General features: G+C 35.4%; 1 protein-coding gene across 1 annotated transcript; it reads right to left on the bottom strand.

Annotated features, from left to right (window-relative positions):
* Nucleotides 1-25,368: 25,368 nt before the first annotated feature.
* LOC149160839 (putative calcium-binding protein CML13) lies at nucleotides 25,369-50,514 on the bottom strand. The gene is made up of 2 exons (XM_089434720.1): nucleotides 50,256-50,514; nucleotides 25,369-25,790 (listed from the first exon to the last, which is right to left on the bottom strand). Exons 1-2 carry the CDS (start codon nucleotides 50,512-50,514, stop codon nucleotides 25,369-25,371), a joined length of 681 nt encoding a protein of 226 aa, XP_089290846.1.
* Between the last annotated feature and the right edge of the window lie 21,575 nt (nucleotides 50,515-72,089).

The following is a 72,089-nucleotide window of genomic DNA, read 5'->3' as shown; positions in this document are numbered from 1 at the left end:
TACAGGGGTTTTGTACAGGATGTTAAGGAGGGTTGCATGATCATATTATTAGCAGATGAAGATTCACCTGACTATCCATTCTAGGTTCCCAAGGTTATAAAGTTCATTAAATAAAATGAATATGTTGCGGGTGTTGAAGTACATTGGTATGCCACAAATACACAACCATTCAATAGTGTGTACAAGCCAGAAATGGTAGTTGATAAAAAAATTGGCAGAAAGAGAAAAAAGGGTACAAATATAAATTGTCGCCGCACAGAACTCTTAAAATTGGAGGATGTTGACATACTTTTTTATGACTTCAATTTAATACAGATAGGAACTCTTCGCTTCAAGACGATAGAGATTCTAAAGAGGTTTCTATGAGAAGAAACAATGTCAAGATGGGAGTATGCTAAACCCAATCATAGATCTACAAGACTTTTGAAACCTGAAATGGTGGGCATGCATGTTACTCTTTCATTCAAGTATTCATTTTTAAAGTTTTTTTAGTCATATAATTTTTTCAAAATGTCATGGTTGAAATATGTTGAAAACTTGAGGTTTTTTAATTCCATGGTTGAAAAATTGTCAAAATTTTAAGGTTTTTCTAAGTTATGATATTTTTTTCTTTAATGCTATGGTTGAAAACAATTAGAATTTTAGAGTTTTTTAGAGTCATGATATTTCATCTTTAATGACATGGATGAAAATTGTTGGAATTTTAAGGTTTTTCAAGTCCCATTATTTTATCTTTAACGTCATTGCTAAAAAATGTTGAAATTGTACCCCAAAGAAAAAAAAAATGTTATTCTAGCATCAACACTTTTCATTTTCAGTGTGTTTTCTTCATCTTTTTTGCACAAAAAAATTGGTTTTTACTGCCATTTTTAAAAAAAAGTTGAAAATTTACCCTTAAAAAAAACATCGTTTTGGAATACACAATTTTCGTTTCTAGGTTGTCCTTTAATGTATTTTGGAGTTTTTTTGCTAGAGTTCTCATTTTGAGTTTACATCTCTCGTTTCAAAGTTTACATTGTTATGGATTGAAAATGATGCATAATCACATATTGCCTCCCTTCATACTGATAATGGAAAATAATATACTTATAATGAATTTGAAAACTATCTTCGCCAACATAGGGTTTAAGATCAGGCTATTATTATATACAACCATCAACAAATTGGTGTAGTTGAAAGAATGAACATGCCTATATTGCATATGGTTCACCTCATGTTGTTTTTAAAAAATGTATAGTTGATGTTTTGGGCTAATGTAGTTCTATATGTAATATATGTGAAAAAAAAAAAAAAAAAATCCATCTCATGCTCTAAAAAATAAGAATCTATATGAAATGTGGTATGGCCACATTCCTCAGGTAAGGCATCTCAGGGTCTTTGGTTCCACCTTCTATGCCTTAATTCCTAAGGAACAGAGAAACAAACTTAATGCAAGGAGTCAAAATTACATCTACTTAGAATATTCAAATACCACCAAGGCCTATTTTCTTTAGGATGAGCTAAACAACAAATTTATTCTATCTAGAGATGTGATTTATCTTTAATCCTTCATAACTAACACTATTGAGCAAGAACTTGATTGTTTAGATAGATTCAATCATGCAAAAAAATTATGAATTTGATAATGAGATTCCACATATTGAAGGTTGGATCACTATATTGAATCAATCTATGAAATCTCCTTTTGAAAACCTATCTCCCCCTCATGAATTTCCATACACTTCTTTAGATCAGGAAAACCATTTGAGTGATGTGATTGAGTGGATTGGAAGGCTAAATTTTGATGTGGCCCCATCTCAATCAATGGCACAACTTGGACCATATCACTAAGGTCCCCCAAAATGGATCGCCAAAACACCTGAAAGTGATTAACTTGATGAACTTGGTAAGACATGAATAAGAGGTTCCATTATCCAAGATGACATGATGTACATAATTCTGATTCATTTGATGTTAGATGACATGGATGGTTTGTATGATTGTGGATTGAATTTATATGCTAACTTTGAACCAACTTCCTATAAAGAAGATACTTCTCCTAATGAATGGAAATAAGTAATGCAGAGGGAGTATAATGCTTTCATTAATTATGGAGCATGGAAGTTAGTAAAATTCCCATTCAGAACCAAACAAATTCAATGAAAATGGGTATACAGGAACAAGTACAAATTACATGGCTCACTTGAAAATCACAAAACAAGGCTCATAGCATAAGGATTTGCATAGAAAGAATATGTTGATTATGAATAATTCTTTTACCCCATAGAAAAATGGGTGATCATTTAGACTCTCTTTGCCTTGATAGATCTAAATGGATGGAAGACTTGTTAATTGGATGTGAAAATTAATTTTTTGAATGGAGACTTGAAAGAAAATGGCTTTGTGGCTCCAGTAAAAAAAAAAAAAAAATTGTGAAGGGAAAATAAAAAATTTGTAAACTTATCAAATCCTTATATGACCTAAAATAATCACAATGAGCTTGGAATATAAAATTAACTAGGCATCTTTTGAAATTGAATTTAAAACACTTGAATCTGATGATGTAACTTTGTTTGTCAAGAAAGTATGAAAAAATATTGTACATCTTGTTGTTTATATAGATGATATATTAATAACAAGGAGCAATGAAAAATATATTGCATTTATAAAGAAAGAGTTGAAAATGGCTTTGAGATAACAAATTTTGGACACCTTCACTACTACTTGGGCATTGAAGTGGTCAAACATCCAAAGTATATATTCCTCTCTCAAAAAGTACACTAGAGAATTATTGAACATATTTGGCATGGCTAATTGCAATCCTTTATTTACTCCGATGGAACAGAAATTAAGGCTCACATCAACACAAGGGAATGAATTTGAGGATGCAACAAAGTACAAACATCTTGAGAGAACTCTTATCTACCTCACCACTATTAGACTAGATATTTCATTTATTGTCAAAATTATTTCAAGATTTATGCAGAAGCCTTGTGAAGGACATTGATCTACTGCAAAAAGAGTTATAAAGTACTTGAAATGAACTCGGGACTTTAGACTCAAATTTGTCCAGGTGGATGACTTGAGCTTGATTGAATACTTAATTTAGACTTTGACAGAGATAGAGAAAATGGAGTATCTACTTGAGGATATTTTATGAGTCTTTGATGAGGAGAGGTCTCTAGGAGGCAAAAAAAATAGTAATTTCTAGCAGATTTCATGATATAGGAAAATTATGTGGCAATTGTAGATGCAACAAAGGAGATTTTGTGCTTGAAGAAAAAAAAATCCTCTTCTAATTGAAAATACTTCTGCAATTAAGTTGGTCAAGAATCCAAAATTCCACAATTGAACCAAACACATTAACACAAAGTATCATTTGATTTGATACCATGTAGAGGCCAATACGATTCATCTAAGACATAGTTCTACAAACGAACAAATTGTAAACATCTTCACCAAAGTACTTGGAAGAGAAAAGTTTTAAAAATTCAAAATGTTGCTTAGGTTCATTAACACTCCTTTGGATTGAGGAGGAATGTTAGACACCTGCTTCTTAGGGACTTGGTGAATTGTGTGTAAAAGACCTTGGTTAAAATTTCATGTAATAAAAGTTAATAAAGGAAAAATAAGACCACAGTTAAGGGACATGTATTCCAAGATGAATATTGGGCAAAGATATCCTATTAGCCATCACTGGATGTGTTCATGGCTAAGGAAATTTTGGAAAGGCAAAGGCAAAGGCATTAAAAAGGAAAAAAGGCATTTTTGGCACATTTATATAAGACAATAAAGGAAAATAGGAGAAAAGGAAGGTGAAGGGTCATAGGTTGCATGTGACAAGAAAATTGAAGGAAAATAATGGAAAATGAAGAAAATAGAGGCCTTATTAATAAAAAGGCTTCTTACGATTAGTTTGTAACCTTTTGTTAGTTCCGTTTTGGAGCTCTCTCATTATTCTCTCTCTCTCTCTCTCACTCTTGGACACTTTGATTTTTCTTGGAGCACTCTAGATTTAGAGAAAGGAAGGAAAAATCAAGAAAAGGAAAGAAAGGAAAGGAAAGATCAAGCAAGGAAGAGCAAGATCAAGCAGCGTCAGCAGGAATACTTGCAGGTAACAAATTGCATGTGTGATTTCCTAGCTGGTTTTGACATGCTTGGCTTTGCATGTTGGTGTATGGTTATCTTGTTGTCGGTGGCATGGTTTTCCCAGCTATGATAGTGATTTTCAACCTAGACTTGCCTTTTTTCAGATAGCCATGATGTGATGGGATTGTTTTCTCTGTTTTGAGCTTTGGAATTTCCATATGGTTTCGGAATCCAGGTTGGAGGTGGTCTCAGGAAAATACCGAAGGCCTGGGAATCCCTTGACCAGTTTTGGTGGGATACACGATAAAGCCTAAGGGTGGAGTCTCGGTTTAGGGCCTAGTGATCCGGTGTGGACTGAGGTAAATCCTGAGAGACTAGTTTCTCAATTTAGGTCCTAGTGATTCGGTGTGGATTGAGGTAAATCCTGAGAGACTAGTTTCTTAGTTTAGGTCCTAGTGATCCAGTGTGGATTGTGATAAAGCATGAGAGACAAGGAGACAGAAAGTCCCTCAAGGACCGTGATGGAGTCTGGAGGCATTCCTAGCTTGGTACTATCTTTTGATCTCGGTATCGGTTTTGGTAAGATCATGGTTTGGTGAGGGTGGAGGTGGTTTAACCTCTAGATTCCCTTAGTTGTTTTTGGATTGGTTTATCTATGAGATCCCACATTCATGCTTGGAATATAGCATGGGGGTGGTTGGCTGAAAGAAACATTTGGTTCAACCATGTCTATGGTTGGGTGGTACGTGGAAGTCCCAAACCTAGTCGAATTTTCCTATGTTTAATAAAAGCTAAGTTGCTTTTGTACTTGTTAATATGTGGCTTTAATGGCTATTATCTCATTGTTATTTTCATGGTTTTATTCCAGTTATAAGCATGGTTATATGTCTAGTTATTTTCATGGTTATTTCATGTATTTACTTGTAATTTAAGAATAATGGATGTAAGACCTAATTGATGTTAAAACAGTTAAGGGAAGAGTGTGGTTATCCTTCTTGTCAAGTCTCATATGAGTTATCAATCATTTATGATCTTTCTTGTATTCATTTCCTGTAGATTGCATTGATGCCAAGTGTTTAACAAAATGCGAGTCCCGGTTGGGGATTGTCAGGCCTAGTCCTAGAGTTAGTTTTTTATTTGTATGTATTGTTATTATGTAAATCATGGACTATGAAAGTGTCATTGAACTATGGGTAGTGACCTGGGCTCTGGGCCTGAAAAAGTGGCTCAAATCCCGAGGACACTAGCACAACTCTAAGCAGAATAGTCCCTAGATGTTGGCACACCATGTTGTGGGAGGGTCCAGAGCCCTCTGGATGCATGCATGCCCATATCATGGGAGAGTCTGGGGGTTAATTGGTCTAAAAACTCAGTAAGACCTAGGGGCTGGTTACCTGAGAGTTTGGGATGGTTCTTGGGAGTCTTGTTTGTAATGCAGAAGGTCTGTATGGCATGTTTTTATCGGTTCCACTTCCTTCAAGTGACTTGTGAGTTCGAATCATATCATAGTAACTTCTAGTCACATGTTCACCCTGGTTGGTTGGTAACTTGGGTAGATGTGGGAGGAGGGTGTTACAGAGTGGTATCATAGCGGGTTGTGCTCTCTTTGGGTCATATCTGACACCACAGAGTGGTATCAAACCATGGTTCACCCCTCGGACTAGATGGGTTGTATGTTGGTCATGCATTCATGTCGGTAGCACATGTGTTAATCATCCTTGTGGTCTATGTGCTTGTTGCATACACATGGTGTTGGTCATGGATTTAGTGATGTCACCATGTGAAGGAGGATGTTGTGGGTGTGAAGTATGTCTTCATGAGTGTATGATTGGTTACATGTTGTTTACATGTGTCATTTTTTACATGTTGTCAATTGTATAGCGATATGGTTTGTTGTTGTCATGCATGAGTTCACAGTATGTCTAGTTGATATGGTCATGCATTGATGACTGGAATCTAGTTAGAATACTAGATATATGGTTACATACTATGTGTTATATTTCTATATGTTGTCATGATTATGTTATACATGTATTACGCTAATTTTTCGATCTTACAGACAAGGTATCCTCCCTGAATTATACTAAGTTGCGTTGGTTTATTGTGATTTGATTTAGCTTACATGATATACCTTGTAGGAAAAATATTAAAGATGACTAGTAATATGATAGACTACAACTCCCAAGACTCACCCTATGGATCATATGAGTAGCGTGGTGTTAGGAACTCTTCTGATTTGACAAAGACACTAAGAAGTTTAAAGGCAAAAATAAGGAGTTGTAAGGAAGACAATGACAAAATCTTACATGCACAGGAGAAAAAAGTAGGGTTGAATGCAGTGATACTCCATAGTTTGTCATAATTGTAGTGAAAGGGACTACTTAAAATAATCAATGAGCAGGAGGATAGAACTAACGAGGTATATGGCAGCAGGTCTCATGGTGAACACAGGTTGGATAGAGAGGACACGATCAAAGATGGCAGGTCCTTGGATACTCTGGATAGGAGGGGTGATATACACAAGTACTATTCTAGTTCTAGTTCTAACAGGCATTATGATCATCATCATCATCATTATACTTATAGGAGGAGTGACAATGGGTATTTTTCGGATGATTTTAAGAAAGAAAAACCACCTACATTCGATGGAGAGATGAAGAAATCACAGGATGCAGAGGCATGGTTTCTTGGTATGAGGAAGTTCTTTAGATTACATGATTATGTAGAAAACATGAAGTAAACATAGCCACTTTCAAGCTCAAAGGTAAAGCAGATATTTGGTGGGAAGATGTGAAGAATGTTAGAGGCATTTGGAAAGATGACTTGACTTGGAATGAGTTTGAGAGGCTCTTTAAGAAGAAGTATTTGTCTAAAAGGTACTATGATGATAGAGCTAAGGAGTTTTATGAGTTGCATATGGGTTCCATGACAGATGATGAGTATACTAGCAGGTTCTTGAACCTGTTGAGATATGTGCCTTACCTCAAGAAGGAGAAGGCCAAGGTTCAGAGATTCATCAGTGGATTTTTGGTAGCATACATGTACCAGATTGAGTTCGATGAGCCTAGATCATTGGAGGAGGCCAACCGAAAGCTAAAACATTGTTATGAGAAGTTGAAGCACAAATTTGAGCATAACCATGACTTGAAAGGAAATGAGAAAGTTAAAGGAAAGTGGCCACCAAAGTGGGGAATAACTCAAGATGAAAGTGAGCAAGAAAATGTAGTCCCTTACAAGAAGTTCAATACAAATTAGAAGGGACATGGAGAGCAGCAAAATAGAGGTGATGTAGAGCACCGTTGCAGTGTTGGATATGTGGTAAGGATCATCATAACAAGGATTGTCCACAGTATTAGGGTGGTAGAACCCAAATCTATAGTGCTCATGAGGCACATACAATTGGTGATGTTGGTCATAGTATTCCACGGGTCTATGCAGTTGTGGAAAACAGGCAGGCGAATCATCAGGCATCTATAATTCAGATGGATGGTAGACTTTTTTATCAAGTTGTTTCTAATTTGATTGATCCTAGATCTAATTGTAGTTATATTAATCCAGACCTGGTGGATAAGCATGGTTTGAGAAAAGAAGTGCATGTAAAATATTTATTGGTAGAGTTGGCTACAGGTACAAAGAATAGAGTTCACCATTGGTTAAGAGTTTGTGCATTTGTGTTAAATGGTATGCCTACATCAGCACATTTGAATGTACTATCATTGGGATCATACAGTATGCTTTTGGGTATGGATTGGTTGTACCTTCGTAGGACCAAAGTGGATTGTTTCGACATGGCCATTAAGTATGTGGATGATAGTGGGGAAAAGATAATGTTGCAAATAAATAAGAAGTATACATCAGTGAGGATGGTTACTGCTACACAGGCCAAGCGTAGTTGCAGAAAAGGTTGTGTGATTTTTGCAGTGCATATATCTAGTGACAAGGATAAATATGTTAAGGATGCAGAAATATTCAAGAGGTACCCTATATTGCAGTAGTATCAGGATGTGCTCCCAATAGAGATTCCAGATTTACCTCCTCACAGGGAAGTAGATTTCTCCATTGAGTTGGTGCCAGGGGCATCTCCGGCATCGAAGGCACCCTACAAGATGAGCACTCTAGAGCTAGTAGAGTTGAAATTGCAGTTAATGTAGATGCTTGACAAGGGGTACATTAGGCTAAGTGTATCGACTTGGGGCACACCAGTATTGTTCGTAAAGAAGAAAGATGGTACTCTTATATTGTGCATTGATTACAAGCAGCTAAACAAGGTAATGATCAAGAACAGGTACCCATTGCTGAGGATTGATGATTTTTTTGATCAATAGAAGGGATGAATAGTGTTCTCTAAGATCAAATTGAGATCAGGATACCATCAGGTACGCATCAAGGAAGAGGATACCTACAAGACTACGTTCAGGACCAGGTATGGGCATTATGAGTTGGTTTTAGTTCCATTCAGTTTGACTAATGCCCCAGCTACATTTATGTGTTTGATGAATAGTGTGTTGCGTCCTTATTTGGACAAATTTTTTATTGTATTCATTGATGACATCTTGATATAATCCAAGAATGAAGAAAAGCATGCCGAGAATTTAGTAGCAGTATTGATATTGCTAAGAGAGCATAATTTGTATGTCAAGCTTAGAAAGGGAAGCTTCTTTCACACAGAGGTGCATGACTTAGGACATGTTGTTTCCAAGGAAGGCATAGCAGTAGATCGAGAAAAGATAAGGGCCATCATGGAGTGGGTAGCTCCTAAGAATGTCGATGAGGTGAGATCATTCATGGGATTAGCAGGTTACTACAGATGGCTCATCAGGAACTTATCACGCATTTCATATCCTATGGCATCCTTGCAGCAGAAAGGTAAAAATTTTGAATGGACAGAATAATGTGCAGCTAGTTTTGAGCAGCTGAAGCGGTTGTTGACCAATTCTCCAGTCCTTAAGATTGCATATATGAATAAAGAGTTTGTAGTGTGCTATGATTCCAGGAAGTTGAATGAGCACGAGCGGAACTACATGATTCATGATCTTGAGTTGGTAGCTATTATTCACGCCATGAAGATGTGGAGGAATTATCTTCTTGGCAAGATATTTGTGTTGATGAGTGACCACAGTGGGTTGAGATACTTATTTGACCAGCTGAATCTAAACGCCAGTCAAGCTAGATGGTTGGCTACTCTTAGTGAGTTTGACTTCGAGATCAGATACATTAAGGGAAAGGAGAATCGAGTTGTAGATGCTCTTAGCAGGAAGGTATAGGTAAATCATGTAGAAGCTATGAGCTCTTATGGTATAGAGTTACAGGATAGGATCTTACAGAAAGGACAGCGAGATGAAAATCATATGGAGATTATGCACAGGTTACAGTAGAGTATATGTACAATTACAGGTGTAGGTGCAGGTGATCAAGATGCAAACTATTGTCTCATGACCGATAGTTTGGTGAGATTTAGTGACAATATATATGTGTCGAATTGTAGTGAGCTCAAGAATCTTATCTTGAGGGAGTTTCACGTGAAGCCATACTCGGGTCACTCAGGATATTAGAAGATGTTGATGGTGGTGAAGAAGTTGTATTATTAGTTGAATCTGAAGAAGGAAGTGGCAAAGCTCGTGGCTAGATGTTTAGAGTTTCAATAGGTAAAGTCAAGGTGTAAGCATCCGGGTGGTATAGTACAGCCTATTGCAATTCTGAAATGGAAATGGGAGGTCATTTCCATGGATTTCATTACAGGTCTTCCGAGGACAGTGAGACAACATGATTCTACTATCATCATGGTCGACAGGTTGAGCAAGGTATCTCATTTCATTCCATTGAAGACTACATATTCATCTAGTGAGGTGGCACAGGTTTTTATCAGGGAGATCATGAGATTACATGGTGTTCCGAAGAAGATTGTGTCAGACCGGGATAAAAAGTTCACTTCCAAGTTTTGGGAGGAGATATTTGATGGTTTGGGTACAAAATTGGCCTTCAGTACAACTTATTATCCGAAGACATGTGGACAGATAGAGAGGGTCAACAGGATCTTGGAGGATATGTTGAGGATGTACGTGATGCACCAGCAGAGAAGATGGGAGGAGTATCTTCCATTGGTTGAGTTTGCATACAACAATGGTTATCAAGAGTCATTGAGGATGAGTCCCTTTGAGGCATTGTATGGGCAGAGTTGTAATACTCCCATCAACTAGAGTGATCTAGTGAACAGGGTACTTATTGGATCGGATATGTTGATAGACATGGAATAGGAAATGCATGTTATAAAGAAGAATCTAAAGGTAGCACAGGATAGAAAAAAGAGTTATGTGGACCAACACAGGGCATTCAAGGAGTTTCAGGTTGGGGAGCATGTGTACTTGCGCATCAAGCCCAAGAAGAGCTCTTTGAGGATTGAATCATGTGCCAAGTTGGCGCCACGTTATTGAGGGCCTTTTGAAATCCTTGAGAGGATTGGACCACTGGCCTATAGAATTTCACTGCCTCCAACAGTGAAATTCCATGATTTTTTTTCATGTTTCAGTGCTTAAGATATATATAAAGGATGTTGATCATGTTATTGATCTATATTACAGGTGGAGAAAGAAGGATAATTCCAGTCGAAGCCTCAATGCATATTGCAGCAGAAGTAGCTCATGCTTAGGAACATAGCCATATAGCAAGTTCAAGTGCAGTGGAAGCACTTTGGGCCTGCAGAAGCTACTTGGGAGATGGCAGATCAGATGTAGACCATGTATCCTTATTTCTTTGCGGGTGGAGGGAAAGTAATTTTGGTTTGATGCTTGGTATATGCTTGGCATATGTTTTGTTGATTTTTTGGTATATGTACATATGTATATGGATGTAAATACCACCATGAGATAAGTTATAAATCTCCAATAAGCGGTATGGTTGTTATGTTTCCATGATGTTTTGCTTTTGCACAGGTCATTCATTGTAAATACTACAACGAGCTAAGTTATAAATATCCATGGGTAGTATGTTTGCTTTTCAGTAGTTTTGCTGAGGTCTTGGTGTGTTTTAACACCGAGGACGGTGTTCCCCAAGGGGGAGGGGTCTATAACTGCGCTTGGTTAAAATTTCATGTAATAAAAGTTAATAAAGTCAAAATAAGACCATGATTGAGGGACATGTGTTCCAAGCTGAATGTTGGGAAAAAATATCCTAGTGGGCATCATTGAATGTGTTTATGGCTAAGGGAAATTAACAAAGGAAAAGGCATTAAAAAGGAAAAATGACATTTTTGGCACATTTATTTATGAAAATAAAGGAAAATAGGAGAAAAGGAAGGTGAAAGGTCACAAGTTGCATGTGAGGAGAAATTTGAAGGAAAATAATGGAAATTGAAGAAAATAGAAACCTCATTGATAAAAAGCCTTCTGAGGATTAGTTTGTAACCTTTTGCCAGTTCTGTTTGGAGCTCTCTTATTATTCTCTCTCTCTCTCTCACTCTTGGACACTTAGAGTTTTCTTGGAGCACTCTAGCTTTGGAGCAAGGAAGGAAAAAGAAAGGAAAGGAAAGGAAGGAAAGCAAAGATCAAGCAAGGAAGAGAAAAATCAAGCAGCTTCAACAGGAATACTTGCAAGTAACAAATTGCATGTGTGATTTCCTTGCTGGTTTTGACATGATTGGCTTTGCATGTTGGTGTATGGTTCTCTTATTGTCAGTGGCATGGTTTTACCCGGTTATGATAGTGGTTTTCAGCCTAGGCTTGCCTTTTTACAGATAGCCATGGTGTGATGGGATTGTTTTCTCCGTTTTGAGCTTTGGAATTTCTATATGGTTTCGGAATCTGGGATGGAGGTGGTCTCAAGAAAATCCCAAAGGCTTGGGAATCCCTTGAACGGTTTTGGCGGGATACACGGTAAAGCCTGAGGGTGGATTCTCGGTTTGGGGCCTAGTGATCCGGTGTGGATTGAGGTAAATCCTAAGAGACCAGTTTCTTAGTTTAGGTCCAAGTGATCCAGTGTGGATTGTGATAAAGTATGAGATACAAGGAGACAAAAAATCCCTCAAGGACAGTGATGGAGTTCGGAGGCATTCCTAGCTCGGTTTGGTTTTGTGATATCGTTATCGGTTTTGGTGAGATCACGGTTTGGTGAGGGTGGAGGTGGTTTAACCTCTGGAATCCCTTAGTTGTTTTTGGATTGGTTTATCTATAAGATCCCACATTCATGCTTGGAATATAGCATGGGCGTGGTTGGCTGAATGAAATATTTGGTTCAACCATGTCTACGGTCGGGTGGTATGTGGAAGTCTCGAACCTAGTCAAATTTTCCTATGTTTAATAAAAGCTAAGTTTCTTTTGTACTCGTTAATGTGTGGCTTTAATGGCTATTATGTCATTGTTAATTCACAGTTTTATTCTAGTTATAAGCATGGTTATATGTCTGGTTATTTTCATGGTTATTTCATGTATTTACTTGTAATTGGAAGAATAATGGATGCAAGACCTAATTGATGTCAAAATAGTTAAGGGAAGAGGGTGGTGATCCTTCTTGTCAAGTCTCATATGAGTTATCAATCACTTATGCTCTTTCTTGTATTCATTTCCTGTAGATTGCATTGATGCCAACTGTTTAACAAAATGCGAGTCTCGATTAGGGATTGTCAGACCTAGCCCTGGAGTTAGTTTTTGATTTGTATGTCTTGTTATTATGTAAATCATGGATTCTGAAAGTGGCATTGAATTATGGGCAGTGACTTGGGATATGCGCCTAAAAAAGTGGCTCAAATCCCAGGGATGTTGGCACAACACTAAGAAGAATAGTCCTTGGACACTGGCACACCATGCTCTGGGAGCATCCAGAGCCCTCTAGATGCATGCATGCCCATATCATGGGAGCGTCTAGGGGTTAATTGGTCTAAAAATTCAATAAGGCCCAAGGGTCGGTTACCTAAGAGGTTGGGATGGTTCCTAGGAGTCCTATTGTTGATGTGGAAGGTATGTGGTGTGTTTCCGTCGATTTCACTTCCTTAAGGTGACTTAGGAGGTCAAATCATATTATAGTAACTTTTGGTCACATGTTTACCCTGGTTGGCTAGTTACTTGGGTAGATGTGGGAGGAGGGTGTTACATTGTGAGTGATTTGTAAATAAGAAAAATAAGAAATGCTAGAATAGAAAGAGACATTAGACCTTGAAAGTTGAAACCAAAGGTCAAGGCATCATTATATAAAGTTTCTTCACTTGACCTCACAATAAAAAATTAATTAAATTCTTTATGGAATAAATATTTAATTTTACATATTTGTACATCAACCTGCATTCCATTTCCATTATTTTTCCATCTTATTTTAAATTATTTAATGTTAACTAATCTATTTTTAATAAACATATATCATCATTACAATAAAAATAATAAAACTTTATAATGATATTTATGAATCATTCAACATAACTTTAATGTTCATTTCTTTAATATAGAATTACTTTACATGAAAATTTCCATGTGGCTGTAGTTTAATGTGGTCTTATTTTTTCCTCAATAAACAATAGAAATTTAGATAGGATTTTGATAAAATCAAGTAGAAATATTTGGAAATCCGGGTTAAAGTTGACAAGTTTCAAGATTTTGGGTGTCTCGTGGATTTTTAATTGAATCAAATCTATTTCCAAAAAAAACACTTTATAAGCACTCCTACTGTCAAAAAAAAAAAGGGTCAAATTCTAACGATTTTTTATCGTCTGAACATTAATGCCTCGATAGACAACACCTTCCAGTTGTCATCATTTTTATTTTAATATTATAAATTCATATTTCTTCATTAAAAAAAAAAAAAAATCATTATATCCATTCAACTTTTTTCCATTTTCCACTTTAATGACAGCAAATCATTCAATGTCACCATAATATTATTTCTTTAATGTAGAACCACTTTAATTGGAAATATTCCATATCTCATAGAAATTTTTAATATTATAAATGTAAATTTATTTAATTTAATTTTTTATCAAAATATAAAGAGAAATAAATTTGTGAAAATGCAAATTTCTTCCACTTAAGTTTTATCAAATTTCTTAAATTTAATTTTTTATTGTCAAATTTAATTTACTTGGGATAAGGAGCTAGGAAGAAAGAAAAAATACTATATTGAAGTGTTTAATCCCACTCATAGTCATCAACCAAAAGCATACATAGAGGCCAATATCTCTTGGAGAGCCAAAATTCTTATTGCTCGCTTAAGGACTAATTCTCTTCAACTCCGTTGTGAAACAGGGCACTAGAAAAGGCCAAAGGAAGTGTGGGAGGAAAGAGTATGCATTTTTTGTTGTTCTGGAAAAGTGGAAACATAAAAACAATTCATTTTAGAATGTGAGGCCTTCAAAGACAACAGGGAAAGTTATGCATATGCTAGAAGGAAGCTCTTGGGATAATCTATTTAGCGAGGGGTTTTTCGAGAAGATGGGAGCATTTATTTTGAAGCTTCACAGAAAAAGGGCCGAATACATCAAGCGTATGAAGAAGCAATATGTCCCATAGGCTATCTTTAGCCTAGTGTCCATTAAAATAATTTCTTTCTTTCTTTCTTCTTCGATTTAAGATTTGTCAAACATAGGTAAGCAATAAATTTGTGAAAATGAAAATTCATCAAGAATATAAAATTTAGAAAATTTTGTTTTTCAATAAATTTAACTCATTTTATACGAAATTAAAATAAATTTAAGCTTTAATCTCAAACAATCAATGAATATTATGCCATCACCAACACAATTCTGCTTAATTTCTTATTATGACGTGTCAATGAAAGTGATATAATTGGAATTGGGCTACTAAATTTAGAATTTGGTGAAATTTTATTTAAGAAATCTAATCCTGAAAGTGTTTGAATAGTTTTTTTAAGATGGAAATGGATTCAGCCCCATCGAAAACACCTTTGCCACCTAAAATATTGAAGCTTGACAAATGTAACCAAAATTTACAAAAACTTTCGCCAGATTTTCTCACAATCGTGCCAAAAATTCCTAGAAAATTTTTGGCTAGTTACTTAGGTAGATGTGGGAGGAGGGTGTTACATTGTGAGTGATTTATAAATAAGAAAAATAAGAAATGTTAGAATAGAAAAAGACATTAGACCTTGAAAGTTGAAACCAAAGGTCAAGACATGATTATATAAAGTTTCTTCACTTGACCTCACAATAAAAAATTAATTAAATTCTTTATGGAATAAATATTTAGTTTTACATATTTGTACATCAACATGCATTCCATTTCCATTATTTTTCCATCTTATTTTAAATTATTTAATGTTAACTTAATCAATATATAATATTTTATTATTAAATTATAAACTAGTCTATTTTTAATAAACATATATCATCATTACAATAAAAATTATACAACTGTATAATGATATTCATGAGTCATTCAACATTTTTTCTCCATATTTTACTTACTCAGTTTTCAATAATAATAATAATAATAATTTCTTATTCAACTTTTTTTTATATTTATAATTTATTCAAAAAAAAATTACATGTTTTACTTTTGTAAATGAATAAATTCCCATCAAATCATTCAACATAACTTTAATGTTCATTTCTTTAATATACAATTATTTTACATAAAATTTTCATGTGGTCGTAGTTTAATGTGGTCTTATTTTTTCCTCCAAAAACAATAGAAATTTACGTAGGATTTTGATAAAATCAAGTAGAAATATTTGGAAATCCAGGCTAAAGTTGACAAATTTCAAGATTTTGGGTGTCCCATCGATTTTTAATAGGGTCGAATCTATTTCCATGAAAAAATCTTTATAAACACTCCTATTGTCAAAATAAAAATAAAAATGTCAAATTCTAACGATAATCCTCCAAACATTAACGCCTCGATAGACAACACCTTCCATTTGTCATCATTTTTCTTTTAATATTATAAATTCCTATTTCTTCATTTAAAAAAAATCATTATATCCATTCAACTTTTTTCCATTTTCCACTTTAATGCCGAACGAATCATTCAATGTCACCATAATGTTTATTTCTTTAATGTAAAACCACTTTAATTGGAGATATTCCATATCTCATAGAATTTTTTAATATTATAAACGCAAATTTTTTCAATTTAATTTTTTATCAAAAAGAAAAGAAATAAATTTATGAAAATGCAAATTTCTTCCATTTAAGTTTTATCAAATTTCTTAAATTTAAGTTTTTATCGTCAAATCTCTTCGATTTAAGATTGGTCAAACATAGGTAAGCAATAAATTTGTGAAAGTGAAAATTCGTCGAGAATATAAAATTTCAAAAATTTTGTTTTTTAATAAATTTAATTCTTTTTATACACAATTAAAATAAATTTTAGCTTTAATCTCAAACAATCAATGAATATTACGCCATTACCAACACAATTTTTCTTAATTTCCTATTATGATATGTCAATAAAAGTGATATAATTGGAATTGGGTATTGTCTATTGAAGTCACAATTTTGTTTTAACGACTAAATTTGGAATTTGGTGAAATTTTATTCAAAAAATCTAACCTTAAAAGTGTTTGAATAGTTATTTTAAGATGGAAATGGATTCAGCCCCATCAAAAACACCTGTGCCACCTAAAATATTGAAGCTTGACAAATGTAACCAAAAATTCCAAAAACTTCCACCAGATTTCTCACAATTGTGCCAAACATTCCTGGAAAAATCTTGGCCGGTTACTTGGTAGATGTGGGAGGAGGGTGTTACATTGTGAGTGATATGTAAATAAGAAAAATAAGAAATGAGAGAATAGAAAGAGACATTAGACCTTGAAAGTTGAAACCAAAGGTCAAGACATCATTATATAAAGTTTCTTCACATAAACTCAAAATAAAAAATTGATTAAATTCTTTATGCAATAAATATTTAGTTTTACATATTTGTACATCAACATGCATTCCATTTCCATTAGTTTTCCATCTTATTTTAAATTATTTAATGTTAACTTAGTCAATATATAATATTTTATTATTAAATTATAAACTAGTCTATTTTAATAAACATATGTCATCATTACAATAAAAAATTATAAGACTTTATAATGATATTCATGATTCATTCAACATTTTTTCTTTATATTTTACCTACTCGGTTTTCAATAATAATAATAACTTCTTATTCAACTTTTTTTATATTTATAATTTATTCAAAAAAAAATTACACATTTTACTTTTGTAAATGAATGAATTCCCATCCAATCATTCAACATAACTTTAATGTTCATTTCTTTAATATAGAGTCATTTTACATGAAAATTTCCGTGTGGTCTAGTTTAATGTGGTCTTATTTTTCATTTCTTTAATATAGAGTCATTTTACATGAAAATTTCCGTGTGGTCTAGTTTAATGTGGTCTTATTTTTCCTCAATAAACAACAGAGATTTAGGCAGAATTTTGATAAAATCAAATAAAAATATTTGGAAATGCAGATTAAAGTTGACAAGTTTCAAGATTTTGGGTGTTCGAAAAAATTTTAATGAGGTCAAATCCATTTCCAAGAAAAACAACTACCAAAATTGAAAAAAATAATCAAATTCTAACAATTTTTAATCATCTAAATATTGACACCTCTATAAACAACACCTTCCATTTCTCATCATTTTTCTTTTAATATTATAAATTCATATTTCTTTCATTAAAAAAATCATTATATCCATTCAATTTTTTTTCCATTTTCCACTTTAATGCCCAACAAATAATTCAGTCTGCCCACTTTAACTAGAAATATTCCATATCTCATAGAATTTTTTAATATTATAATCGCAAATTAATTCAATTTAATTTTTTATCAAAATAAGAAAAGAAATAAATCTGTGAAAATGCAAATTTCTTCCATTTAAGTTTTATCAAATTTCTTAAATTTATGTTTTTATTCTCAAATCTCTTTGATTTAAGATTTGTCAAACATAGGTAAGCAATAAATTTGTGAAAGTGAAAATTCATCGAGAATATAAAATTTCGAAAAATTTGTTTTTCAATAAGTTTAACTCTTTTTATACGAAATTAAGTTTCAATTTCAAATAATCAATGAATATTACACCATCACGAATACAATTTTGTTTAATTTCTTATTATGACGTGTCAATAAAAAGTGATATAATTGGAATTGGGCGTTGTCTATTGAGGTCACAATTTTGTTCCGGCAACTAAATTTGGAATTTGGTGAATTTTTATTCGAGAAATCTAATCTTGAAAGTGTTTGAATAGTTCTTTAAAGATAGAAATGGATTCAGCGCCATCCAAAACACCTATCCCACCTATAATATTGAAGCTTGACAAATGTAACCAAAATTTCCAAAAACTTGCACAGATTTTCTCACAATCGTGCAAAAATTCCTAGAAAAAAATTGGCCATTACTTGGGTAGATGTGCGAGGAGGATGTTACATTATGAGTGATTTGTAAATAAGAAAAAGAAATGCTAGAACAGAAAGACATTAGACCTTGAAAGTTGAAACCAAAGGTCAAGACATTATTATATAAAGTATCTTCACTTAACCTCACAATAAAAAATTAATTAAATTCTTTATCAAATAAATATTTAGTTTTACATATTTGTCCATCAACATGCATTCCATTTCCATTATTTTTCCATCCTATTTTAAATTATTTGATGTTCACTTAATCAATATATAATATTTTATTATTAAATTATAAACTATTCTCTTTTTAATAAACATATATCATCATTACAATAAAAATTATAAAACTTTATAATGATATTCACCGGTCATTCAACAGTTTTTTCTCTATATTTTACTTACTCAGTTTTCAATTATAATAACTTCTTATTCAACATTTTTTTATATTTATAATTTATTCAAAAAAAAATTACACATTATACTTTTGTACATGAATGAATTCCCATCAAATCATTCAACATAATTTTAATGTTCATTTCTTTAATATATAATCATTTTACATGAAAATATTTATGTGGTTGTAGTTTAATGTGTTCTTATTTTTTCCTCGATAAACAATAGAAATTTAAATAGGATTTTGATCAAATCAAGTAAAAATATTTGGAAATCTAGATTAAAATTGATAAGTTTCAAGATTTTAAATTTTCCAATAATTTTTAATGGAATGGAATTCATTTCCAAAAAATAAACTTTATAAGCACTCCTACTTTCAAAATTTAAAAAAATTATCAAATTCTAAAATCTAAACATTGACGCCTGATAAACAACACTTTCCATTTGTCATCAATTTTTTTAATATTATAAATTCATATTTCTTCATTTATTAAAAAATAAAAATAAAAATAAATCATTATATCCTTTCACCTTTTTTCCATTTTCCACTTTAATGCCTAGCAAATCATTCAGTGTCATGTAATGTTTATTTCTTTAATGTAAAACCACTTTAATTGGAAATATTCCATATCTCATGGAATTTTTTAATATTATAAACGCAAATTTCTTCAATTTAACTTTTTATCAAAATAAGAAAAGAAATAAATTTGTGAGAAAAGCAAATTTCTTCCATTTAAGATTTATCAAATTTCTTAAATTTAAGTTTTATAGTCAAATCTCTTCGATTTAAGATTTGTCAAACATAGGTATGCAATAAATTTGTGAAAGTGAAAATTCATCGAGAATATAAAACTTTTAAAAAAAAAAATTCAATAAATTTAAATCCTTTCATACGAAATTAAAATAAGATCCTTTCATACGAAATTAAAATAAATTTAAGCTTTAATCTCAAACGATCAATGAATATTACCTCATTATCAACACAATTTTGCTTAATTTCTTATTATATGTCAATGAAAATGATATAATTGGAATTGGGTGTTGTTTATTGAGGTCACAATTTTGTTCCAACCATTAAATTTGGAATTTGTTGAAATTTTATTCAAAAAATCTGATCCTGAAAGTGTCTGAATAATTTTTTTAAAATGGAAATGGATTTAGCGCCATCAAAAACACCTGTGCCACCTAAAATATTGCAGCTTGACAAATGTAATCAAAATTTCCAAAAACTTCCGCCAAATTTTCTCACAATGGTGCCAAAAATTCTTGGAAAAGTTTTGGCCTCGTGAATTCGTAATGGAAGACTGTAGAAAACCAAATTATTTCGTGGAATATGCAATGTCATCCACTCCAGGAATATGCAATGTCATCCACTCCATGAAAAACACGGCGAACGCTTAGTCTGACTTTTGATGACGGTACAATGTGCTCGCCAACTAAGCGTCCATCATTTATTTCAATTTCGGTGTGAACATGCATAGCCACTGAATTGTCAAAATACCTTACTAGGACACAATTAATTTCAATTCTCTTGATTCTACCTATAAATACACACCCAACCTCTTAGTTTATGAATCCTCCCTCAACCATAGGTCTCTTTTGTTCATTTCATTCTCCCGCTTTCCCTCATTTCATTTTTCTTTATCTCTATTCCCATTCATCAAATCCTTTTCTGTTACTTTATTCAATGGTTCAAGTCTCACCCCATCTCTTTGTTTTGGGTTCAATTCCCTTTTAGTTGCTTTAAGAGCTAGGTGGTTCAAATTCCATCCCAGTAGCATGGAAGGCGGTGGTGCGGTGACTTTACGAGGTGCTAGAGAAGGGCGATGAAGAGATGGTGCGGACGATTTTGGCTCCGTATCTGGAGCGGTGATTTCACGGCCCTCCTGCTTACGGACCCTGTTTGATGTCTTTTCTCACTGGAAATTCTGCACAAGTTAATAAATTGTCATTTTCCCACCAATCCATGACAACACTGCACAACAAGGTGGTTGTTGAAGGTCACTATGTTATAATGTTTGATGGCAAGGCCACTCTATTCATATGTTTTATGGAGAATTAGAAATAAGGAAAGCATATGACAACATGACCTTATCATGACTAAAGTAGAGGACGAACAACTACTAAAGCGGGAAGGAACCTATGCTTGTGAACAAAACCTTATATACTTCTCTTGCCACAATGAATGTAAATTTTTATCCAGTTTTCTATGGCATGCAAAAATTATACATCTTAGTTATGATCATTTTCGTTTATTGAAAAGGAAAGGTGTTTTTGGTTTGCCAATTATTCCTAGGAAACCAAAACGATGTGATGTTTGTATCCAACGAAAACATAACAAACAACCATTTCATGATTCTACTTCTAGAGCATATAGAAAATTTTCACGGATTCATTCTAATTTGTCTGTCTCAATGCTTGTTCCTTCTACAAACGTTAGTAAAATATATGATGACTTTTATTAATGATTACACCAAGATGTGTCAAAAGGTATATTTCTTGAAAAGAAAATTACAATATTTTAAAACTTAAAGAAATTTTCATGTATGGATTGAAAATGATGGACAATCACATATTGCCTCCCTTATTACTGATAATGGAAAATAATATAATTCTAATGAATTTGAAAACTATCTTTGCCAACATAGGATTTAACATCAAGTTATTATTCTATACAATTATCAACAAAATGGTGTAGTTGAAAGAATGAACATGATAATACTGCATATTGTTCACTTAAAGTTGTTTTTCAAAAATGTAAAGTTGATATTTTGGGCTAATGCAGTTCTATGTGCAGTATATGTGAAACAATTATCCATCTCATTCTCTAAAAAATAAGAATCCATATGAAATGTGGTATGGACACATTCCTCTAATAAGGAATCTCAATCTCTTTGGTTCCACTTTCTCTGCTTTAATTCCTAAGGAATAGATAAGAAAACTTGATGCAAGGAGTTGAAACTGCATCTTCTTGGAGTATTTAGATACCACCAAGGAATATTGTGTTTACGATGAGGTAAAAAAGAAATTTATTCTATCTAGAGATTTGATTTTCCTTGAATCCTTTTGAACTAACAGCATTATTGAGCGAAAACTTGATCGTTTATATAGATTCAATCATGAAAAAACATTATGAATTTGATAATTAGATTCCACATCTTGAAGGTTGGATTGCTATATTGAATCAATCTATGAAATCTCCTTTTGAAAACCTGTCTCCCCCTCATGAATTTCCAACCACTTCTTCAAATCAAGAAAACCATTTCAGTGATGTGATTGAGTGGATTGGAAGGTTAAATCTTGATGTGTCCTGTGGTGAAGTAAAATTCTAAGTGCGGACACAAACAATTCCTCTAGCCCGATAGCGGGTCTAGCCACAAACAAGACATTCTATGGAAGATTTCCTTAGGTTAGAACCAATTAAGAGGGCCTACCTCTTAGTACGCTTATCCCGTTTGGTGATGACCTTGCTTGCTTGCTCTAGCTATCTCCCGTTTCCTTCTTCGAGCACCTGAAACAAGTAAACAACAGCAAACAACAACTGTGATAATAGACAAATTGTATTCAACCTACTTAACAGGTCAAGAAACATTAAGCCATAAACATGTGAGATGACATATTATGTAGGAAATCAATCGACAATTGCATATATATTAAATCAAGAAGAGATTACAACCATTGTCTTGATGTTGTTGTTCTCCTCTGAAAAATATGGGTTCCCACACACTTCCGTTAGCATTCCATGATGGCCTCAATAATGGCAGTTTTAAGGCTCTTCCCTTTAGTATTCACACTAAACCAAATTCACACTTCTCCCTCACACACAACTGGAGAGCTACAACCATGGATAACTTGTTAATCACTCCAAAATCAAAACTTCAACCAGAGCCTAATTAGAACTAGCTTGAGCTTGGGAGAAAGGGAGGTTTATATAGCATGGATGGAAGGGAGATGGCTCATCTTCTCATGGGACAAGGTCTTATCTCTTGAGGTAGTTCCATCCTAATAGAGGAAAGGATCCCAAACTCACATCCTCGACTCCATTTGGCCCAACCATTTACCAGACTTCTGTTATGAAGCTTCTAGAATCAATGTAAACTTTGAAACGGGAACTGACACTGTTACCCGTTTCGTAGAGATAACAAAAAAGTCACCTGATTTTGAAAATGGGTGATGCAGAACGAACATGTTTTTTTTAGAGCATAGTTTTTGGAAGGAATGTCATCGGAAGGATAGTTTTATGTACATTACGTTTTTGAATGGTAGTGATTCTCATGCTGATTTAAAAAAGTGAGTATTCTGCATCACCCCCTTTTTTTAAAAGACCTGTTTTTTGGCTTTAAATTTTCTAATGTATAAAATGTAAATAATTATTTTGTAAATTTGATCATTTTTGAAGTGGTCGTTTTCTTCACATTTTCTTGTTTTTTATTTTAATTTTAACTTTTTTTTTAGTGAGGTTTTTATTGTTTTGCATTTTTAAATTAGGAGGTCGATATTTAGAATTTTCGATATTCTACATATTTATACATCCTTAATTAATTTTTCACTCCACATGAAATAATTGTTTCTAAAAAATAATATTTTTTAACAATGGACATAAAAATAACTATTTTTAACATAAATATAACTAAAAAACTACATGTTTTGATAATTTTTTGCTAGAATTGACATATCAAAATCACAATTTTTATACGATAATTTTAACTAAAAATGGTTAAATAATAGCTTTTTTATGAATTTCATGTCAAAAAAATAATAATAATCACTTATTTTTTTCAAAAAATAATGATTAACTTAAAATTCAATGCGAAAATCACATATTACAAATATTGAACGTATAACAACCCTAATTTAGTGTTTATTCTTCTCATAAAATGTCAAAGTCAAAACATTGCAAAGCTTGATTTCCAAGCATAACTTAAATTTAGTCAACAATGTCATGTAATCCAAACTCTTCATCCTCTAGAGTTTCATCATTGTCTTCTTCCACAATATTTTCTATTTCCTTTTGCTCATTTTCCTCTTCTAATGGGTTTTTGACGTCTGTGAATCTCCCAATGTATGTCTTTCCAAACAATGTAATGGTGGTTGGGGTTCCTTTGTCTTTTTTGCCACATGTGATTCACTAAAGTCCCCTTTCTTCGACCCAATTTCTTGCATTGCATCTGGAAGAAATTGAAGAGCATTAATTCTTTGCTAAATGAAAGGCTGAAATGTTTAGAAATTTTCTTGAATAACTATTTCAAATACCATGTAAGAAAAAATGGTAATGCAAGCACATACTCAACGCCCATGTCACTTTTATAAAATAGAATGTATTTATCATTCTACTCAACATTCATTTTTATCAAAATTCAATATTTTCACAAACATGAAATCACTTTAAAACATTTTATATCAATTTTATACCAATTTTCAAAATTAATAAAACAAACTCAACTAATTTAATAATGGTGAATTGTAATATATAAAAAGAACTCACTACATATCATCCACTACCAATGTTAATCAAGTGAAGAAAAAAACACTATAATTCATCCAAACACAATTAATTTTATATTTATTAAAAAAAATCAAAATTATATATGTTCAAGTCTACATGTGAAATTCATTTATATGATTAAGACTTGCTTACACACTTGTTTCCCTTGTAATCAATTCATCTCAACAGAATTATCAGCGAAAACAAATCTTATCTATGCAAAGAGATAAAAGATAAGCTTCTTCGAAAAACTTTTTTATTTCCACCAAGTGATTTGTCTATTTATCAATTTAATAATGATGTGTGGAATTAAACCATATCAATTTATTAGAAATTATTGAAATTTTTATTTATTAACATCAATCTAGTCAAAACTATCCCAAATCTCCCAAAAACGACTATTTTAACCTCATGCATTCAAACAAAATGAGCCTAACAGACCCTAAACAAAATAAATTAAGTGAGTTGTTGACTCAGCCTAACAAACCCTAACTGACATAGCCTGATCACATTCCAACTTCAAGTCATTAACTAAAATAGTCGAAAGACCCTCACCCTATATCTCAAGTCTTGAAGCACTTGGTTGCCTTCATTTACCAAACATTGCTTGCGTACGTTTGGACTTGATTTGGTTTATAACAATTTGCTTAGCCAAAGAGAGCAGGGAATCCATTTGTGATTATTTACAGATTTGCAAATGGAAAATGCAAACTATTTTATGCAATCAACGAAGAATTGCAAATTGCAAATTACAGATTTGCAAATGAAAAATATAAACTATTTTATCTCATCAGAACAGAATTGCTCAAATTAAAGTCATCTATTATGATCAATTTATCAAAAAGTTGTGTCATCCATTATGTTTAATCTATCAAGAAGTTTCAAAATTTTAAACTCAAGTCATACATCATGTTCAATCTATCAAAAGTTGTTTACTTCAAAATTTATAATTTATGTATCAATTTTCCCTATGTTTATTTTTTATATAACATAACATATAAGAATATTTTACAAAGCTCCCAAAATCCAGGTCTGACTACTTTGATTATTAATCAAATGTAAAACCAAAATATATTGTTTTGTTTAAAACTCGATCTTGTAGCAGATGTTTCCATCAGAATCGACCTTAATTTCTCGAATACACTCATCGAATTCTGACGGCTCCAGCTTCTCCCCGACGCTGGTAAGAATATGACGGAGTTCCCTGGCAGAAATCTTGCCGGTGCCCTCTTTATCGAGGGCTTTAAAGGCATCCCTGAGTTGAACATGGAAGCTCCCTCCCTTCAAGTTCCATTTCATCACGTCCACGAAGCGAGGGAAGTCGATGGTGTCGCTGATCTCTTCACGTTTAATGATCTCTTTAAGCTCCGCCTGAGTGGGATTCTCCCCCAGGGATCGCATCACGGTTCCCAGTTCGGCCGCCGTAATGTACCCATCACGGTCGGTGTCGAATAGGCTGAACGCCTCCTGCATTGGAGCGATCTGCTCTTCACTCCAGATCAAAACTGAACTTTTACTAAAAAACTATTTTGTTTGTTCCTGCCAAAATTAATTAACATCAAAATTCCCTCTGAAATCTGCTTAATATCGTATTGGATGCCCAGTAAGCATTGTTTGGGGCGATTCGTAGCAGATGGGGCGATTCTGAGAATCATCGGGTGGTGGGGCAATTCTGAGAATCGCCCCATCTGCTACGAATCGCCCCAAACAATGCTTACTGGGCATCCAATACGATATTAAGTGGAGAAATCCTAGCCCTGTGAAAGATCTGCGGTGATGGCACTGCTGGGAATTGAACTGGGGTCACCTTGGGTGTTATTGCAACAGGGGGCGATGTCAGTGCTGGTGCCGGAGAGGCTAAGCCCATCAATACCGTGATGAAAATGAATATGAATCTAACCCTAATGACTTCACAACACACCCTATTACCAACTATCTTATATCTGACATTGACTTCACAACACACCCTATTACCATCTTATATCTGACATTTAGTCATTAATTTGATCTTATATCTATCATTTAGTCATTACTTTGATTATTTTATTATTATTCATAATTATATCATATTATGTTTGATCCTAAATCAAATATTTATCAAAGTGAGGAAAAGATACTCCAAACTATACTCACCAGAAACTACAGTAAATAAATGGGAAACCTACATGAATAAAACAAAACTACAATGCAATTTAATTGATCAAAATAAAATAAAACTACAATGCAATTTAACTCATCAAAATAAAATAAAAAACTACCTTGCAATTAGATTGAGACTACACTTACTGAGAAATCAGTAGGTGTATGTGTAATCTTTAAAATATCCAAATCGATTTCCCATGTTGTATAATCTATGGGTTTATCCATGACATTCTCACCATATTCCAAAATTGACAAAGAATGGATTTACGAGACTAATAAATCATATTGTGTTTCATTGATTTATTGTATCTAGCTTCCTTTTAAGATGCTTATGGTCTCTTCAAATTCATTTCTCTTGAATAAATAAATATTTGACATTTTCACCATTTATGACAATCAAATTTCCGCCCTCCTCTATTCTTATTTCATTACCTTCTTTTTGAATCTTGAACATTGGTTTTGTCCCATCCTCTTTTTTCTCCTTAGATATTAGCACTTCTAGGTTTTCTTAGGCTTCCACCCCCTTATTTTATCATACCCATATTTCCTTATTTTCACAATACACCTCTTGAAATATTGTGCCATGGAATATCAATCATCTAAAAGGAACTTTCCAATAGTCCAAATGTTGATTGAATATTTATTTTCCCCATTACATGGATATGTCCTTTGGATGGAGTTCTAAATCAACTAATAGTTGAATAAATATCCTATCCACCATGGTTTGATACTCTTATTCAAGGTGGATGTATTCCAATGAAGTCCATTTCCAATAATTTCCAATATATCTCTCATCTAAAGCTCCATCGAGAGACCAAGAAACAACATCCAAACCAGTCATATGAAGAAGGGTCTAGTTTGAGGATTGAACATTGACCTCCAACATTTTAGAAATATCATAATAGACCCCCAAACCAACAATTTATTAGAATAATTTCAATATCCTTCTTACTTTTGAATTTGAATGAGAGTCATTCTTACATTATAATGTGGAATTTTTGGACATACTCGAGGACATCAAATGAATTATCTTTTGACCACCTTCATAAAGATTCTCATTTAACCTATTTTTTGATATGGAGCCTCATGACAACTTTCTCTATAATAATTTTAATTAACTTCATTCCTACATCTCCTCTAATGGCCAATTTTAATTTATTTCTCGTCCTTTAACAATTCCTCATTTTCTTAACACCTACTGATTTCTCAATATCTCTCATTATCATTTCTCTTTTTGGAAATCTCGACTGTTCATCTCTTCAAGTAGGTAGCCACACGAAGAACTTTCCCTTGCAATGGAAGCTAGTAGATTCAACGTAGTTGTAACACTGGGGAGGCCTCTTTTAGTAGGTCGCGGGAAGAAAGGAATGTACCTTCATGCACCAGTTCCTCAAATGGCACCAGAACTCCCACCACTTTCACATTTAATGAGATGACCTGGAGAGGGTCGAGTAGGTAGACCTATAGATCTACTCACTAACCATTTCTAGACTCATTTCATTCGCATGTAAGAAAATTCCATTCTAGAGCTTTAGTGACTTCGTTCTGCACTTCTTTTTCAGATTTGATGAGAAAAACAGAATATGTCGCATAGTACTGCGAATGTTGCAGATGACAATTACTAATAGTGGACGTGGCAGTCCAGATCGACGAACTATTAACAACAAGGATATTTGCAGAAAATCATGGACAATGCCAAAGAAATGTCGGAAATGAATGTCAAAAACTTTGCATAAGAGGGATAAAGAAACATGTTTTCTATGGGAAGACTCGGCGAAAAAACAATGGAGTTCACTGTCATGACTCGTCAGTACGAAATTATATGCGCAGCAACACAGGTTCATTGTCTTTACGCATTAGAATGTGTAGCAACATAGGTTAGAATCATATTCATTTTCGTCATAACATTGATGGGCTTAGCCTCTCCGGCACCAGCACTGACATCGCCCCCTGTTGCAATAACACCCTAGGTGACGCGATTCTGAGAATCGCCGGGTTGTGGGGCGATGTCAGTGCTGGTGCCGGAGAGGCTAAGCCCATCAATACCGTGACGAAAATGAATATGACTCTAACCTATGTTGCTGCACATTCTAATGCATAAAGACAATGAACCTGTGTTGCTGCGCATATAATTTCGTACTGACGAGTCATGACAGTGAACTCCATTGTTTGTTCACCGAGTCTTCCCATAGAAAACATGTTTCTTTATCCCTCTTATGCAAAGTTTTTGACATTCATTTCTGACATTTCTTTGGCATTGTCCATGATTTTCTGCAAATATCCTTGTTGTTAATAGTTCGTCGATCTGGACTACCACGTCCACTATTAGTAATTGTCATCTGCAACATTCGCAATACTATGCGACATATTTTGTTTTTCTCATCAAATTTGAAAAAGAAGTGCAGAACGAAGTCACTAAAGCTCTAGAATGGAATTTGCTTACATGCTAATGAAATGAGTCTGGAAATGGTTAGTGAGTAGATCTATAGGTCTACCTACTCAACCCTCTCTGGGTCGTCTCATTAAATCTAAAAGTGGTGGGAGTTCTGGTGCATTTGAGTAACTGGTGCATGAAGGTACATTCCTTTCTTCCCATGACCTACTAGAAGAGGCCTCCCCAGTGTTACAACTACGTTGAATCTACTACCTTCCATTGCAAGGGAAAGTTCTTCGTGTGGCTACCTACTTGAAGAGATGAACAGTCGAGATTTCCAAAAAGAGAAATGATAATGAGAGATATTGAGAAATCAGTGGGTGTTAAGAAAATGAGGAATTGTTAAAGGACGAGAAATAAATTAAAATTGGCCATTAGAGGAGATGTAGGAATGAAGGTAATTAAAATTATTATAGAGAAAGTTGTCATTAGGCGCCTTATCAAAAAATAGGTTAAATGAGAATCTTTATGAAGGTGGTCAAAAGATAATTCATTTGATGTCCTCAAATATGTCCAAAAATTCCACATTATAATGTAAGAATGACTCTCATTCAAATTCAAAAGTAATAAGGATATTGAAATTATTCTAATAACTTGTTGGTTTGGGGGTCTATTATGATATTTCTAAAATGTTGGAGGTCAATGTTCAATCCTCAAACTAGACCCTTCTTCATATGATTGGTTTGGATGTTGTTTCTTGGTCTCTCGATGGAGCTTTAGATGAGAGATATATTGGAAATTATTGGAAATGGACTTCATTGGAATACATCCACCTTGAATAAGAGTATTAAACCATGGTGGATAGGATATTTATTCAACTATTAGTTGATTTGGAACTCCATCCAAAGGACATATCCATGTAATGGGGAAAATAAATATTCAATCAACATTTGGACTATTGGAAAGTTCCTTTTAGATGATTGATATTCCATGGCACAATATTTCAAGAGGTGTATTGCGAAAATAAGGAAATATGGGTATGATAAAATAAGGGGGTGGAAGCCTAAGAAAACCTAGAAGTGCGAATATCTAAGGAGAAAAAGAGGATGGGACAAAACCAATCTTCAAGATTCAAAAAGAAGGTAATGAAATAAGAATAGAGGAGGGCGGAAATTTGATTGTCATAAATGGTGAAAATGTCAAATATTTATTTATTCAAGAGAAAAGAATTTGAAGAGCCCATAAGCATCTTAAAAGGAAGCTAGATACAATAAATCAATGAAACACAATATGATTTATTAGTCTCGTAAATCCATTCTTTGTTGATTTTGGAATATGGTGAGAATTTCATGGATAAACCCATAGATTATACAACATGGGAAATCGATTTGGATATTTTAAAGATTACACATACACCTACTGATTTCTCAATAAGTGTAGTCTCAATCTAATTGCAAGGTAGTTTTTTTTTGTTTTTTTGATGAGTTAAATTGCATTGTAGTTTTATTTTATTTTGATCAATTAAATTGCATTGTAGTTTTGTTTTATTCATGTAGGTTTCCCATTTATTTACTATAGTTTCTAGTGAGTATAGTTTGGAGTATCTTTTCCTCACTCTGATAAATATTTGATTTAGGATCAAACATAATATGATATAATTATATAACTGAATAATAAGAAAATAATCAAATTAATGACTAAATGATAGATATAAGATCAAATTAATGACTAAATGTCAGATATAAGATAGTTGGTAATAGGGTGTGTTGTGAAGTCAATGTCAGATATAAGATAGTTGGTAATAGAGTGTGTTGTGAAGTCATTAGGGTTATTATTGACTCCTTAAATATGACTCAAGGATTTCTAAAAGTATTCTTCCAATATTAATGAGTTTCTATGTCTACAATGTAATCACCACAATGAAATAATAAGCATTTACTACCAACTAGATGTTCATAGTCCCATAAAAGGTTTTTATATCCCTCGTTACTTCCCCCATTGGGGTGCTTTTCATTTATTTTATTTCCCCCTTTTCTTTTATTTAGATATGAGGATGGGTAACATCTAATTGATAATAGTGGGGGAAGCAACGCACTGAATAACCATATTAATAGGGGTGTCTCCTTATATTGGGTGTAAATTCTTGACCTAATTGACTTTTTAGAATTGTTACCAAGGGAGATGTTTTTATGTTGTTGTTAAGATATTCGCAATGAATTTGATAAATGTAATCCTTTCTCAGTGGTAATTGATGTTAATGGAGGTCCAAACTTAGTTTGCTCATTTTGGTTGTGTTTCCCATTGTGGTATTAGCGTCCATGTGCTCCTCATGAGTCACCTGCAACAAAATAAGACAAACAAAAAATACCATGTAACTATATTTAAAACGCCATCAAAGTTATTATTGTGGTTCATAAGATGACAGTGACAGTGACCTTCCTTTAAAGGTTTAGAAAGAAATTAAAATAGATTATTATTATGGCCTTAGATACTCTAATCAAAGTAAATCGAGTGGTCGTAGGTAGCTCATCGTATTCTCCCTACATGTGGGGTATGATTTCACTGATGATGCATTATTAGGATTGTGATTGACACTAGAGTTATCTTCTGGGAACTTGCTTGTTTTTTCCAATTATTTCATTCTTGAGAGAAAATCCTCTGACATCTAGGTTTGGGATTTATTGATAGCAAATGAAGTTATCCTACCTTCATTTCTTGGGAACACATTTATGAGGGAGTAATAAGGCTCTTGAGGTGTAACTGAGTTGCTTTAGAACAAGTGAAACTTGCTTCTGGGATTCCTTGTGAACTTTTTGTGAACATATTTTATGGAGAGGATGATCAGTTTAGCGAGGGTCATTAGAGGAGATTCACTGTAATCTCACTCCAGTTCCTCTTTTTAGCAAAATCTTGGCCTCCTATGAATTTTTCATGCTCAAATTTAAAATAAGGATAATTAGGAAAATGTGCTTGATGTGATATGGTAAATTTGTCCATCTATGTTTAGGTGTAATAACCATGGCATGTAATGGTTGAAAACATGTTGAATTTATACGTAGGAAAGAAAAATGATATTCTACCAAAAACATTAATGTGTTTTTTTCCTCATAAACAACTTTGTTTGGCACATAAAAATTTGGTTCTACTAGCATTTTTTAAAAAGTTTGAAAATTGACCCAAAAAAAAAATCATCGTTCCAGTATCATCACTTTTTCATTTTGAAGCTATATTTTGCACGAAAATTTCATATAAATTTCGTAGTCACTGCCATTTTTAAAACATGTTCAAAATTGACCCCTAAAAAATAAAATCATTGTTCCAGTATACACACTTTTCGTTTAGCACTGTTTTTTATTTTTTTTGGGATTTTTTGGCCAGAGTTCCCGTTTTGAGTTTATAGTTCTCGTTTCAAAGTTTACATTGATTAGAGCTGGAAGCTTCGACTCCTTATTTAAAAAAAAAAAACAAAAAAAAATCCAAAAGAGGATCGATGTGACTAGAACAAGGCTGGGTCGCTCTGGTTGGCGGTAGGGACAGTTATAATCCCTACATATCGGCGTGAGGAGGACATGGACCACTGGCTCCGGTCTTGTAAACTGTGGAAAACAAAAGATTTTTGGGAAATGATGCAAAAGGGAGTTATTTTGCTCATGAAGAGGGACACAATGGGAGTTTCTTCATGAAGGAAAAGAATAGAGGGTTCACTGTAGAGGTCTTCCAGGATCATGGAACGAGGAGTATAGGGACAGTGACAAAATGTTGTGTAACGGACTCCTCCTAAAGCGTGAAGGTCAAACTAGAGTGAGGGGTGAAATTCTTTATGAATCAGCGCGGGGAACCAAATTCTGTCTTCGAAAAACCTGCAAGCAAGTGTAGATACATATACATTACTGAAAACTTTGTCAAATGATACATGAATCGTGGTATGGATGCAGCCATCCAGAGAATGATCATGTAGATGGATCCAGATATGGGCATAGCTATCTGATAAAGAGGATCATATCGAAACCAAGGTATAGTCGCATCCATCCAGTAATGAGAAGGATCACATATGAGAACTCATGGTACGGTCGCAGCCACCCATTTGAAAGAGACATGCATATTAGCACAATCATGTCACATCGCCTTGCAACCCGGACTTTTTTAATCTGAGCCCAGGGTCTTGCACTCCAACACGACCTGATCAAAGTACAAATTCCAACATGTGAATAGATGTGTTGACGTTGAGCATGCTATAAAATCGCTTGATTACCAGACGATGATGTGAACTGTTAACAAGGGCGAGAGAAACCACAAATAATGACAATGGTCCTCAAGTTACTAGCATCACAATTCACAGAATGTGAATAAAGGAACTGAAGTCGACCACCCGTGAAATTACCTGATCGAAAGCCAATGACATGAACTTGTTGTCAAGTGCGAAGAACTTGCCATTAGGGCATGCAAGCTTTAATGCACTGGAAGGGAGTCTCTTGGTCAACTTCCTGGATAATGAGCTGAAGTCGATAGGAAGGGACCATCTCAAAGGAGGGCCATGATGTATCCCACATCAGTGACTCAAGACAAAGGGATGCAAAATGATTTTGGATGATACAGAGAATCATGGGTAAGTGTAATTGCAGAAGGACAACTCTTGAACATATCAGCAACATAACTCCGGAGTTTGGCAGCTTTTGGATCCATAGGAGTGGCGGCCATGATGACGTGGCAAAGATCAAATGGAAGGAAAAAATAAACGGCCCAACCTAGGAAGGTCAATGATAAAAAGGAGGATATCCCAACCCGACATGAAACAAAATGTGTCATGTTCAAGAGTGAGCTACCGACACAACTGATCGAATTTCCAAATTTTCCCCCACCATTTCTGGCAGGTACCCCAATTATTTTTTATCGCAAGCTTGAAGGGGATATCATATGCTTTCACTGTAAGTCTATCCTTCGGATGAATCCGGCCTAGTAATTTTAATGAGCCCTAGGAAGAAGAAGCTCATGTTCGTCACAGTGGCGAATCTGATGTCGTTATATGTTTTAACAAGTCCGACAAAGGTGTAACTCAGTATCTTTTTCATGTTTAGAGAGTTTGAAAAAGACATGGAAAAGAAAAGTCCACATGGTCCATTTTCATACATTTGTGTCTCTTGAGCCCGAAAAGTTAGAAAACGATACTTGAGAGAACCGCTTGACCATTTTAGTCAAGGAGTACCTTTTTTGTAAATAGTGCATCCCAGCCCGAAAAAGGGGTAAACATATATTGGGCGCACGATGTTTCGCATCCGTTAAGAAGTTCAAAACGACAAGAGCTTGGCAATCTTTTCGTGTTTAAAGGGTCGAAAAAGAGCTTGAAAGTGGACCCCACATTTTATTCTCTTTTACAAGTCAAAAGGAAAAATACTTGGCAATCTTTTCATTTTAGTTTTACAAGTTGAGAAAAGAGTTGAAACGTGACTCGGTACCATCGTCGAACATCCATCACTTGTCCCTGCACAAAAGGTAAAATGCATTATCCAATCCTTGAGGCAAAATAGGTCAAAAATACTTTAAAACCCTAATATTTCATGAAAAACTGAATAAAAGGAGGGAAAAGTAAATATTTTTTACCATTTACCATTTTACCTTGTTGTGAAAAACCTTTTACCCACTTTTGCCCTAATTTTTCCGGAGCAGATTACGGGAGATCCGGGAGGCCATTCGTCGAGCCGCCAGTTGCAGATAAGAGCCAGGTCCCTAAGCTTCATTTCCATATTGTTTATTCCTATTTTTATCCATTTTTTTTATTTCTGAGAGAAGTTTTGGCAAAACAAATTGCCCTCGGTCGGCGCAATTTCCCCGTCTCAATCAATGGAGCAACTTGGACCATCTCACTAAGGTCCCCCAAAAAGGCTCACCAAAACACTTGAAATTGTTCATCTTGATGAGCTTAGGAAGTTAGGAACCAGAGGTTCCACTAGACAAGATGAAGATGATGTAGATAATTCAGATTCAGTTGATGTTAGATGACATGGATGTTTTGTATTATTGTGATATGAATTTATATACTAACTTTGAACCAAATTCCTTTAAAGAAGCTACTTCTCAAGATGAATGGAAATAAGTAATGTAGAGGGAGCATAATTCTCTCATAAAGGATGGAACATGGAAGTTAGTAAAATTTCCATTTGGAGCTAAACCACTTTCTTGCAAATGGGTCTACAAGAACAAGTACAAATTAGATGACTCACTTGAAAAGCACAGAACAGGGCTCATATCATAAGGATTTTCATAGAAATAATATGTTGATTATGAATAAAAATTTTCCCCCACAGCACAATGGATCATCGTTTAGACTCTCTTTTCCTTGGCAGATCAAAATGGATGGAAAACTAATCAATTTGATGTGAAGATTGTTTCTTTGAATAGAGACTTGAAAGAAAATGCTTTCATCTCTCCACCCTAAGTTTTTTTTGTAAAGGGAAAATACAAAAAACATTTGTAAACTTATCAAATCCTTATAAGGCCTCAAATATGCACTATGAGCTTAGTATAGAAAATTAACTAAGCATATTTTGAAATTGAATTTCAAACACTTTAATCTTGACAATGTAACTTTGTTTGTCAAGAAAGTTAGAAAAATTATTGTGTATCTTGCTGTTTATGTAGATGATTTATTAATAATAGGGGGAAATGAAAATTATATTGCATCCATAAAGAAAGAGTTGAAAAATGGCTTTGAGATGACAAATTTGTGACACCTTCGCTACTACTTAGGAATTGAAGTGCTCAAACATCCAAATTATATATTCCTCCCTCAAAAGAAGTACATTGGAGAATTGTTGAACATATTTGGCCTGGCTAATGCAATCCTTTATTTACTTCGATGGAACAAAATTTGAAGTTCATATTAAAAGAAGGTAATAAATTTGAGGATGCAACGAAGTACAAACATCTTGTGGGAAGTCTTATCTACCTCCCCCCTACTAGACCATATATTTCATTTGTTTTCAGAATTCTTTCAAGATTTTTGTAAAAGCCTTGGGATGGACATTTGTTTGTTGCGAAAGGAGTTATAAAGTACTTGAAATGAACTTAGGACATTGGACTCAAATTTTTCCAGGTGGATGACTTTAGCTTGATTAGACATTCTAATTTAGACTTTGATAGAGACGGAAAATGGAGTATCTACTTGAGGCCATTTTATGAGTCATGGATTAGGATATGTCTCTTGGAGGCCACATAAATAGTAAGTTCTAGTAGATTCCATGATAGAGGAAAAATATGTGGCAACTGTAGAAGCATCAAAGGAGACCGTGTGCCTCAATAAAATTCTTGTCTTCTTCTAATTGACAATACGTATGCAATTAAGTTGGTCAGGAATCCCATATTCCATGATTAAACCAAACGCATTAACACAAAGGATATTTTAATTTGATACCATGTAGATGCCAAGACTATTCATCGAAGACGTAGTTCTACAAATGAGCAAATTGCATACATCTTCACCAAAGGAATTGGAAGAGAAAAATTAAAAAAATTCGGAATGTTGCTTGGGTTCACTAACACTCTTTTGGATTAAGGGGGGAATATTAGACACCCACTCCTTGGGGATTTGGTGAATTGTGAGTGATTTGTAAGTATGTAAATAAGAAAAATAAGAATTGCTAGAATAGAAAAAGACATTAGACCTTGGAAGTTGAAACCAAAGGTCAAGACATCATTACATAAAGTTTATTCACTTAACCTCACAATAAAAAAATAAAAATAAAAATAAAAATAAAAAAATAAAAATAAAAATAAAAAAAAAAAAAAAAATTCCAATATTCCATATTCATACATCAACTTGCATTCCATTTCCATTATGTTTCCATCTTATTTAAAATTAATTAATGTTAACTTAGTCAAAATATAATAATTTGTTATTAAATTATAAAACTAGTTTGTTTTTTAATAAACATTAATCGTCATTGCAATAATAATTATAAAACATTATAATGATATTTATGAGTCATTCAATTTTTTCCCTATATTTTACCAATACTCTGTTTTCAATAATAATAATATTAATTTATTCAAATTTTTCCATATTTATAATTTATTCAAAAAAAATATTCCACATTTTACTTTTATAAATGAATGAATACCCATCAAATCATTCAACATAACTTTAATGTTCATTTATTTAATATATGAAAAATCCCATGTGGTCGTAGTTTAACATGGCCTCATTTCTCCGTCGAAAACAATGGAAATTTAAATAGGATTTTGACAACATCTGGGTAGAAATTTTTGGAAATCCTTATATTTGACAAGCTTCAAGATTTTGGATGCCTCATATGTCATAATTTCTTTTAATATTATCAATGCATATTTCCTCATTTAAAAAAAAAAAAATCAATATAATCCATTCAACCTTTTTTCCATTTTGTACTTTAATGCCCATCAAATCATTCATTGTCATCTTAATGCTCATTTCTTTAATGTAGAACCACTCTATATGGAAATTTTCCCTATCTCATAGAATTATTAATATTATAAATTCATTTTTCTCCGATTTAATTTTTTATCAAAATAAAAAAAAGGGAATAAATTTGTGAAAATTCAAATTTCTTCCATTTAAGTTTTATCATTTTTTTTCAATTTAAGTTTTATTATGAGATCTTTTCGATTTAAGATTTGTCAAACAGAGAAAAGCATTTGATCCAAATTCAAACAGGAACACAACAAATTGCATATATAACTATAAATACAGAGATGCAATAGAAATAACACATCATTTCAATAATATCAAATACTAAAATATGCTTACAAATAGAATGGAAATAAAACTAGCTCAGGCGATGGTAGCTTATCTGTGAGAAGAGATGTGGTGGCTACATGCCTCTAAACTGAGTTACAATGAGGCTCAAGGGCCTTTTTATTATTGGACAATAAGAGAAAACCCTAAACAACCAAAACCCTAACCCGAGGAGATGTAACACCAAGAGTTTATGGACATCGTTGGGGTTAGTTGGGTAGCCAACTTCCCAGGGTAGTAACTTGGACATATTATCCCTGTTTGACGTGTATGATACCTCGATGGAAATATCTCTTCGAGAACTACAACTGTTAATGTGATTTCTATTGAAATCGTTGATGATTTCTTGCTAAAAAACATCATTTAGGGCCTCAAAACGGCTCCGAAATTTGAGGACCCGAAAAACTGCCAACAGTAAACTGGCTACAATTAAGGAAAAAAAACAAAAAACAAAAAACAAAACAAAACAATGGTGAGGGTCCAAGTGGAATAGGCGGGTGGCCACCAATATCCACCAAGATCAACATTAAATTTGGGAAAGTGAAAATTCATTGATAATATAAAACTTTAAAAAAATCGATTTTCAATAATTTTAAGCCCTCTTTTGCGAAATTAAAATAAATTTAAGCTTTTATCTCAAATGACCAATGAATATTACACCATTACCAACATAATTGTACTTAATTTCCTGTTATGGCATGCCAATGAAAGCGAAAGGATTGGAATTGGGTGTTATCTAACGATGTCACAATTTTGTTTGGATGGTTAAATTTTGGTCAGAATTTGGTGAAATTATATTCAATAAATCCAATCCTAGGAGTGTTTGAATGGTTTTTTAAGGTGGAAAAGGATTCAGCACCACTAAAAACACTTGTGCCACCCAAATTCATAAAGCGTGATAGTTGTAACTAGAATTTCTAAAAACATTTGTTATATTTTCTCACAATGGTGCTAAAATTTCCATTGTTTTTGGGTAAAATTATGGCCTTGTTAAACTACGATGAATTCTTAATGGAAGAGAGTAGAGAACCAAAATATTTTTTGGAATATGCAGTGTCATCCACTCCATGCAAAGCACAGAGGACACAGACTCTCTGCACCTAACTTTTGACGACAATATGATGTGCTCACCAGTTAAGCAGTCATAATTTATTTATATATCAGCGCGAACATGCATGCCCCCTGAATTGTCAAAATACAATACAATGGACACCATTAATTTCAATTCACTTGAATTTGGCTATAAATACCCACCCACCCTCTTAGTTTAAGAATCCTCCCCTGGCTATTGCTCTCTTTTGTTCATTTCATTCCTTCCCTTTCCCTCATTTCATTTTTATTTATCTTTGTGGCCATCCATCAAATCCTTTTCTATTTATTTAATCAACAGTTCTAGTATCACCCCCATCTCTGTGTTTCGGGTTCGATTCCCCTCTAGTTTCTTGAAGAACCAGCTAATTCAAATCCCATCCTAGTAGCACTGAAGGTGTTGGTGCGAAGACTTTATGAGGTGCTTAAGACAGGAGATGCAGAGAAGCTGTAGAGGATTTTTTTTACCAATCTAGAGTGGTGGTTTCACGACCCTCGTTTTTACTAGCATTGTTTGATGTCGTTACTCACAAAAATTCTACACATATTAAGCAATTTCCGTTTCCCACCCAATATGTGACCACACTGGGCAACAAGTTGGTTGTTGAAGGTCACTATGTTATAATGCTTGATGGCAAGGCCACTCTATTCATATGTTTGATGGAAAAGTAGAAATAAGTAAAGCATATGAAAATATGAACTTTTTACGAATAGACTAGAGAAGGAACAACTACGGAACCTGGAAGAAACATATGATCATTCACAAAACCTTGTGTACCTCTCTTACAATAGCGAAGGTACATTTTCATCCAATATTATATGGCATGCAAGATGTAGACATCTTAGTTATGACAATCTTTTTTCATTGAAAATGAATAGTTTTTTTGGCTTGCCGATTATTTCTAGGAAACCAAAGTAATGTGATGTTTGTATTCAAGGAAAACATAGCAAAAAACCATTTCATGATTCTACTTCTAGAGCACAAAGAAAACTTGCACTGATTAATTCGAATTTGTGTGGCCCAATGCCTACTCCTCTTACAAATGGAAATAAAATATATGACGCCTTTTATTAATGATTACACGAGGATGTATTAGGTATATTTGTAGAAAATAAATTCACAAGATTTTAAAACTTAAAGAATATTTCATGTATTGATTGAAAATGATGTACAATAACATATTGACTCTTTTCATATTGATAATGGAAAATAATATACTTCTAATGAGTTTGAAACTATCTTCGCCAACGTAGGATTTAACATCAGGCTATTATTATATACAATCATCAACAAAATGTTGTAGTTGAATGAATGAACGTGACTATATTGCATATGGTTGGCTTAATGTTGTTTTTCAAAAATGTAAAGTTGACGTTTTGGGCTAATGCATCTCTATGTGTAGTATATGTGAAAAACAATTATCCATCTCATGCTCTAAAAAATAAGAATCCATATGAAATGTGGTATGGCCACATTCTTTGGGAAGACATCTCAGGGTCTTTGGTTCCACTTTCTATGCCTTTATTTCTAAGGAACAAAGAAGAAGACTTGATGCAGGAGTTGAAATTGTATCTTCTTAGGGTATTCAGATACCACCAAGGCATATTGTCTTTATGATTATAAAAACAAGAAATATATTCTTCCTATAGATGTGATTTGTCTTAAATCCTTCAGGACTGACAACACTATTGAGTAATAACTTGATCATTTAGATAGATTCAGTCATGCAAAAACATTATGAATTTGATAATGATATTCCACATCTTGAAGGTTGGATCACCATATTGATTCAATCTATGAAATGTCCTTTTGAAAACATTTATCCCCGTCATGAATTTCCAACAACTTATTCAGATCAAGAAAACCATTTGAGTGATGTGATTGAGTCGATTGGAAGGCCAAATATTGATGTGGTTGCATCTCAATCAATGGATCAACTTGGACCATCTCACTAAGGTCCCCAAAAATGGCTCACCAGAACACTTGAAAGTGTTCATCTTAATCAGCTTAGGAAGACAAGAAACAAATGATCCACCAAACAAGATGAAGATGATGTACATAATTCTGATTCAATTAATGTTAGATGACATGGATGTTTTGTATGGTTGTAAATTGAATTTATATACTAAATTTTAAACAAATCCCTTTAAAGAAGCTACTTCTCATAACGAAAGGAAAGAAGTAATGCTAAGGGAATATAATGCTCTCATAAAGAGTGGAACATGGAGGTTAGTAAAATTTCTGTTCCAAAATAAACCAATTCATTGTAAATGGATCTACATGAACAAGTACAAATTAGATGGCTCACTTGAAAAGCACAAAACAAGGCTCATAGCATAAGGATTTACAAAAAAAGAAGATGTTGATTACGAAGAAAGATTTTCCCCACAGCAAAATAGACCATCATTTAGACTCTCTTAGTCTTGGTAGATCAGAATGGATGGAAAACTCATCAATTAGATGTGAAGATTTCTTTTTTAAATGGAGACTTGAAAGAAATGGCTTTGTGGCTCCACTAGAAGGTTTTTTTTGTAAAGGGAACATATATTAAAAAAAAAAAAAAGTAAAAGTGTAAACTTACACTTATCAAATCCTTATATGACCTAAAATAAGAACTACGAGCTTGGTATATAAAATTAATTAAGCATCTTTTGAAATTGAATTTCGAATAATTTAATCTTGACAATGTAACTTTGTTTGTCAATAAAGTTGGGAAAATTGTTGTATATCTTGTTGTTCATGTAGATGATATATTAATAACAAGGGGAAATGAAAACTATATTGCATCCATAATGAAAGAGTTGAAAAAGGGCTTTGAGGTGACAAATTTGGGACACCTTCACTATTACTTGGGCATTGAAGTGATCAAAAATGCAAAGTATATATTCCTCTCTCAAAAGAAGTACGTTGGAGAATTGTTGAACATATTTGGCATGGCTAATTTCAATCCTTTATTTACTCTGATGGAACAAAATTTGAGGCTCACATTAAGAGAAGGGAATGATTTCAAGGATGCAACAAAGTACAAACATCATGTGGGAAGTCTTCTCTACCTCACCACTACTAGATCAGATGTTGCCAGAATTATTTCAAGATTTATGCAAGAGACTTGTGAAGGACATTGGTCTGTTGCAAAAGGAGTTATAAAGTACTTGAAATGAACTTAGGACTTTAGACTCAAATTTTCCAGGTGGGTGACCTTAGCTTGATTGGATATTTTCATTTAGACTTTGATAGAGACAGAGGAAATGGAGTATCTACTTGAAGTTGTTTTATGAGTCTTGGATTAGTTGATGTATCTTGGAGGCCACACAAATAGCAAGTTATAGAACATTCCATGATAGAGGAAAAATATTTGACAATTGTAGAAGCAACAAAGGAGATTGTGTGTCTCAAGAAAATTCTTGTCCTCTTCTAATTGATAATACTTCTACAATTAAGTCGGTCAAGAATCCCAGATTCCATGATTGAACCAAACACATTAACACAAAGTATCATTTGATTTGATACTATGTAAAGGCCAAGACTATTCATCTGAGAAATAGTTCTACAAATAAGGAAATTGCAAACATCTTCACTAAAGGACTTGGAAGAGAAAATTTTGAAAAAATTGGAATGTTGCTTGGGTTCACTAACACTCCTTTGGATTAAGGGGGAAATGCTACACACCCAGTTCTTCGGGATTTGGTGAATTGTGAGTGATTTGTAAATATGTAAATAAGAAAAATAAGAAATGTTAGAATAGAAAGAGATATTAGACATTGTAAGTGAAACTAAAGGTCAAGACATCATTATATAAAGTCTCTTCTCTTAATCTCCTAATAAAAAACTAATCACATTTGTTATGGAAATATTTCTTTTAACATATTCATTTATCAACTTGCATTCCATTTCCATTATTTTTCCATCTTATTTTAAATTATTCAATGTTAACTTAGTCAATATATAATAATTTATTATTAAATTATAAAACTAGTTTTTTTTTAATAAACATTAATCATCATTTCATTAACAATTATAAAACATTATAATGATATTTAGGGGTCATTCAACATTTTTTTCCCTATATTTTACTTGCTTTGTTTTCAATAATAATAATAATTTATTCAACCTTTTTCCATATTTATTGTTTATTCATTTTTTTTTGCTTAGTTTACTTTTGTAAATGAATCAATTCCGATCAAATCATTCCACATAACTTTAATGTTCATTTCTTTAATATAGAATCCTTTTACATCCATGTAGTCGTAGTTTAAAGTGGTTTTTTTTTTCCAAAAAATAATGGAAATTTAGGTAGGATTTTGAAAAAATCTGGTACAAATATTTGGAAATATTTTTTTCCGAAAAAATAATGGAAATTTAGGTAGGATTTTGAAAAAATCTGGTAGAAATATTTGGTAATATGCTTTTCCGAAAAACAATAAAAATTTAGGTAAGATTTTGAAAAAATCCAATAGAAATATTTGGAAATCAAAATTATAGTTGTCAAGCTTCAAGATTTTGAATACCCAAAAATTTTCAAAAAATATTAAATCTATTTCTAAAAAAATATTATTTAAACACTCCCACTATTAAATTATTTTGGAAAAAAATAACTGAATTCCAATATTTTTAACTATCTAAACAGTAATACCTCACTGAAAATACCTTCCATATATCATAATTTTTTTTTAATATTATAAATACGTACTACTCATTAAAAAAAAAATCATTCAACTTTTTTTCCATTTTCCACTTTAATGTCCATCCAATCATTCCGTGTCACCTTCATGTTCATTTATTTAGTATAGAACCACTTTACATGGAAATATTCCATATATCTCATAGAATTTTTTAATATTATAAACGCAAATTTCTTTGATTTAAATTTTTAATATCAAAATAAGAAATGGCATAAATTTGTGAAAATGCAAATTTCTTTATTTAAGTTTTATCAAATTTCTTTTTAAGTTTTACGATCAGATCTCTTCGATTTAATATTTATCAAACATGGAAAAGAAATAAATTTCTGAAAGTGAAAATTGATTGAGAATATAAAACTCTGAAAATTCCGTTTCTCAATAAATTTAACCCCTCTTGTATGAAATTAAAATAAATTTAAGCTTTAATCTCAAACCATCGATGAATATTACACCATCACCAAAGACGATTCTGCTTAATTCACTGTTACGAAATGACAATGAAAGTGACAAGATTGGAATTGGGGTTGTCTAATGGGGTTATAATCTTGTTTGAAGGGATAAATTTTGAAATTTTATAAGAAATCTAATCTTAAAAGTGTTTGAATAGTTTTTAAGGTGTAAATGGATTCAACAATATAAAAAATATTTATGGCACTCAAAAACTTCAAACTTGACAGTTGTAATCAAATTTTCCAAAACTTTCTGTCATATTTTTTCACAATTGTGTCAGAATTTCCATTGTTTTCCGGGAAAAAGTATGGTCTCCTTAAACTACGACGAAATCATAATGGAAGAGTGTAGATAATCGAGATATTTCGTGGAATATGTGGTGTGATCCACTCCATGCAAAGCACGACGGACGCAAACTCTTTGCTCCTGACTTTTGATGACATTACAATGTGCTCACTAACTAAGTGGTCGTCATTTATTTCTATTTCGGTGGGAACACGCATACCCCCTAAATTGTCAGAATACAATACCACGGATGCCATTAATTTCCATTCGCTTAATTTTGCCTATAAATACCACCCACCCTCCTAGGGGAGGGACACCATTATCTGTGCGCCCTCCTGTCCACCTCAATTGTCATTTAGTGTTTCACTCCGCGTGTTTTGTGGGATGTCTTCTTTTCCCTGTGTTGTTTCATTTGGGTCCAGTGTGTGGGTGATGCGCTCCACCGACAATGGATTGGGACGGCTTCAATACTCGTTCACCTTGTCTACCATTCTGGAGCTACTCACCGAGTGAAATTACTTGCAGTGGTTGATTAACCGTTTAGGGTTTATGGTGTGGTTTCTCAATTGCGCCTGGCATTACTGTTTGTTCGTTTCTTGTTCAAGGTTTAGGGTTTTGTTTCTTTACCTGTTTCGAGGGGGGTTTAACACTGTTGTTATTGTTATTCATTCTACACCGTCGGGGGTTTACAAATGTCATTGTTGTTGTTCGCTTTGCACCATCAAGGGGTTTACAAATACCTTGGTTGTTGTTTCATCCTTGCAGCTTGTTGTTTGGGAAGGATCCAGTGTTGTTTGGGAAGGAGCCAATGAAAAATCCTAACCAGTTCGAGGTCCATGAAGGTAAATCTGTAAATTCATGGGTTTTTTTTCGAATTTTTTGTAATTTGTTTGTAGGTTTTTGCCCAACTGCTAATTTTTTCATGTGTTTGCAAGTTTTGGTTGTAGGTAATTTGTGTGGTTGTTGCTGAAAGGTATGGCGAGGTCTGGGGGATGTTTGGACATAGTGGTGGCTTTTGCGTCTCTCCAGTAGGATTCTAAATCCTACCAGCCACTATGTTTTTCAACACTTAAAATTGTTGTTGGGATTTTTGTAATTTTTCTCTTGTTGCACTGTTGTGTTTTTCAACACTTGAATTTGCTGAGAAATTAGCTCTTGTTGCATGGTTTCTGCATTTTCTTTTGATTTTGCTTTCTCTGTTACGATTTCTGCTTGCTTTGTTAGATTTTTCTTCCTATGTTACGGTTATGCTTTCTCTTCTTGCGATTTTTGCTTACTCTGTTGCGATTTCTACTTGCTCTGTTTTATTCTTGAATGCTTATGAATGGATACCAGGTGAAGTAAAGATAATCCTAGATGGATGCAATCCATGTTGTTCTTCCTTTTACTTGTGCTCCATAGATTTTATGGCTATTAATTATACACATCATCGGTCTCTCATGAGTTTTAACAGGCCCTCTGAGTTTGTAACAAGCGCTCAATGACATTCTTCAATGTTTCCCCAATACCAATTGGTGTGCATTTTATCCACCTTAGCGTGGATTTCTCTTCATGGTAATAACTCTGTACATATCTCGCATAGGTGACCTTGCTTCCTAAAACCCTTTCTGAAGAGTATCATGTTAGTTTCCTCCCTCTTCTGGTAAGGAAATATTTTATTCAATGGTTCCGCACATAAATTAATTGTTACATCAAAGAAATCAGATGAGTAATTGGCTAAATTTCTGGGATTAGAAAGTTAACCATCCTTTACTGCAAGGCTTGCAGCCTACCACGTTACAACTCCTTTTCCTCTCTTGGTATGATTTGATCATGGCCTGAAGTCCCAAATAGCCTAACAACTACCTTACCAACACTTTAGATAAATGCTCAAATGCCTATAGTATTGCCTATGTTGTTTATCATAGCATTGTTGGTAGGAGGTTGTGATTTGGTGCATTTCGGATTGTATTTGGAAGCTTGGGAATTATACACTGTATATGGTGGAGTTTACTTTCTATGGTATCCAATGGAGGTCCTAAAAACATCACAGAACTAATTACCCAACCTAATCAGTGTGAGATGGAAGACTGTTTTTATTGCCAAATGTTTTTTTGGAGGTAAATTGATTTATAAGAGCAACTTTGCATTGTGTTTGGATTCGAAGTAAATTGGGTTATAAGGGAAATTCAATGTCGAGAGTGCATTACCCATTTGTATTATGTTTTAATTGGAAGTACATCGATTTATAAAGGTAATTTGATGCTCATAGTGGGCAGACCAGCCTATTTGAATTGTGTTTTAATTCATTTATGTATTGTTTGCAATAGATTCTGCAATAATATGAATAGATTTCACATTCGAACTTCTTAGACAGATATTTTAAAAGTAGTGACTGCATTAATCTTTGAAATTCATTTTCTAATTCCTTCTTCTAAAACACTTACAGTTAAAAGATGTAATTGCACTTAATGTTTGGGTTGGAACGAATGTACAGTTAAACGATGTTTGGGTTGGAATGAATTTACTTGTGTATTGTTGTTTCATTCCTTTGTGGCATCTCGTTTGTGGAGAAATCTGGATTTTATGTCATTTTGGAAATGTTTTTGGTTTTTTTTAGATTTAGTCTGTTGTCTTCCTGAGTTTATATCAGATGGATCTAAGTTATCCTTTTGTAACTTGCCATCTTAAGGAGCTTCTTTATTACTCTGTCTCCATATTTGTTGATGTATCGAATGTTAGGTTCTTTGACATATTTGTTGATGTATGGAATGCTAGGTTCTTTGTGAATATGAAACTAATAACTATGTAACTTTTCTATATTAATGAATTTAAAGTGCTACAGTTTATAAAAAGAGAATTCCACAAGTTGGTATAACCATTTCTCTCATATTATTGAACTTATTCCTAAAATGTTCAATGCTTTTTTTAATTACATTACAAGTTTTTTGAGCTTTTTGGAGCGAATTCCTCTTTGTTAATTTTGTTTTTCTCCATTATCATTATAGTCATTAACTCTAAGGGATTTTAATTTGTCCCAAAATTTGGTATCATATGTAGTGGCCAGTAGAAGGACTGAAATGATGTATTGTTGCATTATGTTAAAGCAATGAATATGGAAAAATCATTGTCAACTTGGACAAATATTTCTACTCTACATTTGCGTAAAAGTAAAGTTATGAATATGTGATTTCTTTTGCTATCAAGTCAAGTGTTTGCATTTCATTTGATGTGTACTATATTGATTTATAAGAGTAATTCAATGTCCATAGTTGACAACGCAATTGATTGTGTTTCAATTGGAGGCAAATTGATTTATAAGAGAAACTTTGCATTGTGTTTGGATTCAAATAAATTGGTTTATAAGGGAAATTCAATGCCGAGAGTGCATTTCCCATTTGTATTGTGTTTTAATTGGAAGTACATTTATTTATAAAAGTAATCTGATGCTCATAGTGGGTTGGTCTACCAGCCCATGTCCATTGTATATTCATTTATAAGAGTAATTCAATGTTCATAGTTGGAAAAATTGGAGGTAAATTGATTTATAAGAGCAACTTTACATTGTGTTTGGATTCAAAGTAAATTGGGTTATAAGGGAAATTCAATGTCGAGAGTGCATTAACCATTTTTATTATGTTTTAATTGGAAGTACATTGATTTGTAAAGGTAATTTGATGCTCATAGTGAGCAAACCAGCCCATTTGCATTGTGTTTTAATTCATTTATGTATTGTTTGGAATAGAATCTGTGATAATATGAATAGATTTCACATTCGAACTTCTTAGACAGATACTTTAAATTCAGTGACTACATTAATATGTGAAATTCATTTTCCGAGTCCTTCTTCTATAACACTTGCAGTTAAAAGGTGTAGTTGCACTCAATGTTTGGGTTGGAATGAATGTACAGTTAAAAGATGTTTGGGTTGGAATGAATGTACTTGTGTATTGTTGTTTCATTCCTTTATGGCATCTAGTTTGTGGAGAAATCTCGATTTTATGCCATTTTGGACATGGTTTTGGTTCTGGTCAGATTTAGTGTGTTGTCTTCTTGAGTTTATATCAGATGGATCTAAGTTGTCCTTTTGTAACTTACCATCTTGAGGAGCTTATTTATTGCTCTGTCTCCATATTTGTTGATGCATGGAATGCTAGGTTCTTTGTGAATATGAAACTAATAACTATGTAACTTTTCTATATTAATGAATTTCAAGCGCTACAATTTATAAAAAGAGATAAATCCACAAGTTGGTATAACAATTTTTCCCATATTATTGAACTTATTCCTAAAATGTTCAATGCTTCTTTTAATTACATTACAAGTTTTTTGAGCTTGTTGGAGCAGATTCCTCTTTGTCAATTTTTTGTTTTTCTCCGTCATCATTGTAGTCATTAACTCTAAGGGATTTTAATTTGTCCCAAAATTTAGAGTTGAAAAAAATTATAATTATATTTTCCCTATATATTTTCTAATTGTCCTTGCAATTTAATTTTGGTCTTCTGATATTCAATTATAATTCCATCTTTTTCCATCATTTTTTCTTTAAAAATATCTAACTTATCATTTTTAATAGTGATTATTCTCTTCAAATTTTTATATGTGGTGTGAGGTTAGGTACTTTTGTTGTTCGTTGTTTTATGGAATTTTCATATTAAAATAAGTGACTTATTCAAGATTTCATTATTCACTTTTTTTTCATCATATTTACAACTCAGTTATAAATTTGTTGTAAATCATTTGGTGTGTAGAGGCTTAACAAAAAATCCCATTTGCATTCTCAGGTAAGATTTCTACATTATAATAGACTATAGATGTTCCTTCTAAAACGAATTTTGGTTACAATGCCACATACAATATGAAATAAACCAACCTAGGTTGTAAGCCAAAATCTTTATGCGACAAGAAAAAGAGACAATCCATCCAAAATCCACATCATAATGTGGTTACAACCAAAAACATATGACACCCCTATTCTTTATGGCCTCGAGAATATTGAGAGCCAAAACACCCTGAGTTACCTGCTTGAGCCAGGTAGGTTGGCCTACCTAAAAAGGGTTGATTAGGAAATGGTTGATTGCTTCCATATGATTGAGTCCAATTTGCACCTTCCAACCATGAAGTAATGAGTACCCATACCTCACATTTGCACTGCTAACCCCTGCATTAAGTGGAGGTGTGCGATGATCATACATAGAATTGACACCTCCTCTGGTAGGAATAAGGAAAGTGGGTAAACCCTCATTTTGATAGTGAGGCACTTGAATGTTTATGAGGTCTTGGAATAATGGTGTATTATCTGCAATATTGTCCAATGTGTTTGACATAATCCTAGTTTCATCAACTATGCTTGCATCATTGTCAACCATATTGATCATCCCTTGTTCCTTTTCAAGCATTTGTTGTGCCTTTCTTGATTCATTTTCCTATCTTTCCATTTGTTTTTGTTGGTCCTTCTCTTTCCTTGCTTTATCTCTTTCAAGCCTTTCATCTGCTCGATGTTGTGCTGCAACAATCCTTGTTGCCTTCTTCTCCTTGGATAGATCCTTCTTTTTCTATTTTAATTCCTGCATTTCAAATTTCTTTTTTTCAGACTCAACTAATAGGTTTATATAGTATTATGAGGTGAGTAATTGTGAACTTCGACCCAAACGAAGACTACCTGGTGTACCTTGCTTTTTTTCATTGATACTCTCTCTACTGGTAGCTTTAGGAACCGACCAAGTATCTTCTCCACCCCTCCCACCTGCATGTCATTGCTTGGTACTTCCCTTTCAATATCTGAGACAACTGATTGAACTATATTGTTATCTTCATTTGATGCCTCATTATGTGCTTCATCTTCTTCCATTGATCTATTTTCCACAAAAAAATGAACAATTTCATTGTTCAATTCTGCTGGTTGTGAAGGCATGTTCATGCTTTGTTCATTGGTTGTTAAGACACTATGTTCGTTCAAATTAATCATGGCTTCTTCCAGCCATGACGGTGGGGTTACTTGGCTTGGCAATGTCAATTGGTCATTGTCAACTGCATGTTCAACAATGTCATTAACAATATTAACAACAAAAGTTTCATGTTATTGAGTTGGTAGAACGACCTCAATCTTACTGTGAATTTGTTCATGATTATATTGTGTTTCACATACAGTTTCATCATCTTCACCATATAGGTGTCCTTGAGAGAGGGAAATCATATTACCAGTTGCAACCACATCATCCTGTTCATCTACTTTTTGCACTTCAACACCTGCTTGGAAATGCCCTTCTTCCTGAACATCCACATGAAACGCCTGGCTACAACCAATATCATGCATAAGAGAACCATAATTCAATGGCCAGATTCTTGTCTTCCTAAAGCTAGCCTTAATATTTGATGATGTCAAAGCCCTTTTAAATGCTTTACTTGCAAGCTCTACTATCTCGAACCTTTTCGCCTCAACCCCTGGATTCTTTGCCATCCATGCAACACACTCTAACCTGAAATAGTTCTTGTTAGGTCCAAACACACTAACATCAAGGGGTTGCAATATGTGAGTGTTAGGAGCGGGCAATGTGAACAGGTCGATACCCAAATTGTTTTCTTCCTCAATTGTTTGTACAACCATGTGGCTTCCATGGCCATCTAATATCAATAGGTGTTTGTTATTAGGTGAGACACCACCTGGTACAGATTCAGCAAAGTGACAAAGCCAATTTAAAAAAAATTCTTTAGTCATCCATGCATGGGGATGTGCAGCCATGCATGCACCTGGTTCATAGTTTTGTATATAGTTTTTCAGTTGATTTTTACCTTTGAATAGATAAAATCCTGGGATTGAAGTACCAATTGCATTGACACAACATAAAATAGTTATCCAGTCCCTAATCTTAGGAAACATCTTTGGCACATTTCGGCTCACTCTCTTGGCAATTACCCGCATACCACAATTCCTTCCTGCCTATAAACTTGTTTCATCACAGTTCCATATATGGTTTGCACCATAAGAATGTTTATCGTAAGCACCAGAAATATTTTCATAGAACTTACATACAACTACAAGGTGTAAAGTTAATGCTCTGTCTCTAGCAAGGCCCTTAGTTGTACACAATACAAGGTCTGGATGCCTTTTTTTAAACCCAAACCACCATTATTTACCAGGAAACCCATATTTGAATGGGTTTGTCCTCCCTTAATAGATTTGAGCAATTGTGGATTTGAGTTGTATCAACTCTAGCCCATGTCCCAATTGGGCCATCTCTTTACACCACTCAACCACCTCGGCCTCCTCCTCTCCAGTCATAATTGTAAGAGGCCCTCTACGTTTTGTGTGAGTCAGTCCATTTATCCAATAATGTATTGATGAGGGAGGAATACCATGTTTTTTTGCAGATGCTCAAACTGAATATCCATTAAACTCTATGTCGTCAATTGCAACTAACATTTCTTCTTTTTTCTAACCTCTTATAGCGTTGATCTTTTTAGTTGAACTTGCCCCTTGCACTGTTGTTGACAGTGGATCTGTGGGTGATGGTGTGACAACATTAGCTTCAGTCACATGGTCATCCTCAACAACATTTCTTGGGGCATTGTTGATATTCACATCACCTGTGCTATCCTCATTTGACCAAGGGCATTGTAGCTGGGCACCCATTGTCACTCTCCTGCCACTACTCCTTGTACGAGCAACATAACTAACTCTTGCCATAGATGAAACAACCTGCAGAATTATTGCATCCATTTATTTAAGAATATTTGAAAATTACGCTTTCATACAAGCCAAAAATATTTTTGCTTTATTACCGGCAATTATCAACATGTATGTTAGTATCCTTCAAAAATTAAATCTATAAAATGAATTTGTTGTATGTCTTCAAAATTATCAACGATTGTTGTTTTGATAACTTCTTTTTACAGTTAAAATACCATGACTATTTTTGTACTTGGAAAACTACTGTCGGTTTCCACCTTCTTCTGGTACTATGAGAAGACCCCTCTACTTATTGTACTTATTGCTGACTGTAATGCTCCATAAAATTCTGCATTACTTGTTTTCTTTGGCGCTATCCTGGTTCCTTTTCTGGTTAAGATGTTGATCTGGTAGTTATTGTTGTCTGAATTAATTTGTTTAGCATCATGTTTGTCATTATTGTTATTCATAGTGACCACAAACATCCTAGGTTTGGATTGGGAAGACATCGTAATTTTACAAGTTGTTTGGCTGTTGAGGGTAGCCTTAGTTGTGTTCTTGGACCTAGTTATAAAGTGCATTGGCTTACTGTTTTTTCAATTAAATTTAATCCTTAAATGTTGAAAACTGTAAAGTATGACACTTTTGGAGATGCTCACAGACATCCTAGGAATTTCAACTAAACAAAGTGATCTTTCTGGTTAAGATGTTGATATGGTTTAGTTCTTTTTTATAAACTGTTATTTAAATTAAATTGTTTAGCCTCATGTTTGTCAATATTGTTTAGTTTCATTAAGTCTCTAAGTACCAAGATCTGAACAATATTTATACTTTTTCTTTGAGACAAGAACTCTAGATCCGACGATGCAAGAGCATCCACAAAAATGGCAACCTGCATAGATATATGAATTACATCATAAGATACATATGAAAGCCTTTTTGACACTTTGATTCAAATAGGATCTTGTTCATTACTTATTTTTCTCCTTAATTACCTTCTTCTTGCAGTTAGTTTATTTTTAGGTTACATGATAGATGATTCAATGTCTCACTTTTTTCGTTCCTTTTGATATCATTATCATGTCTACCTCTACTCACATATTTGCATACTTTTAGTATTGAGCTTTCCCAAAAGATTGTTTGGGTTTCTACATTCTTTTCATCTGATCCATTTTCATTCCTTTTGATATCATTATCATGTTTGCCTCTGCTCACATATTTGCATGCTTTTAGTATTGAATTTGCCCAAAATATCTTTGGGTTTCTACATTCTTGTCATCTGAGCAGACCCATCTATTTATTGTTGACTGTAATGCTTCATAAAATTCTGCATTTCTTGTTTTCCCTGGGTTTCCACCTTCTTTTGGTACTATGAGCAGAGCCCTCTACTTATTATTGACTGTAATGCTTCTTGAACTTATGCATTTCTTGTTTTCTTTGGGGTTATCCTTGAATTCTCATTTGTGTTCTTTGGCAACTATTGTAGCGGCTACAACCACCCTCCAAAATTTTGTCCTGCACCCAATTTCGATGCCTCCCTTGAGAGCTTCACTTGATGACTACACACACTCGGGTTCACTTCGTGAGCTCTTGTGAGTCTTCGCACCCACCTTGCTTGATCTTTTCACCCAAGTTTTTGCATGTTGATGTCAAAGTCATGCTTACGACCATGTTCTAGTTATAATCAAAGTCTTCGCTTCGTGTGTACTTGTTGTGTTTGCTATGAAAACATCTGACGCACTCACACACAGAGTCACATTCACTATCGCGCAAGCGTCGTCATGGTTGACCAACGATCAATCACAAGTGTCACGCTTGTCATTTACACCATCGGTCAGTCATGTTGAGCATGTGTGTCTGGATGGTTTGAGTCATCTATGTAAGTGTGTGTTTGCAAGATCATGTATGCATCTTTCGCTCGTTCACACACTTAGTCACTTTGTTGAAGTTTTGATGACCGGATCCCCCTTTGACAGCCGGACCATCACCCTCCATCAACTCGATCGATTGTCACCCAGAATAATGCAGAAGCACCAAGCAAGCCATTTCAAGTTGTGATGTCTGCAAGAAAATCAATCAACCTTCATGCTGGCCAACCGTAGAGTTTGACCCAGCAGCCACCCCGGGACTGACTCCCATCAAAAAATGTGCATAGGCTACAGACCTTGCTCGCTCCGCTAACTAAGAAAATTGCACAGATAGGTCAGATAAACACCTAGTGTCTGTCCCTATCTCCCGTAGAAAATTGCGCAGTTTTTCCAGCCAGCCCTCCCGACAGTTGACCGGCTGCTCACCCAGAAAATTATTCAGTTTTCATGAGCAAGTCCTTTGCTTCCCAACAGTCTGCTCAGCTAAGAAAATGCGCAGAGGTGACCAACAGGAGATCCTCCCATCATTAGCACAATTTTTCCTACCAGCAGCTCCCGCCAGCCAATTGGCAGTTCCCTCTAGCAATTGTGCAGTTTTTGCTTCCAAGCTCTAGCAGCTGACTGCCAGTTCCCTCTAGGAATTGTGCAGTTTTTGTTGCCAAGATCCCAGCAGCTGACTGTAAGTTCCCCTCAGGAATTGTGCAGTTTTTTCTACCAATGACCCAGCAGCTGATTGCTAGTTCCCCTCAGGAATTGTGCAGTTTTTACTGCCAAGCTCCCGCTACCCACTCGTTCCGGAAATTGCTTAGATTTTTCCTGCCCAGCCTTTCTATAGCCCGGACTGTTCCTCTAAATTGTGCAGTTTTTTCCTCCAGCTGAGCCAGACCCTGCAGAAATTCACTGTTGATCTGGATTTCCCATCTTCATCACCCAATGATTCCTGCACAGTTTTCATCAACAGTGCTCGAAGCCTCCATCCCGCCTCGCAACTTTGTCACCTCTCCCGATCACCTGCATTCGAAATGATCATTCATCATGGTAGACTAGGAGGTTTATGGATCTGATGTTGTCTCGTCATGAGTGACTACAGAAACAGGTACACAAAAAAACATTGTGCGACAACGGATGGGATGAACAAAGGGAGCACATGCAGAAGGACAGTTTCACCAACGGACGAATAGACGATGCATGAAAAGAGATGTGCTCACAAATGAATGATCATGCAAAGATGTGTTCGCGGACAGACAGACGAGCAAACATGCACCTTTCGTGAACAGATGAACCTATCAAGCTTACCAACATACAAGCAAGGAGAAATTTGTGAATGCAACATCAAGCGAACCAATTACCATCAAAGACTTCACGCACTTTGCCATCCGGAGGTGAAGTTATGACACACCATGAAGACATTCATCACCCAGTAGCACTGCAGCTCGACATGCACACTAGCAGCAGCATGAATGTACCATCACTGTCATGTCAAGTCATGTCATGAGTCATGTCGTCCACATCTCTATTGTGGATCATACTGTCAATCAATGTAACAAACAGTCATGAGGGTAGTTGAACAACCACAAGGGTTAGTTTCACCCTTGGCTATAAATACCCCCTCATTTGTACATGCAAAGGACTTTTCACCTCATCTCCTCCTCCATATCTTAGAGAGTCTATAATATTTCCTTTGAGGAGTAAGTAGTGGCTCCAATGCCCCACACGTGGGGTTAGTGATGTACAGTGTAACGATGTGTCTTGGAACTTTCACTTAATTCAGAAGCCTGCTAATAGGCCAACATATTTTCATGCATGTATTGTAACTATTGTAAGACTAATCTTTAACACTTGTAATGCATGTTGCTTTAACCTGTGTTTAAAACTTGAACTAATTCACTTGTTGTAATACATATATGTTAATGAAAATGTGTTGTATATGTTGTTAACATTGTCTCGCCCGTGTAGACTACTCTCCCGAACATCAGACAAGCCTTTCACATAAAACTTGCAATAACAACCATTGTACTCGCGTGGACTAATCGTTGAGTGTTATAGATGTTATCTTCCCTTGTGTGTTGTGACTGTCACATCCGGTGTGGACTTCTCTATCAGAAGCTGTTCACGTCCTGTTGTGTTGTGTGTTCCTAGCAGAGTTGGGACTTATCCCAACCGACTTGGGACTCAATCCCACCCTCTCCCTTTATGGTGAAATAACCCTTGACACAAGAGACACTTACAATCACCAGGCACGTGAACCTCAATTCTCGCAAGACAAAGCAGACCACTCTCTTGTGCTGACAAGCAAGAGTTGAGGCAAATCTTTAATATAATGGCAACTAGGCCATCATACCAGATGGGACTCCCACACCAAACGGTGTGAGGTCTAGTTGGGACTTCATATCGGGGTGATCCCCTGAATGTTGGTGGGTCTAGCACTATCAACATTTCTGGCGCTAGAAGGAGGGTTAGATGACAAGTTGAGTCCTCACATCTGTTTTGAATCTCTGCATATCCACCATGACTAACTTGTCACATAAAACATACAATGGTGGAGGCCACATAGCATTGGTTAGGCACGTGGTCGGCATTGTAGGCTCATGAGAAAGACATGTAATCTTTGAAGAATACATGACCTCCGTGTTTTTCATCTACACGCTTTGAGGGCACCTAATGCACTGGTGTGCCACGCTCCCTGGAAAATCTATTCACTCTCTTGCCCATCTGGTCACAGATATAGACTGTGCTTTCAATCACTTCAACCGTAAAGCACTCAATAAAGAAATTCTGAAATTACAAAAAGTTCTTGATGAATCCGTTGAACAATTTCACACACGCTTTTGTAATATTGCTTACCGATTTCCCGAAGATGAAATTGATTGGGAATTTCTTGATGGAAGATTTGAGTATCTTCTTCACATATCTGAAAATCCGCAATTCTTGAAATCATTCGAATCCCGCTCAACATACCTCGGTGATGGAGCTGCGCAATCACAGGAAGGCACAGTTGTTGTCACAAGTGATTGTCCGCCTTCACCTCATCAAACAGCTCCACCACTGCAGAGTGATGTGGGAGATTATGCACACACATCTATTGAACTGTCACATCCTCCCACCCCACCTGCTCTTGATATCTGTGTAGATTTAGCTTGCAATCCTGTTGGTTGTCACATGGATTCATTCCCTCAACCTCCATCCCCACGTTCTGTTGATCCTCTGAATTGTACTGTCTTGTGTTCTTCCATTCTGGACTCCTCACCTATTGTGAACGACTATCAATTTGTCGAAGAAGTTGGTGTTATGCAGCCAAACTGCGCCATCATTCATGATGAGTGTGTGCGGGAATATAAAGAAGAACCCATGGTGAAGGATGACTCCCTTCCATCCGCACCTCAGCCTCTCTATCCTGACATCCCTTGTGATTCTACCGCTGTTGATTTCCCCTGTGAAAAATCATTTTCGGATGTTTCTACTTCCAATCATCCACAGGACACATCGGATGTCAGTCTGTTATTACAGTGCGGAGAGGACACATCTTCCTCCGAAAATCTGTCCAATATGTCATTTATCATTTCTAAAAACACAGAGGATGAACATCCTTGCTTCTCATCTACCCCTCTCCTGGATTCATCAAATCATGAGGATTTTAAAAAACATCCTGAATTTTCTAATCTTGGTTGTCATGATCTCTCTACTTCTTCATCTGATCACGATGTTGATTCAATTGTTGTTAATCCATCTAAGACACTGGTCTACGATGATCTATCTCTCAACGAAGTTGAAACCCCACAGACTATCGAGGCACTTCAGCTCGAGTTGATGGTTATATCAGGTACTCGCTATCCTGAGGTTGAAACACGCAAGGCTCCTCATCACTCTCTGCTTTGTATTCAAGATCAATCTGACACTTAGATTTCACTTCCTCCACTCAAAATACATGATCCCATCACTCATGCATTGGAGGAACCTTACACAACAAGCACACATGCACAATGTAAGTGGTTTGCCTTTCTCACGTTTTCTTGCAAGTCACAGTTAAGAGAATGCATACACTCAACATCTATAAGTAGTGTAGCACAACACCATGGCAAGTCCATAGAGTGCATGACATGTGCTTCCACTCATTTTTGTTCTGTGGATGCTTGTAAGCTCGGAGTGTGTACGTATTCATCGTTATATCTTTCATGCTTGCTGGTTTGCACAACTACGATGATCGCAAACCATGCCTTCACCAACATGGGTCGACCAATGTGCCAATGGCTACATTGGAAGTATCACTTCACGTGAGACGACCCATGCATTGTTAGCTTAGGAGTAGGAGTAGTATTTTCTTTGAGTTGTTTTCTTGCATGCATGTTTGCTTCTTTCTTTATGTGTTCGCTTGCTTTCTTGCTTACTCGCTTTGCATATGAATTTTCTTCTGCTTCTTGCTTTGCTTTTTGGTTTGTTTGTTTGTTTATGTTTGTAGGTTAGTTTTGCATGGACCATGTGCGACTCTTAAAACAATCTAGGTGAAGTACATGATGACTTATACGGCTATCAATACTTGGTTATTTGTCGTCCTGCCTCTTATTGCCTTCATTCCATGATACATCGATAGAAAATACACACACAGTCCAAGAGAAGCTTGGCCCACACACATACCAGCTGCAATCACTTGACGGGAGGGTTGACAACCTTCCTATCAATGGCCAAGATCTCAAGCATTATTTACAGTAGGTCGGGCCACACCCCGTGCCATGTACATAGTTTGCTTGTTGCTTTTTGTTTCATTTTGTTACTATCTTTGTTCTACTTACTATATTTGTTTACGTTTGTTTTGTTTGCTTGATACCTTACTATTTTTGTTTCCAGAAATAAGTGTTGCTAGACACTGCATTCTGGATTTTGCATAGAGTATGTGGCTGAGATTTGAAGAAACTTGTGACACTACAGCACTTGGCCAGTCTTGTGTCTGTCTTCATTATGCTTGGTTATAACTTTCAGCCGATGAAGTTTTGACGGAAAATACAAGCCGTCTGCAAGCAAAGTTTTGGTCCAACCATGAACTCGTGTCCACATTGGGAAGCCCCATGCCTTCACTCAGCCTTCTACTTTGTGTGTTCAAGCTCATCCAACTAGTAGAAATGGAGAAGGGTAAAATCTAAACAAGCAAACCTATGTCAGAGGTCTGACATGCTTCTATGAAGGAACAACCATTTATGCTCTCAATAAGTTGGGATTCCTCTTCCGCCCCAAAAATAAATAAGTTCCTATGCACAGTCCTCTTGAAAAATACAAAGGCAAAAGAAGAGAAAGGTTTCCTACGCAAAGAGGTGAAGCATGCAACTCCACCGGGGTACTGATGAGGCTCACTAGAAGTAGAGCATTGCGTGTGTTCCTGCGTGACTCTGCCGGGGTATTGTCCAGGCCTGCTGGTAGTGGAGCAACACTAGAGATGAAAACTTATACACTGAAAATCTTCAACTCGCGAGATAAACTACCCTTCCTGAATTCAAAACACTATGATCAAGTTGAACTTTTGATTGTGTTTGACTGAGATGGAAAAAGGCGAACCATGTATGTCCATGAGGTAAGTGGGGATGCCAGAGTAACCCGCAAAGCGATTCAATACTCCTCAAAAGACCAAGGCCCTGTGCTATCAATGAACCAAAACAGAGAAGTTGGAGTTCTACCAGTGTGTCGCCAAGGGTTGTAGCAGCTACAACCACCCTCCAAAATTTTGGCCTGCACCCAATTTTGGAGCCTCCCTTAAGAGTTTTGCTTGGTGATTGCACACACTCGAGTTCACTCCGTGAGCTCGTGTGAGTCTTTGCACCCACCTTTCTTGATCATTTCACCCAAGTTTTTTCATGTTGATATCAAAGTCATGCTTGCGACCATGTAATGGTTATACTAAAAGTTTACATTTCGTGTGTACTTGTTGTGTTCGCTATGAAAGCATCTATCACACTCACACACAGAGTCACATTCATTATCGCGCAAGCGTCGACATGGTCGACCAACGATCAATCACAAGTGTCGCGCTTGTCACTTACATTGTTGGTTAGTCATGTTGAGCATGTGTGTCTAGATGGTTTGAGTCGTCTCGTCATCAAGTCATGTAAGTGTGTGTTTGCAAGATCACATATGCATCTTTCACTCGTTCACACACTTAGTCACTTTGTTGAAGTTCTGACGACCAGATCCCCCTCTGACAGTCGAACCATCACCCCGCCATCGACTCGATCGACTGTCACCCAGAATAGCGCAGAAGCACCAAGCAAGCCATTTCAAGTTGCGCTATCCACAAGCAAATCAATCAACCTTCATGCTGGTCAACCGGAGAGTTTGACCCAGCAGCCACCCCGGGACTGACTCCATCAAAAATTGTGCAGAAGCTGCAGACCTTTCCCTCTCCGCTGACTGAGAAAATTGCTTAGAAAGGCCGGACAGACACCCAGTGCCCGTCCCTGTCTCCCTTAGAAAATTGTGTAGTTTTTCCAACCATTCCTCCTGATAGTTAACCCGCTGCTCACCCAGAAAATTTCGCAGTTTTCATGAGCAAGTCCTCTGCTGCCTAGCAGTCCGCTCAGCTCAGAAACTGCACAGAGGTGACCAGCAGGCCAGCCTCCCAGCATCAGCACAATTTTTCCTGCCAGCAACTTCCACTAGCCGATTGATAGTTCCCTCCAGGAATTGCGCAGTTTTTGCTGCCAAGCTCCAGCAGCTGACTACCAGTTCCCTCTAGGAATTGTGCAGTTTTTGCTGCCAATCTCCTAATGGCTGACTACCAGTTCCCCTCAGGAATTGTGCAGTTTTTGCTGCCAGTGACCCAACAGTTGACTGCCAATTCCCCTCAGGAATTGCGTAGTTTTTGCTGCTAAGCTCCCACTGCCCACTCATTCGAGAAATTGCCCAGATTTTGCCTGGCCACCATTTCCATAGCCTGGACTGTTCCTCTCAAAAACTGCTTAGTTTTGTCCTCCAGTTGAGCTAGACCCTGCGGACAGTCACTGTTGATCTAGATTGCCCATCTTCATCACCTAGTGACTCTTATGCAGTTTTCATCAGCAGTGCCCAGAGCCTCCATCCTGCCTCGCAACTTTGTCACCTCTCCTAGTCACCTGCATCCGAAATTATCATTCATCATGGTAGACTAGGAGTTTTATGGATCTAATGTCATCTCGTCATGAGTGACTGCAGACACAAGTACACAAACAAACATGGCGCAACGACGGATGGGATGAACAAAGCGAGCACATGCAAGAGGATAGGTTCACCAATGGATGAATAAACAATGCATGAAAAGAGATGTGCTCGTGAATGGATGATCATCCAAATATGTGTTCACGGATGGACGAACGAGCAAACATGCACCTTTCACGAACAGACAAACCTGTCAAGCTTACCAACATACAAGTAAGGAGAAATGTGTGAATGCAGCATCAAGTGAACCAATGACCATCAAAGCCTCTATGCACTTTGCCATGCGGAGGTGAAGCTGTGACACACCATGAGGACATCCATCACCTAGTAGCACTGCAGCTTGACATGCACACCAACAACATCACGAATGTACCAGCACTATCATGTTGATTCATGTCATGAGTCATGTCGTCCACATCTCTACTATGGGCCATACTGTCAATCAATGTAATGTAACGTGGAAGTCCAAGAGACCCACTTGTTGTATGAAGAGTCATGTAAAGTTGAAAATTCATGGAAGTCAAACAATCATGAGGGTAGTCGAACAACCACAAGGGTCAGTTTCACCCTTGGCTATAAATACCCCCTCATTTGTACATGCAAAGGACTTTTCACCTCAACTCCTCCTGCATAGCCTAGAGAGTCTGTAATCTTTTCTTTGAGGAGTAAGTAGTGGCTCCAACGCCCCACACGCAAGGTTAGTGATGTATGGTTTATCGCTGTGTCTTGGAACTTTGGCTTAATTAAGAAGCCTGCTAACAAGCCAACATGTTTTCATGCATGTATTGTAACTATTGAAAGACTAATCTTTAACACTGGTAATGCATGTTACTTTAACCTGTGTTTAACACTTGAACTAATTCACCTGTTGTAATACATATATGTTAATGAAAACGTGTTGTATATCTTGTTAACGTTGTCTCGCCTGTGTATACTACTCTCCTGGACATCAAACAGACCTTTCACATAAAACTTACTATAATAACCATTGTACTCGCACAGACTAATCCACTGAGTGTTATACATGTTATCTTCCCTTGTGTGTTGCGATTGTTGCATCCATGTGGACTGCTCCACTGGAAGCTGTGCATGTCCTGTTGTGTTGTGTGTTCCTAGTAGAGTTGGGACTTCTCTCAACTGACTTGGGACTCACTCCCACCCTCTCCCTATACGGTGAAAGAAACATTGACACAAGAGACACTTACAATAACCAACCATGCAAACCTCACTTCTCATAAGACAAAGCAGACCACTCTCCTGTGTTGAAAAGCAAGATTTGAGGCAAATATTTAAGAAAATGGCAACCAGGCCATCATACCGGATGGGAATATCACACCAAACGGTGTGAGGTCTAGTTGGGACTTCATATCGGGGTGATCCCCTAAATGTTGGCGGGTCCAACACCGTCAACATCAACTAAGAGACCTAATGTCAATACTATTGTTATTCATATAGCTAACACTCTTCAGACATGAAGGAAGCTCTAGGAGGACTTTCAACTATAAAAAGTGTCACTTGGTTCCTTTTATGGTTAATATGTTGATCTCGTAGTTACTATTGTTTGAATTAATTTGTCTAGACTCATGTTTGTCATTATTGTTATTCATAGTGACCACATACATCCTAGGTTTGGATTGGGAAGACATCGTAATTTTGCAATTTTTTTGGCTACTGAGGGTAGCCTTAGCTGTGTTCTTGGACCTAGCTATAAAGTGCATTGGCTTATTGTTGTTTCAAATAAATTTAATCCTTAAATGTCGAAAACTCTAAAGTCTGATACTTTTGGAGACACCCACAGACATCTTAGGAATTTAAACTAAACAAAGTGATCTTTCTGGTTAAGATGTTGATCTGGTTTAGCTCTTTTTTATAAATTGTTTTTCTTTTTCCTTGCATATTTGTAAAGGTAAACCACATAAACATTTGTTTCTTTGAAATGAAGTAGCATTGAAATTGTCAAACTGTGTTCCTAGTGGGATTCTTTGCCAGTTAGATTGTTTGCCCCTAAATTTAAGGTGGTCATTTGTCTCAATTTTGTTATGGCTTCAGGTATTCTATCAATAAAGTTATTTTGAGCAAGATTTAGGTAGATGAGCCCAGTCAAATTGACAATAGCTTCAGGCATGCCACCCATCATGCTATTTTTAGCCATATTTAGGGTGGAGAGGGGATTGGACTAGTGAGATCATTGTATCCAATGGACAACACCTGGAGAGAAGTGCAGTTGCTCAGAGAAGTTGGAATACTTCCACTAAGATTATTGTTGCTTAGGCAGAGTTATTCCAACTAGACTAGATGACCAATTTCTGTTGGTATACTCCCTACCAAGCCAGTTACTGTGAATCGGATCAATTGCAGCTTTGTACAATTACATAGCGCATTTGGAATATAACCATATAGAAAATTAAAGCTGAGTTCGAGAAATCCCAGTTCCTTTAACTGCCCAATATCCGTTGGAATTCTTCCTGTCAAATTATTCTGAGAAAGATCCAGAGTGCATAATAATGAGAGGTTGCCAAGGGATGGTGAAATGACACCTTGCAATCCCAATCTAGGCAACACCAATTTGACAAATTCTCTCTTTCATTTGGCTATTGAGGGTGGCCTTAGCTGTGTACTTGGACCTAGTTATAAAGTGCATTGGCTTACTATTGTTTCAATTAAATTTAATCCTTAAATGTTGGAAACTGTAAAGTCTTAAACTTTTGGAGACACTCACAGACATTCTAGGAATTTCAACTAAACAAAGTGATATTTCTAGTTAAGATGTTGATCTGGTTTAGTTCTTTTTTATAAACTGTTATTTGAATTAAATTGTTTCACCTCATGTTTGTCAATATTGTTTAGTTTCATTAGGTCTTTAAGTACCAAGATCTAAACAATATTTATATTTTTTCTTTGAGACAAGTTAGTGTAGGAATTTACAGGGTAAGTTCCTCAGACAGAACACCAAAGGACACCGCTCACAAACAGATCGCAGATCAATACACCAGTACTTTTGACGTGGTTAAAACCCTCAAAGAGGGAAACAGTCCACGGCCTGAGCCAACGCGGCCACTTCAGGGAATTTATTAATAAAAGAATGAAAATTTACATAAGCTTCTCTCATGAACGGTTAACCTACAAATGACCCTCCATGCTCTTTAAATAGAGATCATGGACCAATCGGGTGTTAAGCCACGGATCAAGTGTCGGTAAAAACGAGGAGAGAATGAACCGTCGGATCACTACATATCGCGACCGTCGGATTGTAAGTTACAAAATGTACATAGTAAAGAAACACACTTTACCTAACTCTATACTAGACCAAGTTGTACTTAACTATTTCCTATGTGTCGGAATATCCTAACATCCCCCCTTAAGAACAACTTGGGATAGCATTGAAGGATTTACAAATATGACACAATAGGAGAAGGAAGGAGGCACTAGAGCCTATCCCCCCTTAGTGACAACTTCCTGAACTCCAACCATAAATCGATGTTTAGTGAACTTCGCCTCTGTGAGAGCCTTTGTAAAGATGTCTGCAACTTGATCATCTGTTGAACAATATTGCACTTCAAGAACATGGTCATGAATGAGCTTTCTGATGAAGTGCATGTGCAGTTCAATGTGTTTGCTGCATTGATGTTGGACTGGATCTTTGCATAGTTGAATGGCACTTTGATTATCACACCAAAGTGTAGTTGGATGCTGCTGCTGAAAGCCAAACTCTGACAGGATCTGACGAAGCCGCAAGGCTTCCTTATTAGCTTCGACGGCACCATGATACTCTACTTCTGCTGAAGAAAGAGAAATGGCACCTTTTTTCTTGCAAGCCCATGTAATAGGTCCTGAACCAAGAGTGAACACATAACCTGTAGTAGACTTCCGATCCTCAGGGTCACCAGCCCAATCGGAATCAGTGAAACCAACCAATAGAGGAGATGCTTCGGCACTGTAATGAATCCCAAACTGAACTATACCTCGAACATAACGAAGTATTCTTTTAGTTGCTTTCCAATGACTTTCACGTGGGTTTTGCATAAACCGAGCAACAAGGCCAACAAAGGAAAGGTCAGGACGAGTATGGGTTAGATACAAAAGTTTTCCTACAAGTTGACGATATAAGGTAGCATCAACTTCAGGAGAAGTACAAGTGACTGAAAGTTTGACTCCAGACTGAAAGGGAGAAGGGGCTGGCTTACAGTCTTCCATGTGAAAATGACGTAGAATATCACAGGCATACTTGGATTGGGAAAGGGAAATACCTTCCTTGGATTGCAAGACTTGAAGACCGAGAAAATAATGTAAGTGTCCTAAGTCTGTCATTTCAAACTTCCTTTTAAGGCTAGACTTCACATGGTTTATAAGGTTGGGATCACTACCAGTCAGGATAAGATCATCAACATAAAGAACAATAATGATAAGAGACTTTCCCACTTTCTTGGTGTAGACAGTATTGTCAGAATGACACCTAGAAATGCTAGATTCTAAAAGAAAGTTATCCATTTTGGCATACCAAGCTCGAGGAGCTTGCTTGAGACCATAAAGGGATTTCTTAAGCTGACATACAAGGCTGGAGTCTGTTTGTATAAAGCCAATAGGTTGTTCTATATAGATTTCTTCATGCAAGTCCCCATGCAAGAAGGCGGATTTAACATCCATCTGATGGACTTCCCATTTGAAAGAGGCAGCAAGGGAAAGAACAAGGCGGATAGAGTTCATTTTGGCAACAGGGGAGAAGGTTTCAGTATAGTCAATGCCTTCAACTTGTGAAAAACCCTTAGCAACAAGACGAGCTTTATGTTTATCAACTTTCCCATCTGGTCCATACTTGGTTCTGTAAACCCATTTGCATCTAACAAGTTTTCGTCCCTTTGGTAGAGGAACAAGATCCCATGTATCATTTGCCAATAATGAATGATATTCTTCATTCATAGCTGCTTCCCAATCTGGATGGCCTGAAGCTTCTGCAAAGGTGTCAGGATCATAATTCACTAAAGCTTGAGCCAGTAAAGAAGAGGCTCTCTCGAACTGAGAACGTGTACGTCGCTGATCTGTAGGATCACCGGCAAGATCACCTGCTACATCCCGAGTAGCACGAACCCATTTTGGAAGCTGAGGAGCTGAAGGAGGATCCTGAGAAGGTGGGGGAGGATTTTCATCCTCGCTTTCATCATCTGAAGAAGAAATATTTTCAAAAGTAGAAGAGATAGGGAGAGGTGGCACATCCGCCGAACTAGGCTCGCAGGCCGATATATTTTCATCAAACTTTACATCTCTTCTAATGATAACATTTTTGGACTTAAGTGGAATAAGTCTATATCCTTTGACATCTTCAGAATATCCAACAAAAATACATTTTTCACTCTTAGGTTCTAAAGCTTTACGTTTCTCATCTGGAATATGGGCCCATGCTTCACTTCCAAAAAACACGAAAGTGACTTACATCTGGTTTGATTGAGCTCCATGCTTCTTCTGGAGTGATATTCTTTAAAACCTTAGTAGGAGTGCGATTTATTATGTAATTTGCACAGTTAATTGCTTCTGCCCAATAATTAAGACTAAGTCCTTTAGATTGAAGCATACAATTAGCCATTTCCTTTAAGGTGCGATTCTTCCTTTCAGCTACACCATTTTGTTGTGGAGTATATGGAACAGTATGTTGCATTTGAATTCCATTCTCAGTGCAAAAGTTGATGAATGTGTTTTTAACATATTCTCCGCCATTATCAGATCTTAGCTTAAGAATTTGATGTCCAGATTGTTTTTCAACAAAGGCCTTAAAGGCCAAGAACATGTTAAATACTTCACTCTTGAGTTTTAAGAAGTATACCCAAGTGCATCTGGAGAAATCATCAATGAAAGTTAAGAAATACTTGTAGCCAGAGAATGAAGCAACTAGAAGTGGACCACATAAATCACTATGCACGAGCTGTAAAGGGGCTGAGGCGTGCCAAGAGGCACGTTTTTCAAAACTGTCCCGATGATGTTTTCCGAGTACACATCCGGAACAAACACCATCTCTGCAAGATACCATTGGAAGACCTGTCACCATATTTTCTTTACATAGATTCTGAAGAGAGCGATAGTTTAAGTGACCAAATCGCTCATGCCAAAGTTTGCTCACTTCATCATTATGAGCAACAAATACTGAGGGAAGATTTGATGACCCAAAGTTGTGAAACTTATACAACCTTGTAGAATCATCAGCAATGCCAGTAGCTAAAATCTGTCTAGGATCTCTTAGGTCCTTAATTACAACATCGTGAGGTGAAAATTCAACGATTTTACCTTCACCTGAATGGGTTATCTGATATACAGATAGAAGGTTGCAGGATAAGGTTGGAACACATAATACATCATTAAACTGACCATTGTCTAGATGAACAGTTCCAGTCCCTACAACACTAAGAGATCTATCATCACCAACATATATATTTTTGGTGTTACAATCATTTAAAGAAGAAAACATGGCTTTGTTTTTGGCCATGTGATAAGAAGCTCCAGAATCAATGAGCCACTCATGAGAATGAAAAGAAGAAGATACATTTAGTGCATAGCCAGACCGAGATGCTTGACAACCACATGCAGAAAGTGCCATTCCTGAAGATGAAGTTGAAGTTGAAGATTGCTCCAAATGGATGTTATGCTTCTTCATTGCTACTTCCAAGGCTTCCATCTTCTTAAAGCATTTGGATTCTAAGTGGCCATCTCGATTACAAAAGTTGCAATGTCTATCAGTCTTCTTCCATTTGTTTTTATTTGTCTTATCATTTTGTTGAAATGATTTTTCATTTTGAGGCGGAAAGTGCTTAGGACCCTTGTTTGGTTTAGGACCATTCTTTTTAGGATACAACTTCTTAGGATTCTTTGGATTTGGTTGCTGCTGGGCGGCTAACGCTTTCTTAGAAGAGTTTCCAAGATGAAGAAGACCAAGGTGTAAGAGTTTTTCTTGTTCTCTTATTAAAGAATCACAAAAGGAATCAAAGGAAGGGGACTTGTAGGCTTGTCCTTGAGAAATGAAGGCTTCTCTTGTAGAATGGAAGGTGGAAACAAACACAAAATAGGTTGGTCCCAACTTAATAAGAATGGAGTAGATAAGGCTACTATCTTCTTTCTTAACCTTAACACCTTCCAAGAGAAGTCTCAGGGTCTTGAACTTGGACAAAAAATCTTCAATGCAAGAAAAATTATTGGGGTCCAATGTAAGCAATTCATTTTCAAGTTGATGGGCTTTAAGTTCATTTTTAATTCCAAAGACTTTAGTAATCTGTTTCATTGCTTCATCAGGAGTATCAAGTTCTGCAATATGGAATCTAAGATCTGGAGAAATAGACATCCCTATCAACCCACGTGCTTGGTCTTGCCTATTTTCCCATTTAGCTGCCTTGTCTTCATCTTTCGGTTTGGTCTCTTGGCCTGTGGCTATTCTGTAAAGACCTTTACTTCTAAGTAAATCCACAATGTAGGACCACCATTGGAAGTAGTTGGTGCTGTCAAGAATAACTTGGCATGGAATTTCCATTTTAAAAAAAAAAAAACTGAAGCTATAGATGCTGAAACTAAGTGTACCAATGGAAATATCTCGAAAAATTAGGCTGTTTCAAAAAAAACGGTTCTGAAAACGGCTTCCGGATGAAGAAGTTATGGCTTTTTGAAAAAAAAATTGATGAAGTCGCCGACGAAGTGCAGGAATGTGCGGAAATGAAAAATCCGCCCCCATAAAATGGAGACTTGAACCCAAGACCTCTACTCTCATAAATTAGCTTTGCACCAAGTGAGCTATACAAAAAGTTAGAGAGAGAGAGAGAGAGGGGGGGGGTGGGGGGGGTTGATGCTTTGGGTTGCGTGCTTGCTTTGAGAAAGCTCTTTTTTCCCTACAAAACAAAAAACACAAAACCCAACATGGACATACAAAAAAAACAAACCTTGCAGCTCGAAGTTAGCTTTAGCCGAACACTAAATATTTTCGAAAACGAACCTTGCGGCTCGAAGTTAGCTTTAGCCGGAAACTAAATATTTTCCTCAATGTTTCTGATTTTCCGAGATCACACTAAGGCGCAGCGGAAAAGAGCATACGCATGAGAAAAATCCTTCCTTTCTGTTTCTGATTTGCCCAGATCGCACAGAGTCGCAGGGCAAAGAGCATACGCAGAAATAAAAGGTTCAGATCCGGTAATAAAAAAAGATAAATAAACTGAAACCGAAATAAATAGAGAGAAAATAACTGTAAACTGCAAATAAACACTGTATACCTCCAGATCTTAAAAATGACGCAGCTAGGGCTACCAGAAACCTTTTCGCGTGAAACGAAAGGGGTTCCTCACTAGAACAGATGCTCCCAACACAACAAAGCAGTCCTATCGGCCCGAAAGCAGTCAGAAACAGTAGATCTAGGAAACGGCAGTCGGATGCAGTTCTATCGGCTTCAGATTTGGATCACCAACGGACGCGGCCCTCAAATAGCTCTGATACCATGTAGGAATTTACAAGGTAAGTTCCTCAGACAGAACACCAAAGGACATCGCTCACAAACAGATCGCAGATCAATACACCAGTACTTTTGATGTGGTTAAAACCCTCAAAGAGGGAAACAGTCCACGGCCTGAGCCAACGCGGCCACTTCAGGCAATTTATTAATAAAAGAATGAAAATTTACATAAGCTTCTCTCATGAACGGTTAACCTACAAATGACCCTCCATGCTCTTTAAATAGAGATCATGGACCAATTGGGTGTTAAGCCACGGATCAAGTGTCGGTAATACCGAGGAGAGAATGAACCGTCGGATAACTACATATCATGACCGTCGGATTGTAAGTTACAAAATGTACATAGTAAAGAAACACACTTTACCTAACTCTATACTAGACCAAGTTGTACTTAACTATTTCCTATGTGTCGGAATATCCTAACAGTTAGTTTATTGTTAGGTTGCGTGATAGATGATTAAATGCTGCACCATTTTCATTCCTTTTGATATTATTATCACGTCTGCCTTTACTCACATATTTGCATGCTTTTAGTATTGAATTTTCCCAAAAGATTGTTTGGGTTTCCACATTCTTGTCATCTGAGCAGGACCATCTATTTATTGTTGACTGTAATGCTTCATAAACATCTGCATTTCTTGTTTTCCATGAGTTTCCACCTTCTTCTAGTATTATGAGAAGACCCCTTTACTTATTGTTGACTGTAATGCTTCATAAACTTTTGCATTGCTTGTTTCTTTGGGGCTATCCTTGAATTCTCATTTGGGTTCTTTGTCGACTTAGAGACCTAATGTCAATACAATTGTTATTCCTATAGCTAACACTTTTCAAACATGAAGGAAGCTCTAGGAGGAATTTCCACTATAAAAAGTGTCACCTTGTTCCTTTTCTGGTTAAGATGTTGATCTGGATTGTCTATCACACGTTGATTTTTGGACTTATTTTTGCTCAAGAAAAAAGTTTAATGAAATATTTATTTTGAAAAAGAAGAAATGAACGCCTGTGGTTTGAGAATTATAAAATGTAGTTGTCATTTCAATTTAAAGTTTATCTCCATGAGTTCCATTTTGTTTCATCTGTAGCTAGCCATACTAGCCAATACTCTTCATTATGGTTGTGTCATATTTTCCAATCAACTTTAAAATGATTCAGAATATAGAAAAATAGAAAAATATATGTTTTCATTAAAATGAAATTGTAAGAACTAAAATAAAAACCGTGAGAAATGAAAATAAAACTGTAAGATAAATGTGTTGTAATTGAAATAACTAACCTAAATATACTGTCAAATGTTCTGTGATGGTTTGTCTCTAGGGCTGGTGAATAGTTTGGATGTTAAACATGCAACTTCAGTAGTGGTTGAACTTATTTTATAGTTTTTTGCACTTGAATTTAATTGGTGGCAAGGATGTACATGGATTGCAATGGCTTCATTTTGAATGTGTGATCTGGATTGATTTGGATGTGATCCAAAGGCTAAGAATTTTTGTTGTTTTTGATCCATGTGCTTTGATCTATTTTAATGGGAAATATAATGGTTTGGGTGTCATTTATTTAAGTTATTGAGTTGGGTGTCATTTATTGAAGTTATTGGGTTGGGTGTCATTTGTTGAACACAGTGAGTTTAAATTTTGAACAACACAAATAGCTATGGTTGACATACATTCACTTTTATTATGTGCATGTATGGATATTTATTTGGGATACATAGCTTCAATTCTAATGAGTTGGGGTTGAAGTGACTACTACTTTGTACTTCTGGAATAGACCATTTTGGAAGGATTCATGGTTTTATATGTTTTCTAGTTGGGTCAATATGATTTGTACTCTTAAGTATTAAGATACTATTTATGGACAATTGTGGGCCCAGTCAATATTTTGGCAAATTTTGGAAATAAATTAAAACATATTTACACTTAATGTTATTTGTTTCTGTTTAAATACTAGTTGCATATCTATTAAATTCTGGTGGTTTGGTGGGACCCGTACTATGTCAATTACTGGTCCCTACACAACATTAGACATCTTTCCCCTAGTTTAAGAATCTTCCCCCAGCTATAAGCCTCTTTTGTTCATTTAATTCCCTCGCTTTCCTTCATTTCATTTTTCTTTATCATTTCTCCCATTCATCAAATCCTTTTTTGTTTCTTTAATTAGTGATTCGAGCCTCACCTCCATCTTTGCGTTTTGGGTTCGATTCCCCTCTCGTTTCTTTAAGAGTTGGCTAGTACAAAACCCATCCCAACAGCACCGGAGGTGACAATGTGGTGGCTTTACGAGGCATTGGATATGGGTGATGCAGAGATGGTGCATAGGATTTTGGCTCCCAATCTGGAGTGGTGGTTTCATGACCCTCACGCTTACCGAAATTTTTTGATGTCTTTTCTCACTGGCAATTCTACGCAAATTAAGCAATTTTCCTTTTCCTCTGAATTTGTGACTGCACTGGGCAACAAGGTGGTTTTTGAAGGCCACTCCTCTATTATAATGTTTGATGGCAAGGCCACTCTATTCATATGTTTGATGGAAAAGTAGAAATAAGGAAAGCATATGACAAAATGACAATGTTATGACTAGAGTAGAGGAGGAACATCTACCAAAGTTGGACGAAACATCTGCTCGTGCACAAAACCATGTATACCTCTCTTATCACAATGAAGGTACATTTTCATCTAATCTTCTATGGCATGTAAGACTTGGACATCTTAGTTATGGCAATATTTGTTTATTGAAAAGGAATTATGTTTTTGGTTTGCCAACTATTCCTAGGAAACCAAAGTGATACGATGTTTGTATCTAATGAAAACATAAAAAGGAACCATTTTGTGATTTTACTTCTAAAACACCTA

This window comes from Pinus tabuliformis, chromosome 5_2 (assembly GCF_031772625.1).
Source record: "Pinus tabuliformis cultivar Carrire ecotype Pingquan chromosome 5_2, CPIR1, whole genome shotgun sequence".
Taxonomy (NCBI): Eukaryota; Viridiplantae; Streptophyta; class Pinopsida; order Pinales; family Pinaceae; genus Pinus; species Pinus tabuliformis.
The sequence above is the reverse complement of the archived record's forward strand: the minus strand, read 5'-3'. Positions and strand labels throughout refer to the sequence as shown.

What these genes read in the sequence shown, in the direction of transcription:
- LOC149160839 (XM_089434720.1), bottom strand. Translation starts at nt 50,514, where the DNA reads ATGGCAAAGAATCCAGGGGTTGAGGCGAAAAGGTTCGAGATAGTAGAG. An exon ending in GGATGATGTGGTTGCAACTG is followed by an intron (nt 25,791 to 50,255) that starts GTAATATGATTT and finishes GTAAAAGTTCAG; the next exon opens with TTTTGATCTGGAGTGAAGAG.